Below are 71,820 nucleotides of genomic sequence, written 5' to 3'. Positions count from 1 at the left end.
GTGGCAAGCATAGGGGCAGAGGAATCCCCCGCCTCGGACCCAAGGTCCGGTGGGGTCCCTTCGTCAAGAGAGGAGCAATAGTACCCCTCCTTGCTCGCCGCGAACCACCCAGTGGTCGCCATCAGATCCCGGGATTCAAAGAGCGTCCCGTGTCGCCTGGAATCTGGCACCGCCGCAATCACGCACGCGAGTTCGGAATCACGAATGGCGTAGTCGGCCAGAAATTCGGCCACGGGCCCGAAGACGAGGGAGGCCGCCCCGAAGGCGGACTCCGACACCCACACCCAAGGGTATCGATACTTCTGGGTCACCCGGGTGAGTACGGTAAAACGCTCGCGATGAAGGACCTTGTAAAGGCCCGGTTTCCCCGGGAAGTTGTGAACGGACACGAGATTTCGAACGTCGTCAGCAGTGATAGCTCTTTTCTTCGCCCTGTAGAACATCATGTGACAAGCTGCCACCAAACGATAGAAAGACGGAGACATCTAAGATGCGTGCACGCCCAACCGAACCAGGAGGTCCTGGATCACTGGTGGAAAAGGTAGTCTTAGGCCACCGCGAAGGCTCTCCTCATGGATAGCGGCGTATCCTTTCCGCGGGCGAGTTGGAAGATCCCCGGGCAAGGGCCGCAAAAGTGAGACGGACGCCGGGATGTCATAACGCTTCCTCAGGCTCCCGAAACTGGCAATGGAGAGAGAACTCGGGATGTCGAGACCCGAGCAATCAAAGCTACCAAGGATTGCCGATTCACCAACGGGAAAAGTTAAAGCCTGACTCTCCTCATGGGCGGTCGCACTAAGCATCTCGGTTGCCGAAAGACAAGGGTAAACGGACGTACCTCGACCCCCTCCTCGGGGGGTGCTCTCTAGCATCGGTAGTCGGACCGCGTCGCACTTCTTGGTGGCCGAAGGGCCGGCCTCGTGTGCACCTGGGGCGGCCGGAGAACTCTCCCCGTGATCCGGCTCACCTGGTTCGGGCCCAACACCCGTCGCGCGCACGCCACTCGACCAAGGCTTGCTCCTCGCACCCACTCAGCCGGGCCCATCACCTACGTCACGCGCGCCAAGACCGGCCGGAGGGCCCGCTCCGCGTCTAGGCTTGCTCGGGTTGGGCTGGGCCTCAGCCACACGCGTAGCCCGCTCGGCCGGGACCAGCTCCCCGCGCATGCGTGGCCTGGGCCCGTGGCCCCCTTCGCATGGGCCGGACCCTAGGGCACCCTCGCGCGCGCCCAGCCCTAGGGTTTGCTGGGCGCCGCCCCTCTCCCCTGGGCGGTCGGCGCCTCCTACGCGCGTGTTGCAGAGGCTCGCCTCGTCAAGACCGCCTGGGCCGGAGCTTGTCTCGGCCGGATCGCCTCGCCCGGAGTACCCCCCGCTCGGGTCGCCTCGGCCGCAGCTCGCTTCGCCGAGGACATCTCGCCCGGTGCTTGCGTCCCCAAGGGAGCCTCACCCGGGGCTCGCCTGGTCGAGAAGGTCTCGCCTGGAGCTCGTCCGGTCGAAGGGGTCTCGCCCGGTGCTCGCCTGGTTAAGGAGGTCTCGCCCGGAGCTCGTCCGGTCGAGGGGGTCTCACCCGGTGCTCGTGTCTCCGAGGGAGTCTCACCCGGAGCTCGTCCGGTCGAGAGGGTCTCGCCCGGCACTCACGTCCCCAAAAGAGTCTCACCCGGGGCCCGCGTGGTCGAGGAGATCTCGCCCGGAGCTCGGCCGGTCGAGGGAACCTCGCCCGGGGCTCACGCTATCGAGGCCGCCCCGCCCGGAGATGACGCAGACGGGGTCGACTGGCCCGGGACCCACCTCGGCCGACGGCCCCTCGCCCGGCGATGGTCCTCCAGGGCCCGGGGCCTTTCCCTCGGGCGAAGTCCCCCAGGCGGCGCGTTGTGTTCACTGGGGACCTCCCCCTAACGCACCTCACCCAGCGCCGGATTCTCACAGCCGGGGACGCCCTCGGCCGGCTCCGCCATCCCGGCCGGGACACCTTGGCCATCCTCACTCGACAGCCATGCCTCCATCAGTCCAAGGTCGTCGCCGGCGATGTTGGTCGTCATACCCCCGGAAAAATCCAATCCCGCTGTTGGAGGAGCTCGTGAATTAGGGGGCGACAGGTGGAATTGGTTCCAAAAGGAGTCCAAGTTTTCGTGAGAATCATGAAAGTAGATGAAGAAGTCATTTTTAGGGGACCCACTCGCTGACGGTTGGATGGGGGACCTCATTGACACGTGGAACAAAACAGAAGGGGAAGGAACAAAATATAATAATAAAAAAAGAGAGGGGAGAGAGAAGCCGTAGATCCATACCTATTCAAAAGGTGGCGCGTTGGCAATTCGGGAAGGTCGCAGGAATACGATTGAGTTTGTCACACGGGCTTCGTCCGGTGACAAACTCGGGGGGCTAATGTTGTCGGCCCGTCCCGGGTCGACAGCGCCCGTGGGGGCCCGAGGGAACCCTCCCCCCCCCCCCCCGGCCAACGGCCGGGCCATGGCCGAGAGGCCCAAGACCGGTCCACCCTCTCAGCCTCGGCCTCCACTCGCCCTCTCGGGCTCGGCCTCGACTCACCCTCCCGGGCTCGGCCTCCACTCGCCCTCCCGGGCTCGGCCTCCACTCGTCCTCCCGGGCTCGGCCTCCACTCGCCCTCCCGGGCTCGACCTCCACTCGCCCCCCTAAACCTCTACTCGGCCAAAGGGGTCCTCAAACCACGCCTATAAATACAAGGGCCCCTCCCTTGGTCCAGGTAATCCGAATTTGAGTACTGAAACGCTGTCGAACTCGTACCTCGCTCGTTTCTCTCAAGTCTCGGCCTCTAAACACTCAAACCCTCTACATTCTACCTCAACCCTACTAATGTTGAGCGTCGGAGAGGTAAACGGAGGTAACCCCTCTGTTTCCCCCTTGTAGTTCACATATTCTCTACTGTTTTTCAGGTACCGAGACGAGGTGAACTTCATCCACAGCTAAGGGACGACTTGGGATACCAAGTCCGACACACTAGAGCCAAAGTGAGACCACTTGGTCCGGCCTTGGGTCTAACCACTTTGGACTCCTAAATAGTTGTCCGAAAACGAGCGACAACACTACGGCTGAGGCTTAAGGAATCTTTCTCATATCCTCAATCTCTTGTGCAGTCTTGGGAGACTGGTCCTTAGAGAGTGAGATTCCATGCCTAAAGGGTGTTTGGCCCTTCTTGGAATCTTGCATCGAGAAGCAATCCATCACCTTATCAATATAAGGATCTTGAGAGAGCGACAAAGTCCGGTTCTTCCGATCTTGAAAGTTTTGGATCCCCGGAATGTACGTGGCTTCTCCTAGATCCTTCATGACGAATTGCTTTGCCAACCAGATTTTAACCTCACATAATTTACCCACTATTGTCAATGGTGCCCACAAGAAGAGTTGTAGTCTTTATATTGTGCATTTGATGTAATAAAGTCTCATGAAGACTCTTGCTTGTAATTGCTTATTCATTAATAAAAGGTTGAAACGTTCATTCATTCCTCCTTGCCTGTTTGAAGCTTTATGATAAAACATTAGTCTTTAGTCCATAAACAAACTAAACAACTTACGAAGAGACAAATGTAGATTTGCATGAACAAACTCTTCGTAGTTTGCTTAAAACGATATATTCGCAATCTAAGGGTCAAAGGCTATTGACCTCAGTATGATTGTTAGGAGAATCTATGATGTCTGGTTATGGGGCATTGAGAGTTGGAGACTCTATAGTTCTTCTAGGTATCTTCCGAAGGTACTGAATTGACCAGTGCACTTCTAGAGACAAAATAAGAACAAACCATTTAACCTCTTATGTCTCGAAGTCACTACATATGAATTGCATCATGCTTACCTTAATCCTGAAATGAGACATGCCATTTCACAGCTTACGTATTCTCATTTGACAAAGTCAGAGTTCGGACTCACTATGTGATTCCGAATAGGGCCTATTGGTGAAGTACTAAGTTGTGAGAATGTCATGAGTAACTTTGTGAAGTTCTCATAGATATGGAATTCATGTACAAGATTGTTGAAATGCAATGTCTATCACCTCATGCTTTGTTCCTTGGAGTGTGAATAAATGAACTGGCCAGTGTCCAAATTGAGTCTTGACTCTTTTGGATGAAACAATGTGACTTGTTAGCTCCTAGTCAATACATTGTTTCTAACTTATTCACAAGCGACAAAGGAGTTGAGGAAATAACAGCTAAAAGGGTAAAATGGTAATTTTGTAAATCCCAACTAACTGATGATATTCATGAAGGGTAAACACTGATAATACTCTGTGGATCCACTCATTACAATTAGGTTGAATTCTTGAGTAGAAAATAAATTCATTTGAACCGAGAGATTTTCAGTGTCAACTCTTTAGTGGAGTCAGTTGACATTAAGCTAAACTTGGAAAAGGTTTTGTGAACTTTTGAGTCCAAGTGTTTAGCTCAAGCTTTGTTCATTTGGATCCATGAGGTCACTGTCATGAATCACATCAAGTAGGAATAGTTAAACTGGAAGCTAAGTCAAAACAAGAACGAAAATGGTCAAAAGGGTATTTTTTGTCTTTTGAGACATAGGATGAAATAAATGTCAATAAATTTTTTGACATGGTCATTTGATGACATGCATCACTCGGCCAAAATTAGATTTATTGGGCCTTGTGGATTAATTTCATTTCATAAGAATTTTATTGAAAATTCTTAATGGGCCTTTCTCATGTTGTCATGAACAAATGAAGAAGCTTCTAGAAGCTCCTTCTAGAGATATGTTGGGCGCCTACTACCCAAGAGAAAGAGAGAATATTTTGTGCATAAATGTATCAAGATACTCACCAAAAGAAAAAGAGGAAACAAATTTCCTATGCATGGCAATAGGAATTTCGGCCAAGTGAGTCAAAGGCAAGGCAAGGAACAAAAAAGGAAACAAATCCAAGCCTTCTAGAAGGCTGCCTTGGCCGCCCAAATGAAAGAAGTAATAAGGCTATGTTGCTCATGAATATGTGATATTCTATAGAAGAGGAAATTACCTTATTGAAGGCAAAGACCTCTCCTATAAATAGGAGCCTTATTTTCCTAATTTCATTCATCCAAAGTTTTAGAGATTGAGAGCTTCTCTCTCTATTCTTGGCCGCCCCTCTCCTCTCTCTCTCTATTCAATTTCGTTTTTATTGTTTTGGCACCTAGGTCCTCATTTGACCTAGTGTTTAGCTCTGCGACTTCAAGACTCGTTCTTAAGTCGTAGTGTTTAAAAGTGCCCACACACTAATTCCTTTTTATCTTGAGTGATTTAGTGATAGAAACTTTCGTGGTTGCTCGAGTTAACGAAGAATGGAAGAGAGACGTGCTGCGAGGGGAGACGAACATTGCAACCTTTTCCAAAAGCTTCTCAACATTCAAGCTTCTAAAAAGGTTAGTAATCTTTTATGCTCATATTAGTTTTTATTTACATATGCTTGCTCTTTGTCTAGGTTAGTAAAAATTGTTTTACTTGAAAAAGAAAATTTTTAAAATTCCGCCGGTTACCGAAGCGTTAAACATTTTCTTAAACCCTAGATCAATTCCAACAAATGGTATCAGAAACTTTAAGCTCCTTGAGTCGAGTCACTCTCCTCGAGTCGAGCCTCGCCCCTCGAGTCGAGTCACTCTACCCAAGTCGAGCCTCACTCCTTGAGTCGAGTCGTTCTCCTCGAATCGAGCCTCGCTCCTCGAGTCGAGTTGTTCTCCTCGAGTTGAGCCTCGCTCATTGAGTCGAGTCATTCTCCTCGAGTCAAGTCATTCTCCTCGAGTCGAGCCTCGCTCCTCGAGTCGAGTCATTATCCTCGAGTCGAGTCTCGCTCCTCGAATCGAGTCGCCCTCCATGAGTAGAGACTTTCATATTTCCGGAGCTCCGATGGCCCAACGGGACAAAATAAAACAAAGGCCGTAGAGGCCCACAAAAAGCCATCCAAGCGTGCGCACCAAACACGATGCGCGCCGCGCATGACTGGACGTGCGCTGCACGCTGCGCGGTGCGTTCTACGCGCGCACGCTGCGCTCCTCCTTTTGGCGGGACGCGCTCCAGTCCCAGATGGACGAGAAAGAAGCCTCTTAAGGCCCTCCAACTACTATAAATACCTCATCTCATTGAGGGGGAAGTCATCCTATTCATTCTTATTGATTCGCTCGAACACTCGCTCTTCTTTGCTTACCTTGATGCCATCTCTGGCCTGAAGCGCTCTCTACAAGTTTCTCTCATTCTCAGAGGTTTCGAAGCACTCTCGGGGACTCTCAGACGTCGCTCACTCTGATCGAACGCCGAGACTAGTGCCCAGGCACGCTCCTAGGGTTTTCCGCTGAAAATCCCCTACGCGTCTAGTACACTAGACATGTCCGCGATTTCCGGCAGAATATCGCCTATGAATCCTACGCGTCCCACGAAGTTTTGAGACGTCATCGAGGACTCCTCTGCGCTCCACCTCCTTCATTGAGAATGCCTCCCCCAGGCTCCGCGCCTCACTCCGCGTTACATACGCCTTGAACTACGTTCTAACCTGATCCCACATACGGATACGTAGGCAGCCTACACCACAATGGCATGGTCAATCCTCCTCCTCACCCCTTCTCTCCTCTGAGAGGCGCGTTGATCAGGGAAAACCCATCTCGAGACTTTTGAGATCACACCTTTTGCTCGGGTACGGCCACTTGGTCCGGCCTTGGGTCGAACTGCACAAAGCTTTAAATAGTTGTTCATCGTGCGACAACATTTTGGCGCTAGAAGGAGGGCATTTCCCGACTTGTTCAGCCCAAAATCCCTTTTGTCCATCTTCTTCTTTTCTGTTGAAGACTCGACTTTGTCGGACTCGAGAAAAGATGAGTAGTCAATCACCTGTATGTTCTGTGGGCGTTAACAACCCCGATAACGCTACTGGGACCAAAAAGTATTTCTTGCTCTCCCGAGCGCGTGGTGACGAAGAGTTGATCCCCGAAGAGAGCTTGACCCGCTCACCATCTCCATCTCCAAATAGCAGGGACGACCACATCATGGAATGAGAGGAGAATATCTGCCAACTAAAGGTGAAGAATGTGAGGTACCACAGCCAACTGGCTACGAAGCGACCTACGCATAACGCAGCGATCCCCGATTGGGATCCTGAGAACCTCAACGATGAAAGTCGCGACCACGACCCTGATTATGAGGGTACTGGCGATTCGGAGGATATTGAGACTTCTCTCACAAAGGACGGGGAACTCCCCTCCATGAATGAAGCCGGTCCTTCGAACCCCTTACCTAAGATAGGGGATATGCATGTGGCCTCCCAAGAGGGGAACTCCCGACGTTCGAACCTTAACCGACTTGGTCAAAGGGAGAATGTAGCGAAACGTCAGGGCACGCAGAGAGCGCGCCGTCGTAGATGAAGCCTACGCCTCCATGCGGTTTGCCCCGATCTCAGGGATCACACTGCTCAACACAACAAGCGTAGTAATGACTTAAGAGAGCGACTAAGATCTCAACCAAACATCCCCCTGGAAGCCCCAACTAACAGGAACCGCCGCACGGGTCAAGGGTCTAATGAGAGGCGGCAAGTGACTCCTCCCGAACAGGGAGTTACTCTGACTACCGGTCTCGATGTGGTCACTATGATCCACAATCTTCGAAATAAAGTACGAGATCTTCGAGAATACGGAATAGGAGGAAGTGCCTATGGGGTCGTTGAGGAGAATTCTTCGCCTTTCACTACTCAGATATTGGCCGAGGTATGTACGGGAAATTTCAAACTCCCAAACCTCGCCCCCTAAGATGGGAAAGTGGATCCCACTTATCACATCAAGCATTATGAAACCCGGATGACGATGCAAGGTTTCGCCCCCGGTGCCATGTGCCAAGCTTTTAGTCTTACCCTTGTCGAACCCGGTTTCGAGTGGTTCAAGAACTTAAGGCCGGGAAGCATTCACTCATTCAAGGACCTGAAGGACATGTTCCTAGCATTGTTCACCACATCTATGGTCCAAAAGAAGACCAAGATGTACCTGTGGTCAATCAGGCAAGAGAGTGTTGGGTCTCTTAGGCGATACCTCGCCCGATTAACCGAAGAGTCGAACAAGGTCGACCGCTTTGACGACGGTGACGTAATTGCCGATATCGTTGAAGGCTTGCACACAAGTGACTTCCTTAAGTCAGTCATTGGCCGTGTCCCTTCTACCATGGCCGAGTTGATGACTCGAGCCAAGACCTTCATGGGAATCGAAGATTACCTCGACGGCCGCAAGAGCACCAATCAAAGCTCTCGTCGTCGAGATGAACCTAGCCACGAGCAAGGCAACTCCCGTAAGAGACAAAATAAGGGGAATCAAGCATCCAACAGCCAACCCCCTGCACCCCAAAAGCCGCGACTTGCGGAAGACTTAAAGGGTATTTGTCGTTCACACCACTGAACACGACGCCGGATCGGATCCTGGCTTTGTCACGTGACAAGTTCACTCCCCCGGCTCCAATGAAAAATGATCCCACGACTCATGATCGATCTAGATATTGCGAGTTCCATCAGGAATACGGTTACTTGACCTCTGAATGCTACAATTTTAAAAGGCAAATCGAGGCTTTGATCCAACGGGGTAAGTTGAAAGAGTTCGTGTTGCGCATGATCAGCGCTGCGGGCCCCACCACAAGCCGACCACAGTCTGGCAAGGGAGGAGGAACTGCCGCTTCTACCGACCGAACCAGAGCCGACACCAATGCGCAGCTCCACGTTGTGATCGCCATACTGGCAGGTCCACAAGATGGAGATTTTGCCCGACAACGGAAAAAAGTCCTAAGGGTCGTGGCTTAGGAAGACGCTGATATGCATGTCAACTTTACATACAAGGAACCTCCGTCCATTCCTCACGAGACGATGTATTTCACGAATGAAGAGGCCAAGCGAATTACGCATCCGCACAATGATGCGATAATGCTCAAAGCCCAAGTGGCTAATAACCTGGTGAAAAGAGTTCTCATCGACAATGGCAGTGCTGCCGATATAATTTTCAACTCCACCCTAGACCGCATGAAGCTCGGGGGGCTACGCCTAACTCTGACCCAAACACCTTTATTTGGGTTTACGGGGGAGAAAGTAATGACGGGTCACCTTTATTTGGCTAATAACCTTTATTTGATCTACCGGTCACCTTCGGGACTCTTGGACGCATTGAAGTCGTTCACATGGTCCCATTCTTGGTGGTTGATCAGGAGTCGCCCTATAATGTCATCATTGGGTGACCCACGCTGAACCGACTGAGGGCTATTACTTCCACGTATCACCTACTGGTGAAATTCCCCACTGAAGAGGGAATTGGCATCATGACTGGGGACCAATCCCAGGCCAAAATATGCTACGTGCAAGGAGTCGATGGTAAGTCCGCTGGAAAAATGGTTAACACGATCTTCCAACTGGAAGATGATTACCCATGCGACTTAAGGGACGTGAGGAAATTCGGAGAACTCGACCCTTGGGACAAAGTTGAGAGACTTAAAGTGGAAACCTCTGATGATCTCGCGCCAGTCGTGCTAGACGAATTTAAACTTGACCAGGTTGTAAAGATCGGCACCCGTCTTCCACTCGCCATCAAGACTCAACTCACCGCCTTCCTCCGGGAATTCAAGGATGTGTTTGCATGGACTCATGCGGATATGCCCAGAATTGATCTCGAAATAATAGTGCACCGATTGAACGATGACCCAAGGGTCGCCGAAAAAGTGCAAGCTAGACGAACGTTCAATCCGGAACGATACCTGGTCATAAATGAAGAGGTCGAGAAACTTCTCACCGCAAACTTCATCCGAGAGGCTAAGGACCCCAAATGGGTCGCCAACGTGGTAATGGTGAAAAAACCTAATGGGAAGTGGCGCATTTGCATAGATTACAAATATCTTAACAAAGCCTGCCATAAGGACTGCTTCCCACTCCCGCGCATCGAACAGCTCGTCGACGCCATGACTGGCCATGAACTCCTCAGCTTCATGGATGTCTATTCGGGCCACAACCAAATTCGAATGCATGAGCCCGATCAGTTTAAGACAACCTTTGTCACCGATCGAGGTCTCTACTGTTATAAGGTCATGTCTTTCGTCCTTAAGAACGCGGGAGCAACCTACCAACGGTTGGTTAATCGAATCTTCGCCAATCAAATCGGTAATACCATGGAAGTATACGTGGACGACATGCTCGTTAAAAGCCTACAAGCAACTAATCACGTACATGACCTAAGGGAGATGTTCACCATCCTCTGCCGATACAAAATGAAACTCAACCCCGACAAGTGCGTGTTCGGGGTTGAATCCGGGAAATTCCTTGGATACATTGACAGCCCACGAGGGATAGAGGCGAATCCTGAAAAGATCAAGGCACTCCTTGAAATGAAGTCCCCAAGACGAATCAAAGAAGTGTAAAGCTTGATCGGTCGGATTGCTGCTCTGACGCGCTTTGTGTCGAAAGCAACCGACAAGTATCAACCGTTCTTCAAAGCTCTAAAGAAGACGGACGGCTTTGATTGGACTAATGACTACGAAAAAGCATTTCAAGAGATGACGGCTTAATTCGGATCCCCACCATTTCTCTCCAAACCAAAAGATGGCGAGGTGCTATACGTGTACCTCGCCGTCTCTTAAAGGGCCGTAAGAGTCGTTCTTGTCTGCGAAGAAGATAGGGTCCAATGGCCAATCTGCTATGTGAGCAAAGCCTTACTTGACGCGGAGACGCGCTACAGCAAGATAGAGAAACTTTCTCTAACTCTCGTGACGGCAGGTAAAAAGCTGCGTCCGTATTTCCAAGCTCACCCCATCGCGGTGCGAACTGAGCACCCGATCGGTAAAGCTCTTCAAAAGGGAACATCGACTCGCATGGAGATCTGGTCAATAGAATTGAGCAAGTACGGGATTGAGTTCCACCCAAGAGTGGCTTTAAAGGGTCAGGCCTTAGACGACTTTGTGACAGAATTCTCCTACACTCCCGATGTGGGAAGAGCGGAAAAAGACTTAACCGATAACGCGACGACACGGAAAAGAAAGGTCGACCCAACGGGTCCCATCTGAGGGTTACACGTAGATGGAGAATCTAATGTCGGGGGGCTGGCGCCGAAATCATTTTGACTAACCCCGACGGGGAAAATTTATGATATGCCCTCCACTACGGCTTCCAAGCCTCCGATAATGAGGCCGAGTATGAAGCCCTCATTGTAGGGATAGAGCTAGCACAAAAGCTCGGCTCAAAGAACATGCGGATACACTGCGACTCGCAGTTGATCGTGAAGCAGGTTAAAGGAGATTACACTACCAAGGAACCTAATATGGTTGCCTACCTTGTTGTCAATGGTGCCCACAAGAAGAGTTGTAATCTTTATATTCTACATTTGATGTTATAAAGTCTCATGAAGACTCTTGCTTGTAATTGCTTATTCATTAATAAAAAGTTGAAACGTTCATTCAATCTTCCTTGTTTGAAGCTTTATGATAAAACCTTAGTCTTTAGTCCATAAACAAACTAAACAACTTACGAAGAGACAAATGTAGATTTGCATGAACAAACTCTTCGTAGTTTGCTTAAAACGATATATTCGCATTCTAAGGGTCAAAGGACTATTGACCTCAGTATGATTGTTAGAAGAATCTATGATGTCTGGTTATGAGGCATTGAGAGTTAGAAACTCTATAGTTCTTCTAGGTATCTTCCGAAGGTACTGAATTGACCAGTGCACTTCTAGAGACAAGATAAGAACAAACCATTTAACCTCTTATGTCTCGAAGTCACTACGTATGAATTGCATCGTGCTTACCTTAATCCTGAAATGAGACATGTCATTTCACACCTTATTATTCTCATTTGAGAAAGTCAGAGTTCGGACTCACTAGGTGATTCCGAACAGGGCCTATTGGTGAAATACTAAGTTGTGAGAATGTCATGAGTAACTTTCTGAAGTTCTCATAGATATGGAATTCATGTACAAGATTGCTTAAATGCAATGTATGTCACCTCATGCTTTGTTCCTTGGAGTGTGAATAAATGAACTGGCCAGTGTCCAAATTGAGTCCTGACTCTTTTGGATGAAACAATGTGACTTGTTAGCTCCTCGTCAATACATTGTTTCTAACTTATTTACAAGCGACAAAGGAGTTGAGGAAATAACAGCTAGAAGGGTAAAATGGTAATTTAGTAAATCCCGACTAGCTGATGACATTCATGAAGGGTAAACATAGATAATATTCAGTGGATCCGCTCATCATAATTAGGTTGAATTCTTGAGTAGAAAATAAATTCATTTGAACCGAGAGATTTTCAGTGTCAACTCTTTAGTGGAGTCAGTTGACATTAAGCTAAACTTGGAAAAGGTTTGTGAACTTTTGAGTCCAAGTATTTAGCTCAAGCTTTGTTCATTTGGATCCATGAGGTCACTGTCACGAATCACATGGAATAGGAATAGTTAAACTGGAAGCTAAGTCAAAACAAGAACGAAAATAGTCAAATGGGTATTTTTGTCTTTTGAGACAAAGGATGAAATGAATGTCAATAAATTTTTTGACAAGTTCATTTGATGACTTAATGTCACTCGGCCATGACTTGATCATTGGGCCTTGTGAATTAATTTCATTTCATAAGAATTTTATTGAAAATTCTTAATGGGCCTTTCTCATGTTGTCATGAACAAATGAAGAAGCTTCTAGAAGCTCCTTCTAGAATGAGTTTGGGCGCCTACCCTATAGAGAAATAGGAGAGATTATTTTGTGCATGAATGTATGAAGATACTTGCCAAAAGAAAAAGAGGAAACAAATTTCCCCTAAGGGAAAAACAAGGTGGGAGCCCAAATGAGTCAAGAGAGAAGCAAATAAAAGGGGAAACAAATCCAAGGACTTGCTTGGCAAGTCTTGGCCGTGTGACTCTTTGAAGGAAAAGGGAAATTGGCTCATGAATATGTGATATTCTATAGAAGAGGAAACTACCTTATTGAAGGTGAGACCTCTCCTATAAATAGGAGCCTCATTCCACACTTTTCATTCATCCAAGTTTAAGAGATTTGAGAGACTCTCTCTCTAGAACTTTGGCCGCCCCTTCCTCTCTCTCTCTAGTTTATTTTCGATTTTTTTGTTTTGGCATCTAGGTCCTCATTCGACCTAGTGTTTAGCTCTGCGACTTCAAGACTCGTTCCTAAGTCGTAGTGTTTAAAAGTGCCCACTCACTAATTCCTTTTCTCTCGAGTGATTTAGTGATAGAAACTTTCGTGGTTGCTCGAGGGTCCGAGGAAAGAAAGAGGGACGTGCTGCGAGGGGAGACGAGCATTGCAACTTTCTAAGAGCTTCTCAAAGATCAAGCTTCAAGAAAGGTTAGTAAACTTCTTAGCTCATAATAGTTTTTAATTACGTGTACTTGCTCTTTGTCTAGGTTAGTAAAAAACTGTTTTTACTTGAAAAGAAAATTTTTAAAATTCTTCCACTTTGCGAAGCGTTAAACTTTTTCTTAAACCCTAGATCAATTCCAACATACCTGGCAAAGACAAACTCCAAACTCGATGCCTTCTCTTGGATCGAGATTCTCCGAATCCCAAGAGATCAAAATTCAGAGGCTGGCGTATTTGCTCACCTCGGATCTGGTATCGACGAACATGGATTAGGAACCGTACCCATCGAATTTCTTCCACGGCCATCTGTCTCCCGAGACGAAGTCGGCACTATAGAGGCCGCAAAGAAGCAGATAAATTGAGAGTCTTGGCATCCAAGTACACGCTTCGAGATAACATACTCTATAAGTGCGGTTATTCAAGCCGCTACTCCGATGCCTCAATAGCGTCGAGTCGACCAACGTCCTCCGCGAAATACATGAAGGCATCTATGGGAACCACGCCGCTGAAATCTCCCTCGCGCTCAAAGCGCTTAAACAAGGCTATCTTTGGCCTACCATGAAAAGAGATGCATGTGAATGGGCGAGGCACTGCGACAAGTGCCAACGCTTCTCCGAAATCTCGAGGTAGCCACCGACCCCAATAAGCAGCATCATTGTCCCGCGACCCTTTGCTAAATGGGGCGTGGACATCATTGGCAAACTCCCTAGAGCGCCAAGACAATACGAGTATGCCCTAATCGCCATAGACTACTTCACCAAGTGGGTAGAAGCCGATCCGCTCGCCAGAATAATCGAAGCAAATACGATGAAGTTCATCTGGAAAAGCATCATATGCAGGCACGGCATCCCTGTCTCGATTGTGACCGACAATGGCACACAGTTCAACAACGCGCGAGTAAGAGATATATGTGATCAACTAAAGATCAGTAAGACATTCTCCTCACCGCGTCATCCGCAGGCCAACGGCCAGGTCAAAGCAGTCAATAAGACTATTAAGAGCAATCTTAAAAAGAAGCTTGAGGACAAAAAAAAGGCGCCTGGGCCGAAGAGCTACCATTCATTCTGTGGGCTTACCGAACAACCGCGTGGAATGCCGCCGATAAGACGCCATTCTCCCTCGCGTACGGGATCGAAGCCGTAGTGCTAGTCAAAACCGAGATCCCTACGTTCTGAGTTGAGACATTCAACGAAGAAAACAACAACGAGGCCCTGCGCATAGAGTTAGACTTAATCGACGAAAAGAGGTCAGAAGCGCTCAACCGCCTCGCTGCACAAAAGCGAAAAGTCAAAAAATACTACAACTTCGAGATCAAAAGGTGATCCTTTGCTATCGGGAGCCTCGTACTCAGGCGCATCTAAGACGCCTACATGGCGCATCTAAGACGCCTACATGGCGCACTTAAGATGCCTACATGGCACACGTAAGATGCCTACGTGGCGTAACCAAGTCGTCCCTCGCGGCGCACCTAAGACGCCTACATGGCGCACTTAAGATGCCTACATGGCGCACCTAAGATGCCTACATGGCGCAATTAAAACGCCTACATGGTGCAAACAAGTTGTCCCTCGCAACGCACCTAAGACGCCAACATGGCGCACTTAAGAGGCCTACATGGCGCACCTAAGACGCCTACATGGTGCACCTAAGACGCCTACATGGCGCACGTAAGATGCCTACATGGCGCACTTAAGACGCCTACATGGCACACCTAAGACGCCTACATGGTGCAACGAAGTCGTCCCTCGCGACACACCTAAGATGCCTACGTGGCGCACTCAAGACTCCTATATGGCGCACGTAAGACGCCTACATGGCGCAACCAAGTCGTCCCTCGCGACACACCTAAGATGCCTACATGGCGCTGTTGGAATTGATTTAGGGTTAAGAGAAGATTTAACGCTTTGAGCAAGCGGCGGAAAATTAAAATTTTCTTTTAAACAAGTGAAACGTTTTTACTAACCTAGACAAACAACAAGGATATGTTCATTATTAAAACTATCTAAAAACAATTACAGGTTTACTAACCTTTGTGAAGCTTGAACGTTGAGAAGCCTTAGGAAGGTTGAAATGTTCGTCTCCCCACGCAGCTCGTCTTTCTTCGCTCTTCGGGAACTCGAGTAACCACGAAAATTTCTATCACATGAATCACTCGAGATTAGAAGGAATTAGTGTGTGGGCACTTTTTAAACACGACGACTCAAGAACATGTCTAAGAGTCGAAGAGCTAAAACACTAGGTCAAATGTGGACCTAGGTGCCAAAACAAAAAAGAAAAGAACTAGAGAGAGAGAGAGAGAGAGAGAGAGGATGTTGGGAGGCCACAATGTCTAGAGAGAGAAGCTCTCAATCTCTAACTTATGTGGGATGAGAAAATGAGAGGAATGAGGGCTCTATTTATAGGAGAAGGATTACCTTCAAAAGGTAGTTTCCTTTTCTCTATTGAATATCACATATTCATGATCAAATCCCTTGTTTCCTCTTTCTCACATGGACGTGCAAGATTAGCCTTCTAGAAGCAAATTTGTTTCCTCTTTTGATTGCTCCTCCCTTGCCTTTGGCCGCCCACCTTAGTTTCCTCATAGAGGAAGTTTGTTTCTTCTTTTTCTTCTGGCAAGTATCTTCATACGTCAATGCACAAAATACATTGACGAGCTAACAAGTCACATTGATTCATCCAAAAGAGTCATGACTCAATCCAGACACTGGCTAGTTCATTTATTGACATTCCAAGGAACAAAGCATGAGGCTATATACATTGCATTTCAGCAATCTTGTACATGAATTACATATCTTTTAGATCTTCACAAAGTTACTCATGACATCTTCATAACTTAATACTTCAGCAATAGGTCACTATTCAGAATCACATAGTGAATCCGAACTCTGACTTTCTCAAATGAGAATACGTAAGCTATGAAATGACATGTCTCATTTCAGGATTGAGGTAAGCATGATACAATTCATACGTAGTGACTTCGAGACATAAGAGGTTAAATGTTTTGTTCTTATTCTATCTCTAGAAGTGCATTGGTCAATTCAGTACCTTCAAAAGATACCTAGAATAACTATAGAGTCTCCAACACTCAATGTCCCATAACCAGACATCATAGATTATCCTAACAATCATACTGAGATCACTAGTCCTTTGATGATTAGATTGTGAATATGGAGTTTTAAGCAAACCATGAAGAGTTTGTTCATGCAAATCTACATTTGTCTCTTCATATGTTGTTATGTTTGTTTGAGGACTAAAGACTATAGATTATCATAAAGCTTCAAGAAGACAAGGAAAAATGAATGAACATTTTAACTCTTATTGAATATTCAGCAGTTACAAGCGAGTGTCTTCGTAAGACTATATGACATCAAATGTACATAAATAGACACTACTACTCTTCTTGTGGGCACCATTGACAACATGGGCAACCAAGTCGTCCCTCCCAACGCACCTAAGATGCCTACATGGCGCACTTAAGATGCCTACATGACGCACGTAAGACGCCTACATGGCGCAACCAAGTTATCCCTCGTGACGCACCGAAGATGCCTACATGGTGCACCCAAGACGCCTACATGGCGCACGTAAGACGCCTACATGGCACAACCAAGTCGTCCTTCGTGGCGCTCCTATGACGCCTACATGGCACGCGTAAGACGCCTACATGGCTCTACTAAGTCATCCCTCGTGACGCACCTAAAGACGCCTACATGGCGCACCTAAGACACCTACATGGTGCACGCAAGAGGCCTACATGGCGCGCCTAAGACGCCTACATGGCGCAAGCAAGACGCCTACTTGGTGCGGCTAAGTCGCAGTTAAAATGCCTACAGGGATGCAAACCGTAGAAACGGTTGGCGTATCTGAGGCCAAATCCCGCTAAGACAAAAGACCTGCCAAAACCACTTGCGAAAGATGCGTGTCTATCAAAACATTCCATAGCCATTCAGAGTAAGAACGCAAGACAAAAATGAGCAGACGTGTTCATAAAATAGAATCATGTTTCATAAAAATAGGGCGACCGCCCCCAAAAATCCTAGAAAGCAAGCGCTAAGACAAGTGCGCTGAAAGGAAACTCCTAAAGAAAGTGATACGCTAACGACTTGCGCGAAAAAGAAAACAAAAATAAAAAAATTTCACTCGGCAAGTTCGTCACCAAGAGGCTCAACCATGTCGAGCGGTGGGAACAAAGAGTCGAAGAAGTGGAAGGTGACCCCTCGAGAAACATTCTTGGTAGCGGTAGCTTCCCAACACTCCACCACCACGGCATGCCTCGCTTCCTCGATCTTGACATTGAAGTCGTCTTATAGGTCAGATGTGAGCTGTTTCACCGCAACCTTCTCCGTGGTGAGCCGAGCGACTTCCTGGGCCAAAGAGTCACGCTCGCGCTCTGCCCGGACATGGGCGGCCTCGCTCAACTAGAACTGACTTTGAAGAATGCCCGCTTCTTCTGTGCGTGACTCCAACTGGCGTCGAAGGTCCCACACCTCACTCCGAAAAAATTCCGTCGATCGAGTCACCACTTCAAGAGCTTGACGTTCCATCGTTAACTCTTCGGCCACCTTCGCCACTGCTGACTGAGCACGGTCGCATTTGCCTTGGGTAACTCCCAGTTCCACGCGAGCCTCTTGAAGTTGTTCACGGAGACTCGCAAACTCTACCTTTGAGTGAGAACCTCGCTCGGCACGGGCTAGCTGAGACTTCGCTTGAGCAAGCTCCTCTTGGGCGAGTCCCATACGTCAAATGAGGTCATGAAGAATCTTTTCGCCTCGGGTCGCACGTGCAACCACATGAGGAGGTCGAAATGACAAGTCAGCAAAAACAAGATCCTAGCAAAACAAAGCGATAGGATGAGCAGAGGGAAACTTACTCTCTGTGCGTCAGAGACGCCATTGCGAAAGAACTCCACATCGCTGCTTGCCACGATGCCCTTCCACATATTCAACGAGGATTGTGCGAGCCCCCGGGAACATTCCCCTCTGACCTCCACAGCCTCTGCCTCGATCATCGAGTTCGCGCGCTTTGAATCTGAAGACGTGTCCGGAAGAGCTGAGGAAGAGGATCGCTTCATGGAAGCGCGGGGACCACTCTCTGCCAAATGATCGGCGTCGGACTTCTCCCTGTCGTTCCGCGCCACGATCTGGGAACGGATTGCCGCCAATGACTTTGGGTCTCGAGAAGATTTCGCCAAGCGTGCGCGAGTCCTCGCCCTAGCTGAGGAAGCTACAAAAACAACAAAGTCAAAACTCTGACTGAAAAAGACTAAAATTGAAAAAGAGCAAACGCCAAAAGTACCTAGAAGGCCACTGCTCGAGGGAGATGACACAATGCTAGGGGCACCCTCCGCCCGCTAACTATCTTCATAGCCAAGAGGGAAAGGCGGGAACCACCCAGCGGACGCCGTCTGCTCGGGAGAGCAAAATCGCTCCCCAGCTTTCCGAGCCTCCGACATTCCCCGGATCTCCTTCACAAACTCGAGGTCGTCAGCTCCCGCATCAGCAAAGAAGTCGGTCAAGGGACCGAAGCGGAGTGGCGCATCTCCAAAGGCCTCGACTGAGACCCACACACATGCTCTCCTGTTATGCTTCTCCAAGTCCATGATCAGCTTGGTGTTCAGGCAATCACGAGCCATGAAGAAACTGGGTTGCTCGGGTGCAGGGAAAACCGCGACAAGATTACGGAAGTCGCTCACGATCATCGCCCGCTCAGTCTGGCAATGCCACTCCATGTGACACATCACCACCATACGATAAAATGCCGGCCTCATCTGGCAAGCATGTACCCCCAATCGCGTGAGGAGCTGTTGGACGATGGGCTGAAATGGTAATTGTAACCCGCAATGGAGACTTGCTACTAAAACTGCGGAAAATCCACGACCTAGATAGAAATGACAATCATTCGGCAAGGGACAGAGAAGCGCCACAGACGTCGGAATGGCATATGCCTCCTTGAGACCAACGAATGTTCGATAGATGAGCAAGCTTAAAGCATCGATCCCCAAACAATCGAATCCCTCGGGAGCAGCAAAGCCTTCCACGGGATACCACTCCATCCTAACGAGAGACCTCGCCAACACTATCGTTTCTGCATCGGAGATTTCGGACCGAGCACCTCTTGGCCCTGAGGGAGTGCCTCCATCCTCCAAAACAGCTGCGGCAGTCGCCGTTGACCCTTCGGGATGCTCCACTGTAAGACCTTCGGCTCCCGAGCACATCTCCGAGTCACCTCCGGGATCCTCTGACTCTGGCCCAAAGTCATCCACGCACTCAATCTCGTCGAGAACCGACTCTAACAGGGCCGTCATGGCCGCGCTGACAACTTCTCCCGGCGCACCATGAACGTCCAAGTTGGACTTTGGCACATCAGTCTGGGGCACGTCGTGCGCCCCCTCACCAACTAAGTTGATCACGAGGCGAGGCGCAGCGTCCCCAGATGCAGGTTGACCGGCACCCTTGTTTGTGCCATGCCCAGTCCACGCGCATTCCTCCCGAGGCTGAGATGCGGGCGCGGTCGCGCCCAACTCGCCTTCTTCAAACCACTGCTCCACTCCACTTGGATCCTCCTCCACGTGCAAGGGAAACTCCCCTAATCCCGAGAAGAGGTCGTCCTCTACATGCTCAGAGTCCTGAAGCAAGAGGGGGAAATCTATCTCAGGATCCTCAGTTGAGAAGGGGAAGGGAATATCCACCATGCAAAAGTGTAGAGAGAGAGAGAGAGAGAGAAAGTGTAGAGAAAGAGAGAAAAAATAAAGTGGAGAAAATAAGACGGGGGTGCCACTATTTATAGACCCCTGGGGGGGTAGGAGTCCAAATCCTACTCCCACAAGATGGAAAAAGGAGGAAAAGACCCCAAAAACTAGAATTCCCCCATGCAAAGGCGTCAACCCCGCACGTGAGGCGTGCACCGTGCGCAAATTCTGCGCACCGCGTAGTACGCGCTGAACGACCCGTGCGCCGCGCGACAAAAAAAAAAAGAGAAGAAGAAAAAAATGGGTGACGGTGAGGACTTTGAAAATGAAGTTTCCTCAAACACCCGGCTGAAGGGACTTAAAGTTCATCACCGGTAACCTCCTGAGCGACGAACTTGGGGGGCTAATGTTGTCGGTCATTTTCGGAAAAACCCGGAACGCCGAGAAGATGCGCCGCTCAAAGGGCCGATGGTCATGACGGAGGTCCTGAAGAGTGGCAAGCCTTCCATCACGAGTCGCTAGCAAGTCCTCATGCCGAAACTTTCAGCTCATTGAGTCGAGTCACTCTCCTCGAGTCGAACGTTGCCCCTAGAGTCAAGTCACTCTACCCGAGTCGAGCCTCACTCCTCGAGTCGAGTCGTTCTCCTAGAATCGAGCCTCACTACTCGAGTCGAGTCGTTCTCCTCGAGTCGAGCCTCGCTCCTCGAGTCATGTCATTCTCCAATAGTCGAGCCTCACTTCTCGAGTCGAGTCATTCTCCTCGAGTCGAGCCTTGCTCCTCGAATCGAGTTGCCCTCCATGAGTAGAGACTTTCATGTTTCACGCGACTAGCATGATATCCGGAGCTCCGACGGCCTAACGGGCCTAATAAAACAAAGGCTGTAGAGGCCCACAAAAAGCCAGCTAGGCGTGCGCCGCGCTAAACACACCGCGCACCGCGCCGCACGCTGCGCGGCGCGTACTGCGCACCGCATGGGACAATATGCGCGCCGCGCGCACGGTGCGCTCCTCCTCTTGGTGGGATGCGCGCCCCCAGTCCCACATGGATGAGAAAGAAGCCTCTTAAGGCCCTCCAACTACTATAAATACCCCATCTCATTGAGGGGGAAGCCATCCTATTCATTCCTATTGATTCGCTTGAATACTCGCTCTCCTCTGCTTCTCTTGATGCCATCTCTGTCCTGAAGCGCTCTCTACAAGTTTCTCTCATTCTCAGAGGTTCCGACGGACTATCGAGGACTTCCGGACGTCACTCCCTCTGATCGAACGCCGAGACTAGTGCCCAGGCACGGTCCTAGGGTTTTCCACTAAAAATCCCCTACGCGTCTAGCATACTAGACGCATCCGCGATTTCAGACAGAAAATCGCCTACGCATTCTACTCATCCTAAGAAGTTCTGAGACGTCGCTGAGGACTCCTCCACGCTCCGTCTCCTTCATCGAGAACGCCCCTCAGGCTCCGCACCTCACTCTGCGTTACATACGCCTTGAACTACGTTCTGACCTGATCCTACTTATGGGTACGTAGGCAGCCTACTCCACAAAGGCACGGTCAATCCTCCTCCTCACCCCTTCTCTCCTCTGAGAAGCGCGTTGATCGGGGAAAACCAAGCTCGAGACTTTCGAGTTCACACCGTTGGCTCGGGTGCAGCCACTTGGTCCGGCCTTGGTTCGAGCCGCCCGAAGCTTTAAATAGTTGTTCATTCTCGTGCGACAACACGCTCGTCAAGATTGCCGTTCAGAAAGGCAGTCTTAACATCCATTTTCCAGAATAGTCGAGAGCTGCAACTATGGATAGAAGTATGCGGATGGATTTAAGCATTGCGACTGGCGATAAGGTATCCTCATAGTCAATACCTTCATTTTAGGTATAACCCTTAGCCACTAGTCATGCTTAGAACATCTCAACGTTCCCATCCAGACCCTTTTTCTTCTTGTATATCCACTTACACCCTATGTATTTAATCCCTTCGGGAAGGTCTACAAGTTTCCAGACTTTGTTGAAATTTCAACTTTCATGGCATCTAGCTAAAGGTTTGATTCAGAACCAGCCATTCCATGGCTGTAGGAAATAGGGTCATCCATGTCAGAGACGGCTACGAAAGTATCCCCGTAAGACAAGTACCTGTCAGGTTTTTGAGAAACCATCCCACTATGTCGAAGTACAACTTGATGAGATTCTGATGAGTTAGGTTGTGTTTCAGTTGGGGTAAGAACAGTGCTTACATATGAGGTAGAAGCATCCTCACACACCTTCAAGCATAATTTTTCTTCTAGGTTTTACATCTTTCATAAAGTCCCCCTCAAGGAAACGAGCGTTCGTGCTAACGAAAGTCTTGTCGTCCTCGGGACTATAGAATGTGAAACCTTTGGTTTCCTTCGGATGTCCAACAAACAGACACAATTTTGACTTACTAGCCAACTTGCTAGTCTTTTGCCTTAGCACATGTGAAGGGCAACCCCAAATTCGGATGTGGCCTAGATTTACTTTACGGCCAGTCCATCGTTCATAAGGAGTACTAGGAACCATTTTAGACGGAACTTGGTTCAGAATGTAAGCTGCTGTTTCGAGGGTATATCCCCAAAAGGAAAGAGGGAGTGATGAGTAACTCATCAGAATGTAAGCTGTTGTTTTGATCTATTCGCCAGTTTGCTTTTCCACTAAAGCCCGAAAGACCTTAAATACGTCAAAGGTCTCGGATTTGTGTTTGAGCAAATAGACAAAACCGTATCTTGAGTAATCATCGGTGAAGATAACAAAGTATTCGTATCCTCCCCGTGCATGTGTACGAAGCGGATCACATACATCAGAATGTACAAGTTCGAGTAGCTCAGTGGCTCTTCGACCCTTAGCAGAGAAAGGTCGCTTAGTCATTTTTCCTTCTATACATGATTCACAAGTAGGTAATGAACCTATTGCAGAGGCTTGGAGTGGACCGTCCCTCACAAGTCTCTTAAACCTGTCTTGACTGATATGACCAAGTCTTAAGTGCCAGAGATATGTTGATTTTATTAGATCGGAGGAATCAAAAATTTGATCCTCTTTGGCTCCCTAACTAGATCATTATCTATTTTAATGTCTAAAAGCGAAGGTTGCGTGGGAGAAATGTAAAAAAGAGCTCTCTTCATACATGCATCAGTGACGAAAGAATTATTGGAAAGAGAAATTTGAATTCCAGTCTTAATAAACTTTAAACAATAATATTGCTCATAAAGACGAGCGATGGATATCAAGTTCTTTCCGAATGAAGGAACAAAATAAACATTATTCAAGTTTAGAGTTCGATCTTCAAAAGGTAGTGTCACTGATCCCACGGGAGCCATTAACTAATGATCAGCATCATATGGTCCCTGACAGGAGTCCCAGCCTTCATACGATAGTTCATGAACTGTCAGACTGCTTGTTGTCTGGCCTGACGCCCTTGCCCTCCAAACATCTCATGGAGATTATAGAGCATGTCGCCGGCTGTCTCAATGTCACGATGTTGCTGCTGGAGCATATTTTTCATAGATGCTAAGATATAGCACCTCTCAGTCTCATCGTAGCATAGCCAGGCCGCCAAGGCGTTCTTGTCCTCTTGAGTTGAATCATCATTCCTCTAAGGAGGACACGGGGTGGTGAGTACCCATTTATGCTTGTCAATGGTAAGGACGATGTGGAGGTTACGTTTTCGATCAACGTAGTTTTCGCCTTCGAGTTTATTTGAGGAAAGGATGGTTGAGAGAGGGTTGAGAGACATCTTGCTGAAGTTAAGTCGAAACAAGTTTATGATTAGTCTTTTAGTTTAGGATTTAAGTTTGTTTAAGTTTTTAGGATGAACAAGACAGGAAAAATCTAAAGGTGTTATGAACGAAATGACACTTTACTCCTTCGAGGGAAGGCCGCAAAGAGTCTCCTTTCATAAGTAAATGACTCATCATTAATGCACATCAAATTTGACTAGCCACCTTGTAAAAATGTTTGATCACTCAGATCCTTTCGCAGGGCCTCGAGGGAGGATTACTAGGGATAGAGTCTAAGTGTGTAACCAACCACTTAGTCCAAGAGATCGACTTTGAAAAAAAAATCCACCGAGGGGAGGCGTTGTCTCATTGTCTCACTCTCGACGTAGCTCTTCGAGCAATGATCAGAGCAAAGCACCATTATGTACTCTCATTTAAGAGAGGGCCACGAGGGTGACTCTTAGTCTGGCGACAATTGCACTTTTTATTAGTGTTGGGGATCGTGGGTTGCAAACAACAAGTGTAACACTCCCACTTAGTTTTTATAGTTGGCACATCATCTCTTATAAGTTCAGAAACACATTTCCTAGTTATAGAGCGGTAGAGTGGAATTCTAGAAATTGAATCTTAGATCGTCACATTTTTAGGAAGAGCAGTGTTAGTGCATAAAGGCACAAGGTATATACTCGGACATTTTCTTATATTTTCTACTCGGGAAAGTGTAAGAGGGAAGTGTGAACTTCTAACTCATTCGAACACTTGAAGTTTGAGATTACACATCTTCTTGCAGTTTTTCGACTAGTCTACGAGGAGACCTCCCACTCAAATTTTCAAGAGAAAATAGATTTTGAACATAAGTGATATAGATATAGTTTTGAAAACATTTTGAAAACATAATTGATTTGGATGACAAAACATTTTCAAGTTTGAAAATGAAAACGGTTTTTCAAAATTCAAACTAGTTTTTATAAAAACTCAATTTCAATTATATATTAAAAAATCAAAACTTTTCAATCATACACATTATGTTTATAACATTTAGAAAAATATTTTGCTCAAGGAAATTTTTCCATTTGAGTTCTAGAACTCTTGGAATGGGAGTCAGGATTCATAATTCAAAAAATAAATTTTCAAGAAATCCTGGAATCATGGGCAGCAAACACCTCGGAGTAAAAATTCTGAAAACGGCGATTCCAATGTCCAATTGAGCTAATGCCAACTGTTTTGTAGAGTAGACTCACAGACCTTTAATTTGGTTCAAGAACCATTCAAATCCAAGTTCCGAGAAGAAAGATACGTCCCTTTTACAGTAGGTACTTTTTAAGCTCAATGAAATCTGAACCAAAATTCGATCGGGACTTAAGTGCAAAAGATTTAAGTGCAACGGAACGTTTTATTGAGTTGTTAAGTCTTTTGGATGTGTCTTATTAACATGGTAATATTATAGCACAAGAGATAATGAAAACAAAAATAAAAGGAGCGAGTAAATAAGCAAAACAAGTAAGACAATATTACTTGTCACAAAATTACCCGAAATTTCTCAAACTTATCAAAACATGTTTTTTATTATGAAAAAATTAAAAACTTTTAGAACTGATTCCATTGTGTTTTAATATCATCCCAAGTTGTAGAAAATCAACATGCTTTTAAATTTAAAGACACAAGCAATAAATTAAAAAAAATCTAAAATAACAATTCTAGCACAACCATAACTCGAATAAATTCAAGAAAAGGATTTTCAAACTCATATTTCAAATTATATGCACATGCTTATACTTTGACCATAGCTCTGATACCATTTGTTGGAATAGATCTAGGATTAAGAAAATATTTATCACTTCTAGCAAGCGGTGGAATATAAAAAAATTCTTTAAAAACTCGTAAAATGTTTTTACAACCTAGACGAAGTGCATGAACATATAATTTAAAATTTTAAAACTAAATTTAGTTTTTACTCGGTTCCAACCTCGAATGGAGCTTGAACGTTCGTCTCCCACGCAACTCGCCTCTCCCACTAGTCTTCTTGAACCTGTGAGCAACCACGAAAGTTTCTACCACTAGAGTCTTAAGAGAATGGTTGGATTTAGTGTGTGGGCACTTTTAAACACGATGACTCAAGAACAAGACTTTGAGCCAAAGAGCTAAAACAAATGCTAGGTCTAATGAGGACCTAGGTGCCAAAACAAAGAACAAGAGGCTCTCAATCTCTAAAATTGTGTGTTGTGAATTGTGAATGAGGTGGGGTATTTATAGCAGGAGGATTACCTTCAAAAGGTTATTTCATCTTTTCTATTGAATATCACATATTCATGAGAAAATATTTTTTCCCCTTCCTTGCCTTGGAGGTGCAACATGATGCACCAAGTTCTTGGATTTGTTTCCTCATTTGTTTTCTCCCTCTTTGGTTGCCGCCCATCTATTTTGTTGAGAAAATTTGTTTCCTCTTTTTCTTTTGGCAAGTATCTTCATACATCAATGCACAAAATAATCTCTCTTTCTTCTATGATGGTGCACAAAATTAAAGGCTTCTAGAACATGCTTCTAGATGTTTCTTTATTTGTTCATGAAAACATAAGAAAAGCCCATTAAGAATTTTCACAAAAAATTCCATGAAATGAAATTAATCCACAGGGCCCAATCCAAGGATGTTGGCCGTGTGACTTAATATCATTGTCATCATATGAAAATGTCAAAAAACTTATTTATTGACATTCATACCATCCTATGTAATAAAATTATCCTTTAGACAATTTTCGTAAAACTTCTCTAGTTCAACATTTGAACTTGTTTTGACTTGGCTTTCATGTTTAACTAATCCTACTCTAAAGACTTGTAGTAGTGACCTCATGGATCCAAATGAACAAAGCTTGAGCTACCATACTTAGACTCAAAAGTTCACAAACCTTTTTCCAAATTCTAGCTTAATGTCAATTGACTCCACTAAAGAGTTGACACTGAAACCTCTCGGTTCAAATGAATATATTTTCTACTCAAGAATTCTACTTAATTGTAATGAGTGGATCCATTGAAAATTATCTAGGTTTACCCTTCATGAATATCATCAACTAGATGGGATTTACAAAATTACCATTTTACCCTTCTAGTTGTTATTTACTCAACTCCTTTGTCGCTCGTGAATAAGTTAGAAACAATGTATTGACGAGGAGCTAACAAGTCGCATTGATTCATCCAAAAAAGTCATGACTCAATTTGGACACTGGGCAGTTCATTTATTCACATTCCAAGGAACAAAGCATGAGGTGATATACATTGCATTTCAACAATCTTGTACATGAATTCTGTATCTATGAGATCTTCACAAAGTTACTCATGAAATCTTCATAACTTAGTACTTCACCAATAGGTCTTGTCTATATAACATAGTGAATCTAGAACTCTGAGTTTCTCAAATGAGAATACGTAAGCTATGAAATGACATGTCTCATTTCAGGATTGAGGTAAGCATGATTCAATTCATACATAGTGACTCTGAGACATAAGAGGTTAAATGGTTTGTTCTTATTATGTCTCTAGAAGTGCACTGGTCAATTCAATATCTTCAGAAGATACCTAGGAAGAACTATAGAGTCTCCAACTCTTAATGTCCCATAACCAACATCATAGATTCTCCTAACAATCATACTGAGATCAATCGTTGTTTGACCTTTAGATTGTGAATATACTGTTTTAGGCAAACCATGAAGAGTTTGTTCATGCAAATCTATATTTGACTCTTCATTTGTTGTTAGGTTTGTTGAAGGACTAAAGACTATAGTTTATCATAAAGCTTCAAACAGACAAGGAAGAATGAATGAATGTTTCAACTTTTATTATAATTCAGCAGTTATAAGCAAGAGTCTTCGTCAGACTTTATTACATCAAATGTACATAAGTAAAGATTACTACTATTCTTGTAAGCACCATTGACAACATCTTCCTCATTTTTCACTCGCGTCTTCAGTTCACCTTTCGTCACGTCGATGATTGATTTTGGAATGCCGGTGGAGGCCGGTTCTGCAGGAATCCATGTTGTTGTTATTGTTGTGGCTCTCTCCACCCATGCTTGTATTGGTTGTTCCAGACTCTATTGTTGTAATTGTTGGAGTTTTGGAACGGGGAGCTGTTGTTGTAGTTCCCCACGTAATTAGCAGACATTGTTTATTTGAGGGTAGTCGTCAGTGTAGTGTGGTCCGTTACACCAAAAACATGGCTCCCGAGTTGTATGCATGGCGTTCACGGAGGCTTTCATCTACTTTATCTCTCTCATCCCCTTTTGAAGATTTTCCATCTCCATCTCCATTTGTAGCATTGTCTCTGAATCGATCGTACCTGTTGTGGCTTGAGCAGTGGCGGGATCAGCCTTCATGATTCTCCTCTCTATCAGGCATTGGTCATTGGAGCGCGCTAATTCTTCCAGGAGAGCTTGGAACTCTGATGGCGTCATAGTTAACACCGTGCCTCCCGCGGCGGTGTTAACTAAAGTCTTCGTTGAGTTGAGGAGTCCGTAGCAGAACGTTTGAAGTTGGACCGGCAATGTGACCCCATGGCTAGGACATTTTCGGAGCATCTCCTTGAAGCGTGCCCATGCTTCGTGGAGGGACTCGCCGTCCATTTGCGCGAAGCTATGAATGGCATTTCTTAGGCGGGCCGTGTTTTCGAACAGGAAGAACTTGGCGAGGAAGGTGTTGCATAGCCCGTCCCATGTGGTGATGGAATCGGAGGGGAGCGAGTTGACCATGCTCGGGGCCGGTTGGCCATGAGACATCAAGGATATAAGCGACCGGCAACGCTCGGGGGCCGGCCGGCCATGGGATGTCAAGGAGATGGCCGATCGGCCATGCTCGGGGACCGGCCGGCCATGGTCGCCTTGGGTCTTCGAGCCTGCTCATCCGTACACGTCAGATTGCGCTGTTACGGATGAGGAGCATCCAACTTGACGAGCCATATTAGTTATGACCTCTTTGCCCCTAGCGGTCTATGACGGGCCGGTAACAGTTGCATCGATTTTTCTCTTTGAAGAAAATCAAATTTTAAGGTACTTATCTTACTCATTAATTTCAATTGCAACAATTTAGAGTAACTCAAAAAAGTTCTTCAAGAGAGTGGTCGGTCGGCCAAAGGTCTTCCAGAGAATAGACGGTCGGCCATGCGTGTGGCCAGACGGCCAACGACTGCATGGGAGGCCGGTCGGCCAGGCTTCTCGTGGCCTCTCGGCAATGGGGCTTCTATCCGGCGGGGCTGATGGCCGACGGGCAATGGCTTCTCGGCCATGGCTGTCTCGGGGGCCTCGAGCGAGTCCGCTCGTGCGTGGCTCGTTGGATCACGTCGTGCTTGCGCCTGCTCATGGTGTATTTGTATGTAGTCGTCTCAGGTCGGACATGCTTGTAGCACATCCTTGGGGGATAAGGATTCCAGGAAGTCCACTTCGGGATCTGTGTTCATCCTTAATGGTGGAGATGTTGTGTGGAGGAGTATTAAACAATCTTGCATTGTTGACTCCACAATGGAAACAGAATATGTGGATGCTTGTGAAGCATCCAAGGAGACAGTATGGCTTAGAAAATTCCTTAAGTATTTGGAAGTAGTTCAAAACGTCGACGAGTCCATGACCCTTTATTGTGATAACAGTGGGGCTGTCGCTAACTCAAAGGAACCTCGAAGCCATAAGCGCTCTAAACATATTGAGAGAAAATACCATTTGATTCGAGAGATCGTGCAGTGCGGAGATGTGGAGGTGAAGAAGATCTCAACGGTGCACAACCTAGCAGATCCATTCACCAAGGCCCTAGCGAACAAGGTCTTCGACCCCGCATTGGGAGGGATTAGGCATGAAGGACTACTCACATCTTCTTTGAGTCAAGTGGGAGTTTGTTGTCAATATTGCCCACAAGAAGAGTAGTAGTCTTTACTTATGTACATTTGATGTAATAAAGTCTCACGAAGACTCTAGCTTGTAACTGCTGAATCATTAATAAAAGTTGAAACGTTCATTCATTCTTCCTTGTCTATTAGACGCTTTATGATATTCTATAGTCTTTAGTCCTTAAACAAAACTAACAACCTATGAAGAGACACATGTAGATTTGCATGAACAAACTCTTCATGGTTTGCTTAAAACTGCATATTCACAATCTAAGGGTCAAAGGACTATTGATCTCAGTACGATTGTTAGGAGAATCTATGATGTCTGGTGATGGGGCATAGAGAGTTGGAGACTCTGTAGTTCTTCTAGGTATCTTCTGAAGGTACTAAATTGACCAGTGCACTTTTAGAGACAGAGTAAGAACAAAACATTTAACCTCTTATGTCTCGAAGTCACTACGTATGAATTGCATCATGCTTACCTCAATCCTGAAATGAGACATGTCATTTCATAGCTACGTATTCTCATTTGAGAAAGTCGGAGTTCAGATTCACTATGTGATTCTGAACAGGACCTATTGGTGAAGTACTAAGTTATGAAGATGTCATGAGTAACTTTGTGAAGATCTAATAGATATGGAATTCATGTACAAGATTGCTGAAATGCAATGTATATCACCTCATGCTTTGTTCCTTGGAATGTTAATAAATGAACTGGCCAGTGTTCAAATTGAGTCGTGACACTTTTGGATGAATCAATGTGACTTGTTAGCTCCTCATCAATACATTGTTTCTAATTTATTCCCAAGCGACAAAGGAGTTGAGGAAATAACAGCTAGATGGTAAAATGGTAATTTTGTAAATCTCATCTAGCTAATGATATTCATGAAGAGTAAACATAGATAATATTCAGTGGATCCACTCATCACAATTAAGTTCAATTCTTCAGTAGAAAATAAATTCATTTGAACCGAGAGATTCTCAGTGTCAACTCTTTAGTGGAGTCAGTTGACATTAAGCTAAACTTGGAAAAGGTTTGTGAACTTTGGAGTCCAAGTATGTTAGCTCAAGCTTTGTTCATTTGGATCCATGGGATCACTGTCACAAGTCATTTTGAGTAGGATTAGTTAAACTAGAAGCTAAGTCAAAACAAGAACTAGACAAGTTTTACGAAAATTGTCTAAAGGGTACTTTTGTCTTTTTGACATTGTCATATGATGACAATGAATTAAGCCACTCATTCATGTTAGGAATATTGGGCCTTGATGATTCATTTAATTTCATGGAATTTTACTTGAAAATTCTTAAAGGACTTTTCTTATGTTATCATGAACAAATGAAGAAACATCTAGAAGGTCCTTCTAGATAGCCTTACTCGTCCTACATGCAAGAGAAAATAGATTATTTTTTGCATTGAAGTATGAAGATACTTGCCAAAAGAAAAAGGGGAAACAAATTTCATCTATGAGGAAAGGATATGGGCGGCAAGCAAGGCAAGGAAAGGAGAGAGGCAATCAAAAGAGGAAACGAATTGTCTTCTAGAAGTTCAATATGGACGTGTGAAAGAGGTAGAAAAGAGGAAATAAGAATTGCTCATGAATATGTGATATTCTATAGAAAAGAGGAAACTACCTTTTGAAGGTAATCCTCCTCCTATAAATACCCCACCTCATTCTCATTGTTTCTCATCCCACACAATTTAGAGATTGAGAGCTTCTCTCTCTAGACGTTGTGGCCGCCCTCTCTCTCTCTCTCTCTCTCTCTCTCTCTCTCTCTCTCTCTCTCTCTCTCTCTCTCTCTCTCTCTATCTCTATCTCTCTTTCTCTCTCTCTCTCTCCCTTCTCTTTTCGTTTTTGTTTTGGCACCTATGTCCACATTTGACTTAGCATTTATTTTAGCTCTTCCACTCTAAGACTTGTTCTTGAGTCGTTGTGTTTAAAAGTGCCCACACACTTATTCCTTCTTACCTCGAGTGATTTATGTGATAGAAACTTTCGTGGTTACTCGAGTTCCCGAAGAACGAAGAAAGACGAGATGAGTGGGGAGACGAGCGATTTAACCTCAAGCTTCTCAACGATCAAGCTTTATAAAGGTTAGTAAACGTGTAATTGCTTTTAGATAGTTTTAATAATAACATGTGCTTGCTCTTTGTCTAGGTTAGTAAAATCGTTTTACTTATTTATAAGAAAACTTTTATTTTCCGCCGCTTGCTCGAAGCGTTAAATCTTTTCTTAACCCTAGATCAATTTCAACAGTCACTCCATGTGGTACATCGCAACCAAGCGATAGAACGCTGGCTCATTTGACAGGCATGCACCCCCAATTACGCGAGGAGCCGCTGGACAATGGGATGAAAGGGCAATAGCAGCCCACACTGAAGGCTCGACATGGCCACCGCATAAAATTCACACCGCGGGAAGAACGGTGGGTCACTCGCCAAAGGACAAAAAAGCGCCACAGACGTCGGAATGGCGTATGCCTCCCTGAGATCGACGTATGCTCGATAGCTGATCAAGCTCGGAGCATCGAACCCCGAGCAGTCGAAGCCGTCTGAAGTAGCAAAGCCTTCCAAGGGATACCACTCCTTCCTCTCCAAAGACTTTTGCGACACATTAGACTTGTGTCCGAGACCTCGGACCTAGCATGCCTTGGTCCCGCAGAAGAGTTGTCGCCCATCAAGATGGTCGAGGCAGTCGCCATTGTTGCGATATTTTTATAACTAGCACGCAAGTGGACATATCGAACAAGTAATAGTGTTACGTAAGTAACGGATATCGATCCCACAGAGACTAGTTACTCTAGCGACGTTAAACAACCTAAAGCAAATTGATTTCACTGTATTAAGGTGGGAGGTGCAAGAATTAACTAGAATAAAAATAACAAAACAGCAACGGAAATTTAACACGAAACAAACTTCACCGGAAAATTAAGACTCAGGGGTTTCAGGTTCCTACAACTTGACCTACTCTACTCGTGCTAATCTCATTCTCCCTATGATATTACTAGCCTCTCTCGAGTGATCTAGCAACCTACGCAATTGACGGATTATATATCCTCTCAGCCTCTAATCCTATTAAAACAATCACGATCAATAAACACGAGAATTCAAACAATTACATTAAGCTTAAGCCGTCTAGCAACCTAAGAACGAAACGAAGCATGGATTATGAGCATGAGTTTTCGCCCTCTCTCGAGTGACATAAAACTCCTAAAAACAATCCTAAAGATGGCCAATCTAAAGAACGCATTAAGAACACATCCACACAAACATGAATAATTAAGTAAATCAAAGCATAATTTCACCCTAACGAAACCCCCTAACCCAATTTAATCCGGCTACATCGCAACCCCGCTAAAAATCTAGCCTCTAACGGAATCCATAGTTAACAACATAATGATCAAAACAATAATCAACATAATCATAAATAAGAAAAACACTACGAGATTCATGACAGGAAGGATGAAACTATCAATCAATTGAGAAATAAAAGTAATGGAGAGTAAGGGAAAAAAAGAAAAACTATTAAAAACAGGAATTCACGGTTGCTTGTTCGTCGGATCGTCGACTCAACTTCGCTCCCAAACAAAAGCTCTCCAAAGAAAAGTGCAGCCAAAAGTAGTAAAAAAAACTAAAAACAAACTAGCCTCCGCTAATTAGGTTACAAGAGGTGTTTTTAGCCCTGATTGTGTGTTTTTCGGAGTAATCTGAGCCTTCCAATTCGATCCAAGGGTCAGAAATCTTCAGAAATCGCTAATTTCCTATTCCAGTAATCCGAAGGCGCGCGGCGCGCGGTAGTCACTGCGCAGCGCACGGACTCAGCTCCAGGTTATGCGCGCTCCGCGCATAAGACTCTGTGCGATTTCATGGTTTGAGTCCCCGTATGCGCGGCGCGCGGTCTCGTATACTCTCTTTCCGCGGCGCGCGGTGGAAGGCGCGCGGCGCGCGTAGTCGCCACGTTTCTTGCCCATCTCATTTTTACTCTATTTTTACCATTTTGACTCCGAATCCCGTCATCTTTCCACGAAATTGATTGTAGACGCTCTAATGCTCCTCTGAACCTGAAATTACTCAAAAAACTACCAAAAACCATTAAAACACTTGAGGACTCATCGGTTTTTGGTTCGGGGAATAGGAGTTTTACGCGTGATAAACGCACCTATCAAATCCCCCCAAATTTAAACCGTTACTTGTCCTCAAGTAACAAAAGAAACACAGAAAACATAAAATTACACAAAAGAAGTTAACCCGACTATGATTGGTAAATTTCAATGCCTTGACTACACTGATCGACTCATGCTTGCCTCAACTTCAAACCTCTAGACTTACATTGACATAGATATATGTGGTTTTAAACTCCAAGTCAACTACCAAGTTTAAAAGAATCCTTACGAATACGTGTTAGCCCTCACTGTTTGCAATGTTGTTTTATCTCAAGTAACTTTTGCTTCCCAAGTCTCGTGACCCTCCCAGTCCTAAGATGCAACCACAAGAATCATTTTATTTGTCTTGACAAAATCTTCGACTCGACACACCATACGCCTTCTCTTCCCCCTTGATCTCCACTAATGCGCACACGTCATTCCTAGCTTGTCAATAGGTCTTAGCGGCTTGTAATGTTCAGGCTTAGGTTCGGGTGGGAAAACGGATTTTTAGTGGTTTTAACATTAACCTTAGCAACTCCTTCCTCACCAAAACATCCCCCTATGTCTTCACTCACTCATTTTTTTTCTCAATGTTCTTGGCTTTGAAGATGCCTATCGAGAACATCTTACCTCTTTAGTCTTTCTTCCCCAAATCCCTCCCAAACTTTGACTCAACTACGACCACACTCTTCAAAAGAACCTAAACCACCACGTCATAACTACAAATAACTCAATTGGGCACATTTCTTTTTCTTTTTCTTTTTTTTTTTTAACAAGTAAATCACCGGCGTGGTGTCTAAGCAAGACATTTAACAACAGAGAGTGTGGGGTCATAGCATATATCACACAATTGGAAGAATTCACTCAAAGATGTCACTCAAGAGTCGCTAAAGTTAACTGGGTTCTTTGTGGGATTTCAAACTTATTGGCTCGGCTTTTTCTAACTAAGTATCGAGAGAGGATAAAGTGTTCGGCTTTTTGTGAGTGGGTTCTACTTTATACCTGTTTCCGGGTCGGCTTTTTGGCTTGAAGGGTTATTCCTAATGCCTATATCACTCTCACCATATCAGTATGCGCTCAATTTCGCCTCGACTAGGGATCCGAAAAGGTTCTTAGTGTGTGCGGTGGTCACTTCTTAGGACTAGTTAGGCGACTACTCAAGTTCAGCTAAGCATTGAGACAAACATTATTCGGGCTTTAGGCCGTACACAGAACTCAATCAAATTCTTTTTCACTTGGTAATTCACAGATCTTTTCTAATACCTAAAGCTCAATACTATCCATATCATCGGCAAACATTTAACGAGTCAATCAAAGCAGTCAGAACACTAATTTCTACCAATTATCCTAAAAAAACACGAGAACCAGAAAAAATTAACTACTAGTGTACAGAGAAAAACACCCCCGCAAGACAAAAATACCCCCCCCCCCCCAAACTTGAGACTTACATTGCCCTCAATGTATCTATGCAAAACAGGGGTGGAGGAACGTACCTTTGCGGGGGTGGTCGAGCGCCCCTACTCGTCTCGGCCATGGTCCTTGTCCTCGTCGGGATCGCGGGGAGCGTAGAGGTTTGACTCCCACGGAGGATATGTCGGGTATGGAGCCAGGAGGTGCTGCGGGTATGCCGGGTAGATCGGGGCGTCATGATGTATTCCGGCTTGAACATCGGGATGAGAGACCGGGAAGCTTTGATGCAACGTCCACGTGTTGTAGACGTTTTGGTGGAACTCGTCTCTGTCGCGCTGCCATTGGCCAAAGTCGGTGAGGAAGCTCCCAATGGCGTTATAGCGCTGGCCCAGTGTGTCGATGCGCTGGTCGATTCGACCCAAGTGGTGGTCGAACCGGTTCATCATGGCCAACACTTCGTTGTAACCGGTGGCTGGCGCTTCGTTGTAACCCGTAGCGGGCGCTTCGTTGGTCTCGACCGGGGGTGGAACGTCGTTGGGGGCGTCCAAGATGGGGGCTCCCGGGATGCCTTGGTACTGCTCGGGAATGTCGATGAACCCGCGCCCGTCCGGATGTGCGGCCCCGTGCTTCCACTGCTTTAGGCTCATGATTTTCCAGTCGTCGATTGGGTCCCTCAATTTTTCTCGCGTCTCGGAGGTCGGGACTCGCAGTCCCTCGTTGAGGTAGAGCTGCGTGATGAGCCCCCCATTGCCGAGTGTGACATCGGTGTCGCGATTTGCACAAAACACGAATCGCTCTTTCAGGATTTTTTCGATGTGGACGCCCCTCCCGGTGACAATGCACACCAATAAAGCCAGGCGTTGGAGATCCACTGTGTGCTCCCGCAGATTAGGAAGGATCGAGGCACAGATGAAGTGCTGCCACGCCTTTGCGTAACGGTTCAGGCTCGATATTGGGAGGTGGCTCGGGACTATCTGGCCATGCACCACTTTCGTCTTGTAGGTGGCTCCGGGGTGGGCGAGGAGGCGAATCCACTCCTCCCATTGTGGATACAGGCACAGGTCGGCGTAGTCGTCATTCTCGGGTTCTGGGATCCCGAGATAGTCGTTGAGCGCCGGTGCGGAGATGTTGACCACCACATTACGCACTTTGACAAAGTTTCCCTCCGTGACGGAGAGATTGGCGTAGAACTCGCGCACTAACTTCGGTGATGCCGGCGTCTCTATGTTGCACAGTTTCTCCCAGTGTAATCCCCGGATTTGTGCCAGCATATTCCCGCACAGTTGATTTGGTGCAAGCACACGCTCGGCGATGAGTCCCTTCTTTGATATGGCGTCTCAAACCTCGCCGGCACCCTCCAGTAATGTCGATGGTCGAGGTAACGCCGCTCCCGACCGACGGACACGTTTGGGGTTGACTCTCGATGTCGAAGCTCGTTGCATCTGCAAAACACGATGGAAAATGAGTCGATGATATTATGATGAACGCCTACTACCCTTTTTACCCCCCAAACATGTTCACAACTAGACCCCGTACGTATTGACCCGTAATCGTACGTAAATTTTTCACTTTTTCACTTGTACGTTCGTTCGGGTATTTCATCGAATACCTAGAGTGCATGTCAATTTGTGATGAAGAGTATCTAAACCATTCCTATAGCCACATTCTCAAATTTATTCTCTAGTAACACGAAATCATCACCATATCACAACAAAAAATTCGAGTTAGAGAGTCATACCTTGAAGTGTAGGGGAATAAGAGGATGGAGAGATGAAGAACACCCAAAAATAAACTAAAACCACTCAAATGGAAGTAGATGAATCACATACAAGAGTTGTGGTGAGTGAATTCCGTGTTTGTATGATTATTGGGGTCGGATTTTGATGAGAAAGGGGTTAGGGTTCGAGAGGAATTTAGGGTTGAGAGAATTTTTTGAAAAAAAACTGCCAAAAAAAACCTTTTATAAAACAACTTACGCGGGTCCGCGCGCCGCGCGCCTTGTTCTGCGCGCCGCGCGGACCTGGGTCTTGACATACGCGCGGAGCGCGCATATTACTCTGTGACTTTGGCGAAAAAATCCTCTTTTCGCGCGCCGCGCGTACTGGATCCCGCGGCGCGCGCTTGCATGCTTTCGTCGCGCCGCGCATGTGATGCCTCGCGGCACGCGGATGAGGACTCGGCTTACGCGCGGAGCGCGCATAAGACTCTGTGAGCGGGCGAAGCCGAAAGTTCCGTCCGCGCGCCGCGCAGTGTGTGGCCCGTGGCGCGCGATCTCTTTTTTTCTGGAAAACTAACACACAAATAAAAAGTAAAAAAAAACTGGGTTCAATCAAAAAAAAGTAAAAGAAAAGAAAAGAAAAAAAATGAAAATGCGACGAAAGAAAGTCGGGTTGCCTCCCGATTAGCGCTTTAGTTAATGTCAATAGCTTGACGAGATATGACTTCGGCTCACGCAATGGTGGTGACGAAGGTCACCACTTTCTCACTTTCGAACACGCCCCCAAAGTATGGCTTCACCCTTTGACCAGTGACTTTGAAGCGTTCTCCCTGCCTGTTCGCCAATTCCACCCACCCGTGTGGATAAACATTCACGACTTCGAACGGGCCCGACCATCGCGACTTCAGCTTTCCAGGGAACAGTTTCAACCTGGAGTTATAGAGGAGTACCTTTTGGCCCGGCTTGAGGTCCTTCCTGATGATGTTCTTGTCATGCCATGCCTTGGTCTTTTCCTTGTAGATTCTGGCGTTCTCGTACGCTTCTCGTCGGAGTTCATCGAGGGCGTTCAGCTGAAGTAGTCTCTGTTGGCCCGAAGCTTTGTAGTCGAAGTTTAGCTTCTTCATCGCCCAAAGTGCCCTGTGCTCTAGCTCGACTGGAAAATGGCATGCTTTTCCGTAAATGAGGTTGTACGGGGACATACCAATTGGCGTCTTGTAGGCTGTGCGGTAAGCCCACAGTGCATCATCGAGCTTGGCGGCCCAGTCTTTCAGAGAACTTCCCACCGTCTTTTCCAGGATTTGCTTAATTTCCCGGTTAGAGACCTCCGCTTGTCCGTTGGCTTGAGGGTGATACGCCAATGTTTTCCGGTGTGTGACGCTGTATTTGGCGAGGAGTGCATCGAACTGCCGGTTACAAAAATGTGCTCCCCCGTCGCTGATGATGGCTCGTGGTGTGCCGAACCGGGTGAAGATGGTCTTTAAGAACTTCAAGACCACCTTCCCATCGCTTGTCGGAGTAGCCTTTGCCTCGACCCACTTGGATACGTAATCCACCGCCAGGAGAATGTATTTGTTTCCGTAGGAAGATGGAAATGGGCCCATGAAATCTATTCCCCAGACGTCGAACGGTTCTATTTCCAAAATATTAGTGAGTGGCATCTCATTTCGGTTAGAAATATTACCCGTTCATTGGCACCGGTCACAGGCAATAATGAAGTCTCGGCTGTCTTTGAAGAGCGTTGGCCAATAGAAGACGCTTTGAAGGACTTTCGCTGCCGTGCGGTTCGGACCGAAGTGACCTCCGCATTCGAGACCATGGCAATGTCCCAGAACTGACTCCATCTCATCCTCGGGAACACACCTCCTCACAATCAGGTCTGCACACTGCCGACAGAGAATCGGCTCCTCCCAGTAATACCTCCGGACCTCCGAAAGAAATTTCCGCTTCTGATACGTCTTGAGGTCGGTCGGCACCACCTTGCCTACGAGGTAATTCACGATGTTTGCATACCATGGGAGGACGGCTTGATGGACGGCCAAAAGCTTTTCATCGGGGAAGTCATCATTGATGAGTGTCATCTTGTCTGGAACGTGCTCGAGCGTCTCCAATCTCGATAAGTGATCAGCTACGAGGTTCTCTGTGCCCTTCTTGTCTTTGACCTCGATGTCGAACTCTTGGAGGAGAAGGACCCAACGGATTAGGCGGGGTTTAGCGTCCTTCTTCTCCATGAGGTATCTAATGGCCGCGTGGTCGGTGTAGACAATCACCTTGTTGCCGATGATGTAGGGTCTGAACTTGTCGAATGCGAACACCACTGCCAGAAGCTCCTTCTCCGTCGTCATGTGGTTCACTTGGGCTTCGTTAAGAGTCCGGCTCGCATAGTAAATTGCGTGGAAAGCCTTGTCTTTACGCTGCCCAAGGACTGCACCCACCGCATGGTCGCTAGCGTCGCTCATGATTTCAAACGGGAGACTCCAGTCTGAGGCGGTGATGATCAGGGCGGTGCTGAGTCTCTGCTTGAGGGCATTGAAGGCCTCTAAGCACTCGGTGGAGAAGGAGAACTTGGTGTCTTCCTCGAGTAGTCCGCATAATGGCTTCGTTATTTTGGAGAAGTCTTTGATGAAGCGCCTATAGAAGCCGGCATGCCCCAGGAAACTTCTCACTCCCTTGACCGAAGTTGGTGGTGGTAGCTTCTTGATTGTGGAAATTTTCGCCCGGTCCACCTCTAACCCGTCCTTCGAGACTCTGTGGCCTAGCACGATGCCTTCCTGTACCAAGAAATGGCACTTCTCCCAGTTAAGCACGAGGTTAGTTTCTTCACACCTGTTAAGCACCTGAGACAAATTCTCCAAACATTGATCAAATGTAGGGCCAAATACAGAAAAATCGTCCATAAAAACCTCAATTGTTTTCTCCACCATGTCGGAGAAAATGGCCATCATACATCTTTGGAACGTGGCTGGTGCGTTACATAGCCCAAACGGCATTCGCTTGAAGGCGAAGGTGCCATAAGGGCATGTAAAGGTGGTCTTCTCCTGATCCTCTAGTGCGATCGTGATGTGGTTATAACCTGAATAACCATCAAGAAAACAATAATACATGTGCCCTGCGAGACGGTCGAGCATCTGATCGATGAAGGGGAGTGGGAAGTGGTCTTTGCGCATGGCGTTGTTGAGCTTGCGGTAGTCCATGCAGATTCTGTACCCGGTCACCATCCGAGTGGAAATGAGCTCGTTGTTGTCGTTTCTCACCACCGTCATTCTGTCTTTCTTCGGAACGCATTGCACCGGACTTACCCATGCGCTTTCGGAGATCGGGTAAATGACCCCGACATCGAGCCATTTCAGGATCTCTTTCCTGACGACCTCCTTCATTGCCGGATTGAGGCGTCTTTGGTGCTCCACCGAGGGATGATGCCCGCCCTCCAAGAGAATGCGGTGAACGCAATAGGAGGGGCTGATCCCTTTGATGTCCGAGAGTGTCCACCCGATCGCTCCCTTGTGCTTGTGTAGCGCCACGAGTAGCCTTTCTTCTTCTCCCTTGGTGAGGTGATTCGAGATTATCACTGGAAGGGTTGAGCCTACACCTAAGTAGGCGTAGCGGAGATGTGCCGGTAATTCTTTTAGCTCGAGCTTTGGGGGCTGTTGAATGGACGGAGGCACTCGAGGTTGGCTCTCCCCCAAACTCTCGATCGAGTTACGTCGGTATGGCATGGCTGCGTTCATGTACTCCACGTGCTCTAAAGCTTCACATTCATCAAACTCGTTAGTGAAATCAATAGAGTTTAGCAAACTTACCTCGAGAGGGTCCTCGGATCGGTGAGAGAAGTTGGCGATGATGGAATTACATACGTCGATCCGGAAGACATCGTCGCTTGCCCTCGGGTATTTTATAGCGTTGAACACGTTAAACACAACCTCTTCGTCTTGCACACTCAGTTTTAGCTCTCCTTTCCGGACGTCGATGAGAGCTCCGCCTGTGGCGAGGAATGGCCGCCCTAGGATGATTGAGACGTCGCGGTCTTCCTCCATGTCGAGCATCACGAAGTCGGCGGGGAAGATGAACTTGTCAACTTTGACTAGGAGATCTTCGATCATTCCTCGCGGGTATACGATCGACCTGTCCGCTATCTGAAGCGTGATTCGGGTCGGTCTCACCTCTCCGATGCCGAGCTTCTTGAAGATAGAATACGGCATCAGGTTGATGCTCGCTCCCAGGTCGCATAGTGCTCGCTCCCAGGTCGCATATTGCTCGCTCAAAGAAGGTGTTCCCGATGGCACACGGGACGGTGAAACTCCCTGGGTCCTTCATCTTTATCGGCAACTTCCTCTGAATGATGGCAAAGCACTCTTCGGTGAGGGTGATCGTGCTGCAGTCCTCTATTTTCCTCTTTTTCGAGAGGATGTCCTTCAGGAACTTGGCGTACGTCGGCATCTGCTCAAGAGCGTCAGCAAACGGGATATTTATCTGAAGCTGCTTGAATACCTCGAGGAACTTGCTGAATTGGTGGTCGAGTTTCCCTTCTTTCTGCCTCTGAGGAAACGGCAGCTTTGGCGTGCTTGTTGGAACTGGGGCACTCGCCGGAGGTGGCGTGGCTAGGGGCGTCGATACGGAGGGCTCGTCTTTCTCCACCTTCTCTTTCTTCTTGTCGGAGTTGTCAATCACTTGTCCGCTTCTGAGTGTAATGGCATTGACTTGTGACCTGGGGTTGATGTCGGTGTTGCTTGGAAGCGTTCCCTGAGGTCGTGAGTTAACCGCAGTTGACAGTTGCCCCATTTGAGTCTCAAGATTTCGGATCTGCGCCGATTGGTTCGAGAGAGACGTCTTCGTTTCGTGCATGAACTCGGTGGTGGAGTTGATGAAGGCGGTTGTTGACGTGGCCAAGTTGGCGATGAGCTCCTCTAGGTTGGTCTCGCCCTTGTACGCCCGAAATGGAGGAGGCTGGTATGGAGGTGGTCGGGGCTGATTCTGTGGTGGACGAGGCTGGGCTTGAGGCACGGGTTGCATAGGCATGTTGTTTTGGGGACCTCTCCATCCCCCATTCTGGTAGTTGTTCCTTGGGCCTTGATAGTAGTTGTTCTAGGGCGGCCTGTTGTTGATGAAATTAGCATGTTGGCCGTTGTCCCCATAAACGCACTTGTCACTATTGTGCTGTCCGTTGCACCAAAAACAGACTTCAGGGGTGTGCACGGCTTGAACGGAGGCTTTCTGTCCCTGGACTGACTTTGTGAGATCCGCCACCTGTGATGCCAGTGCCTTCATCAGCTCCATCTCGGGGGTGACTGGCATATTCTTCAAGATGCGCCGCTCGGACGGGCATTGATCGTTGTTGTAGGCCAGCTCCTCGAGAATGCTATGAGCTTCCTCATCTGTCTTCTGAAAGAACGACCCTCCAGCGGCCGTATTGACTAGGGTGCGAGACGATGGTGAAAGACCGCCATAGAAAATATGCACCATCATCCACCATTGGATGCCATGATTGGGACACCTGCTCTCTAACTCCTTGAAGCGCCCTCATGCTTCAAACAATGACTCCCCGTCGTATTGGGCGAACGAATGGATCTCGTTGCGTCTCTTGTGCATCTTCTCGAACGGGAAGAACTTTGAGATGAATTTGACGCGCAAGTCGGCCAATGATGTGATGGAACCCGGCGGGAGGGAGTTGAGCCACGTCTTGGCTCGGTCTCGTAGTGAAAACGGGAAAAGGCGGAGGCGGATGGCTTCGTCGGACACGTTGTGGAGCTTGAACGTGTTTGCGATCTCGACGAAGTTAGTCAGATGGTCTTGCGGGTCTTCGGCAGGTGATCCAGAAAATTGATTCGCTTGGACCATGTGTATTATGCCGGTCTTGATCTCGAAATTCTGGTTACCCGCAAGAGCCGGGAGAGCGATTGCCGATTGCACGGCGTCGGCTGGTGGTAACCCATATTGGAATAGGGTCTTTGGCTCTTCGTTCGCTGCGTTGTTCGCTCTATCTCCCATTGCTCGTTCCTTTGACTGCTTTCTGTTTGTCTTGCAGAATTTTTCGATCTCAAGATTTAGTGGAACGAGGTTTGATGTTCCCTCACTCCGCATGCACCTTCAAAACAGAGAAAATGACACGCCAAGTTAGGAAACGCGTAACGAAATCAAATGGCAAAGCAGATTATTTTTCGAGGCTATTGTAAAAAGTCCCCGGCAACGGCGCCAAAAACTTGTTGCGATATTTTTATAACTAGCACGCAAGTGGACGTATCGAACAAGTAATAGTGTTACGTAAGTAACGGATATCGATCCCACAGAGACTAGTTACTCTAGCGACGTTAAACAACCTAAAGCAAATTGATTTCACTGTATTAAGGTGGGAGGTGCAAGAATTAACTAGAATAAAAATAACAAAACAGCAACAGAAATTTAACACGAAACAAACTTCACCGGAAAATTAAGACTCATGGGTTTCAGGTTCCTACAACTTGACCTACTCTACTCGTGCTAATCTCATTCTCCCTATGATATTACTAGCCTCTCTCGAGTGATCTAGCAACCTACGCAATTGACGGATTATATATCCTCTCGGCCTCTAATCCTATTAAAACAATCACGATCAATAAACACGAGAATTCAAACAATTACATTAAGCTTAAGCCGTCTAGCAACCTAAGAACGAAACGAAGCATGGATTATGAGCATGAGTTTTCGCCCTCTCTCGAGTGACATAAAACTCCTAAAAACAATCCTAAAGATGGCCAATCTAAAGAACGCATTAAGAACACATCCACACAAACATGAATAATTAAGTAAATCAAAGCATAATTTCACCCTAACGAAACCCCCTAACCCAATTTAATCCGGCTACATCGCAACCCCGCTAAAAATCTAGCCTCTAACGGAATCCATAGTTAACAACATAATGATCAAAACAATAATCAACATAATCATAAATAAGAAAAACACTACGAGATTCATGACAGGAAGGATGAAACTATCAATCAATTGAGAAATAAAAGTAATGGAGAGTAAGGGAAAGAAAGAAAAACTATTAAAAACAGGAATTCACGGTTGCTTGTTCGTCGGATCGTCGACTCAACTTCGCTCCCAAACAAAAGCTCTCCAGAGAAAAGTGCAGCCAAAAGTAGTAAAAAAAACTAAAAACAAACTAGCCTCCGCTAATTAGGTTACAAGAGGTGTTTTTAGCCCTGATTGTGTGTTTTTCGGAGTGATCTGAGCCTTCCAATTCGATCCAAGGGTCAGAAATCTTCAGAAATCGCTAATTTCCTATTCCAGTAATCCGAAGGCGCGCGGCGCGCGGTAGTCACTGCGCAGCGCGCGGACTCAGCTCCAGGTTATGCGCGCTCCGCGCATAAGACTCTGTGCGATTTCATGGTTTGAGTCCCCGTATGCACGGCGCGCGGTCTCGTATACTCTCTTTCTGCGGCGCGCGTAGTTGCCACGTTTCTTGCCCATCTCATTTTTACTCTATTTTGACCATTTTGACTCCGAACCCCGTCATCTTTCCACGAAATTGATTGTAGACGCTCTAATGCTCCTCTGAACCTGAAATTACTCAAAAAACTACCAAAAACCATTAAGACACTTGAGGACTCGTCGGTTTTTGATTCGGGGAATAGGAGTTTTACGCGTGATAAACGCACCTATCAGCCATCACCTTCCTCGAGCGCTCCGCGGCAGAACTTCTGCTCCTCGGACAAGTCTCTGAGTCACCATTGGGATCCTCCGATTCTGGTCCAAAGACGTCCATGGAGTCGATCTCATTAAGAACAGACTCTGACAAAACCAGCAAAGCAACTTCATCGCCTTCCTCCGGCACACCTGGAGCATCCAAGCCGACACTCGGCACAACGCGACAGACTTTGGCGCGTCCCCCCCCCCCTTCCTGTCAACCAGGTTGATCACAAGGCGGGGCGCATAGCGCCGCCCTACTTCCTTGACCGTGCCACGCCAAGTCGGCGCGCGCACCTCCTCTCGCTCCATAGGCTGAGCGACGGACGCAGTCGCGTCCGCCTCGCCCACTTCGAGCCACTGCTAGACTCCACTTGGATCCTCCTCCACGGGCACAAGAATCTTCTCCAATCTTGTAAATAGATCGCTCTCTGCATGCTCGGAGTCCTGAAGCAAGTGAGAGAAATTCACCTCATGATCTTTGGTTGAGAAGGGGAATAGAATTTCCATTATGCACTAGTGTAAAGAGAGACGGAAAACTGTGAGAAAGCACGTGTAGTTGTGAAAAATATGTAGAGTTATGCTCTTATTTATAGGCACATAGGGGGTGGAAAAGTTGGATTTCAAAAGTAGGGATCCTAATCCTATCCCAGCAAGGAAAGGAAATGAAAGAAAGGAAAAGAGGAAAATATCCTCTCTGGGCCGACCACACCGTGCGCGCGCTGGTACACCAACGCCCCTTCCCCGCCTCCCTCCCTCCTCCAAAAAAAGAGAGAGAAGAAAAAGTTTTACCACGGTGAAGCTCGAGGAAATCGGTTTTCCTTAAACATTCGGGCGTAAAACAACTTAAGTACATCGCAAGGGCCTTTCGAGCGACGAACTTCGGGGGCTAATGTTGTCGGTCGTTCTCGAAAAACCCGATACATTAAATTCCACACGACTTGCGTGGAATTCCGAACTCTATAAGCCCAACTGGCCGAGTCACTGAAAAACCCATCAAGGCCCACAACGGCTAAGGCCCGTTCAAAACGGCCCGAAATTCTGAGCCCAAGCTCGCACACGAAGCAAAGCTCACCATCGCGCGCTCCTCGAAAAGAGCACACACTCAGCGCGCAACAGACGTGGTGCGCCGCGCCGCGCTCTTGCACCGTGCGCGCTCCAGAATCGCCTCGCGCGCCCGAAATCCACGGTGCGCTCTCCAAGGTGCATCCAAAGGCCCTCCTAGGCTTCTACATCCACTATAAATACCCCCTCTCAGTGAGGGAGAGAGTCACATTCATTCCTCCTCAAGATTACTCGCTCTTAGAGTTCTGAAACACTACTAGAGACTTTCTGCGCACAATTTCCTCTGATCGAACGCTCAATCTCCCACGCACAGTGTCACCCCCTATCATTACTATTACTATTTCATGATTGCTAGATGTATAGAATAAAAAAAAATAACAATTAAATTGATCTAATGATAATTTCACATATATTTCGATTTAAAGGTCATGAGTTCAACTCGTATGAGATGAAGCTTTGAATCATTGTTCATTTTCGTGCGACAATAGGAATGAAACGAAGTTGGTAAGGAAAATATTGTTTTTCAAACCAATGATTTTGATTGTTACATTTTTATGTCAACTCGTGGATGTAAATAAATTTTTTATAAATTTCTTTTAGTACAGCTGCTCCACAGTGTCAACAAGGTCTCTGTTAACACAGTAGTGTAATCTAGAACTAGCTTTTTTGTTTTGTTTTGGCCATATGTGGTTCAACAGTCCAAACCCATGTGGAAACAGTTGGGTCTAGACTTAGGCTGATGAGATGGGGTAATTAAATTATTAAAGTACTAAAGTGTTCTATGATGCAAACCAACTCCAAAAATAGAAGGGAGTTCTCCAAAACTAGGAGTAAACAAAATGCAAATGATTTTTTTGGACTTTTTTTTAAAAGGTCACAAATAGGACTCTTGACACTTTTTTCATTTATGTAATTACCATTATATTCTTATTTATTTATTTTTTCTACATGTCAATGTTTCATGGACTCCACTCTCACCTCTCTCTCTCTCTCTCTCTCTCTCTCTCTCTCTCTCTTCTTTGTCCCGATATGTTATTATAAAGTACACATAAATAATTAATAAAATAGACACATTTTTTATTTTTATTAAATTAGTTTGATTTAACTTCCATGAAAATAATAAAGTACACACATAAGTAATTAATAAATTAGACACATTTTTTATTTTTATGAAATTAGTTTGATTTAATTCCATGAATATATTAAAGTACACACATAAATAATTAATAAATTAGACACATTTTTTTATTTTTATGAAATTAGTTTGATTTAACTTCCATGAAAATAATAATGTACACACATAAATAATTAATAAATTAGACACATTTTTATTTTTATTTTTATGAAATTAGTTTGATTTAATTCCATGAAAATAATAAAGTACACACATAAATATAATGTGGAAAATAAAAATATAAAAATATATTGTGTAAATAATGTGTCCTGTATTGTGAAGTGTTGTTGACACACATTAATTTTTACAATTTCATCATTTCAAATGGGAAAAGAATGTTAATAGTCTAAACATATGAACATAGGTGAATGAGATTTACTTACCTAGAAGATTATGAGGAAATAATGTGTCATGTATTGTGAAGTGTTGTTGACACACATTAATTTGTACAATTTCATCATTTCAAATGGAAAAAGAATGTCAAGTAGTCTAAACATATGAACATAGGTTAATGAGGTTTAATGTCATGTCGTCCGACATGTCGTTTTCCCCTCTAACTTATCCTTAATGTGAAAATTGATTGATAACTCATGTATTAGCGTTGTTAGTCCTCCAAATCAACTCATTTAACAGTCTAAAAGCAAGTTTATGAGGACCAACGAGATCAAATGAACGAAAGAGAGCATGTTTCATGTAATTGACATGTATATCTGAGAATTCGTTACTTCTATGTCACAAAAAATGGGGATTTCGTGACTTTCTTGTCACGAAAAATAGGGATTTCGTGACTTTCCTGTCACGAAAAATGGGGATTTTGTGACTATCATGTCACAAAAAATTGGGATTTCGTGATGTATCTATCACGAAACAAACTCTTCACGTCACGAAACAGTACGTTTTCATGAGATTTCAGTCACGAAATTGGATACTTTGATGATGAGAAATTTCTCTTTTATTTCATTAAATATGTCTTAAGGGACCAATGGTTGTTATAAATATAAAAATAAAAAAAAATTGAAAAAAACCATGATAAGTGAAACTCTACTTACTTAGAAGATCATGATGAAAGAATGTGTAATGTATTGTGAAGTGTTGTTGACATACATTAATTTGTACTATTTCATCATTTCAAATGAGAAAAGAATGTTAATAGTCTAAACATATGAACATAGGTGATGATGTTTAACGTCATGTTGTCCGTTATGTCGATTTCCCGTCTAACTTCTCTTTCATGTGTGGATTTTATTGATAACGCATGTATTATTTGTCACGAAAAATAGGGATTTCGTGACCTTCTTGTCATTGAAAATCTCCACAATAAGATTATACTAATAGTGCCTGCTTAGTAGATCCATCTCTTTCTTAGTCACAAGTACAATAGCCAAAAAAAAAAGCACACTTTTCTTTCATAGTTTTATTTTATTGTCGTTGGAAAAGCAAAATGAAATTATTCCCTCGTCACGCTTGGTTGTTTTGCTTCATCTTGTTCGGCAGCTTGCCTTGGCAGCTTCAAGCCTGGCTGTCACAGCGTCCCATGACACAAGCTTCTCCATAAACAGAGTTATGTAATCAACTCGCCGGTTCTGCACAAAATAACCAAATATCTCAGGTTTTAGAATAAGAGAACAAGTTATAAGGAAACACTTAATTCCATTACTAAGTCAAAATAACAAAAACTGACCTGGAAGTCGAGATAGTAAGCATGCTGTTGAAAGAGGCAAAACAAAAAGTTAGGAATTTGCAAATTTTCATTTCTTACATAAAAGTGTTTAAATTTATCTAATTCTGTTAATCTATATTTACCTCCGAGACATTGATGGTTAGAATAGGCAGCAACTAACAAAAAAAAAAAGAAAAAGAAAAAAGTTCATTAGCCAAAATACAAGAATGAGAATTGTTTTAGGTGATGTATATTTGTTCATGAAATAAACTTGATATAATCACTCACGGAAGAACCGAAAACGGCGTTTGGGGTCTTAACAATGGACAACTTCCTGTCTTCGTCTGTTGGACAAAAATAAAACTCTCAGAGGCATGACATAATTAGAGTCATATGACTTAAAAAAACAAAATGTCGAGACGTACACCAAGCCAAGCCCAACCAGACCCAAACTGGGTAAGAGCGGCGGTCCTGAACTCCCCGACGAAGGCATCATACGAACCGAAATCCCTTTCGATGAGCTCACGAAATCCCAATGTTTCATGACATGAAATCCACGAAATCCCTATTTTTCGTGATAGAAAAGTCACGAAATCCCCATTTTTCGTGACAGGAAAGTCACGAAATCCTAATTTTTTGTGACAAATAAGTAACGAAATCCTCATTTTTCGTGACAAATAAATAACGAAATCCTCATTTTTCGTGACAAATAAGTCACGAATTCCCATTTTTTAGTGACAAAGACGTCACGAATTCCTGGAATTTTATGACAAATAAGTCACGAAGTTCGAGCCAATTACATAAACATACTCTTTTTCGCTCCTTTAATCTCGTTTGATCCTCAAACTTGGTTCTAGAATTTTAAATGAGTAGATTTGGGAGGACTAGCAACCTTAATACATGAGTTATCAATAAATTTCCACATTAATGACAAGTTAGAGGGGAAAACGACATGCCGGACGACATGACATTAAATCTCATTCACCTATGTTCATTTGTTTTAGACTACGTGACACTTCGTCCCATTAATTTGAAATGATAAAATGAGACAAATGAATGTATGTCAATAACACTTCACAATACAAGACACATTAGTTCCTCAAGCTCTTTTAGGTAAGTAGAGCTTGACTTACCATGTATATTCTCATTTTTTTTTTTTTTTATATTTATAACAACCATTGGTCACATAAAACGTTTTGAATAAAATAAAAAGAGAGATTTATCATTAAATTCCATCAACGTATCCCATTTCGTGACTGGTATGTCACGAAAATGTACTGTTTCGTGACTTAAAGAGCTTTGTTTCGTGACAGATAAGTCACGAAATCCCCATTTTTTGTGACAAATAAGTCAAATAATATATTTCGTGACATTGAAGTCACGAAATTTCAATTTTTTGTGAAATAGAAATCACGAATTCCCATTTTTTTCGTGACAAAGACGTCACGAATTCCCGGAATTTCGTGACAAAGAAGTCACCAATTTCTGAAATTCGTGACAAAGACGTCACAAATTCCCAGAATTTTGTGACAAATAAGTCACGAAGTCCGAGCCAATTACGTAAAACATGTTCTCTTTCGCTCATTTGATCTCGTTTGGTCCTCATAAACTTGCTTCTAGAATGTTAAATGAGTAGATTTGGGAGGACTAGCAACTTAATACATGAGTTATCAATAAATTCCTACATTAAGGAGAAGGTAGAAGGGAAAACGACATGCCGGACGACATGACATTAAATCTCATTCACCTATGTTCATTTGTTTTAGACTACGTGACACTTTTTCTCATTAAATTGAAATGATGAAATGGGACAGATGAATGTACGTCAACAACACTTCACAATACAAGACACATTAGTTCCTCAAGATCCTAGGTAAGTAGAGCTTGACTTACCATGTATTTTTTCAAACAATTTTTTTTTTATTTATAATAATCATTGATCCCCTACGACGTATTTAATGAAATAAACAAGATATTTATCATTAAATTCCATCAAAGTATCCATTTCGCGATTGGTATGTCACGAAAACGTATTGTTTCGTGACTTGAAGAGCTTTGTTTCGTGACAAATAAGTCACAAAATCCACATTTTTTGTGACAGAATAATCACGAAATCCCCCTTTTTTGTGACATAGAAGTCACGAAATCCCCATTTTTCGTGATAAGAAAGTCACGAAATCCCCATTTTTCGTGACAGAAAAATCACGAAATCTCCATAGAAGTGACATAGAAGTCACAAATTCCTAGATATCCATGTCAATTACATGAAACATGCTCTCTTTCGTTCTTTTGATCTCGTTTGGTCCTCATAAACTTGTTTCTAGACTCTTAAATGAGTTGTTTTGGAAGATTAACAACGCTAATACATGAGTTATCATTAAATTTCCACATTAAGTATAAGTTAGAGGGGTAAACGTTACCGGACGACATGACTTTAAACCTCATTAAACTATGTTCATATGTTTAGACTACTTAACATTCTTTTTCCATTTGAAATGATGAAATTGTACAAATTAATGTGTGTCAACAACACTTCAAAATACAAAACACATTCTTTCCTCGTGATCTTCCAGGTAAGTAGAGATTAACTTACCATGTATTTTTTCAATTTTTTATTTTTATATTTATAATAACCATTGGTCTCCTACGACGTATTTAATGAAATAAACAAGAGATTTATCATTAAAGTCCATAAAAGTATCCAATTTCGTGACTGAAATGTCATGAAAACGTACTGTTTCGTGACTTGAAGAGTTTTTTCGTGACAGTTACGTCACGAAATCCCTATTTTTCGTGACAGAAAAGTCACGAAATCCTCATTTTTCGAGACTGGAAAGTCACGAATCCATTTGTTTCGTGACAGGAAAGTCACGAAATTTTATTGTTTCGTTTTATTATTTATTAAAAAATAATTTCATAAAAATAAAAAAAATGTGTCTATTTTATTAATTATTTATGTATGTACTTTATTATTTTCATGGAAATTAAATCAAACGAATTTCATAAAAATAAAAAATGTGCATATTTTTATTAATTATTTATGTTGTACTTTATTATTTTCATGGAAATTAAATCAAACTAATTTCATAAAAATAAAAATAAAAATGTGTCTATTTTATTAATTATATATGTGTATACTTCATTATTTTCATGGACATTAAATCAAACTAATTTCATAAAAATAAAAATAAAATGTGTCTATTTTATTAATTATTTATGTGTGTACTTCATTAATTTCATGGAAATTAAATCAAACTAATTTCATAAAAATAAAATAAAAAAATTGTCTATTTTATTAATTATTTATGTGTGTATGATTTTCATGGAAATTAAATCAAACTAATTTCATAAAAATTAAAAAAAAAAATGTGCCTGTTTTATTAATTATTTATATGTGTACTTTATTATTTTCATGGAAATAAATCAAGCTAATTTCATAACAATAAAAAAAAATGTGTCTAATCTATTAATTATTTATGTTTGTACTTTATTATGTAATAAAAAAATATATGTCATATATTTATGTATATGTAAATATAATATTTATAATAGCTACAATATAAACTACCAGCCTATATATATGATATAACTAATATAAGCTACAATGTAATGTACGTAAGAGAGAAATGACAAAGAATAAAGAGAGAGAGTGAGAGAGAGAGAGAGAGAGAAGTGTACTTGAGTGGGGTCATGAGTCACATGAGAGAGGTGTACAAGACATTGACATTTAAAATAAATAAATAAATAAATAATGATATAATTGCAATTACATAAATGAAAAAAGTGTCAGAGATCCTATTTCTGACATTTAAAAAAAAAAGTCCAAAAAAGTCAAAACTCTTTTTATTTAGGGCCGGTTAGGTATCTAGCCCAAATTGACCACCTCTTTTAAAATTCTAGTCCAACTATTACTTAAATTAGGTAACTAGCCCAATCCACTACCAAACAATATTATATTCATATCTTACCCATCATCAAATACACACCAAAATTTTCGGATCCGACTCTAAATCCTTCAATCCTCCGATATTGCCTCCGAACTCTCCATCGATTTCGAATCCCTCAATCCTCCGATATTACGTCCGACCACCTTTTCCGCCACCAATTTTCTGATTTTGCCACTTCCGAAGCCGACGAAGCGTCTCCGTTTGGAAAAAATTGTAAGTATATATTATTTCCAATTCGATTAACCCATAGAACACCATAATCGAAACCCTCCCCCGCATCTCCGATCAATTCTCTGTTAGATTAACTATAAAATATGCTTTTTCGAATGGTAAATAATATTTACTATCGGACCATCCGATAGTAAATATTATTTACCATTCGAAAAAACAAAATACTTGTCTCCGATTTGACGAATGATTCCATGATTCAAATCTGTGATGAATAACTGGAAAAAATTTGGAATTAACAACCAAATAAGAACGAAGTTGTAAGAAACTAAAGAACCTAAACACCTACACTAGACAAACATAAACTAAGAAGGATTAAATGACTAACCTAAACGAACAGATAATATAAGAACAATAGAAGAACATCTACGAAATCGATGATCCTACTATTCCAAATGAGTTGTCGAATATCCTGGTTGCAAATCGCAGGATAATTTTAATGGTAAATAATATTTACAGTCGGGCCATCCGATAGTAAATATTATTTACCATTCGAAAAAACAAAATACATGTCTCCGATTTGGCGAACGATTCCATGATTCAAAACCGATGATGAATAACTGGAAAAAATCTAGAATTAACAAACAAATAAAAACGAAGTTTTATGAAACCAATGGCAATTTTGGAAGAATGGGAAATATGGGCTATTTCCCTAAATAAATAGATAGTTGGGTTATAATTTAAAAGTCTCCTCTATAAGTAGGCTAGTTGTTTATAAATCTCTTTTTTTTACTCCTAGTTTGAGCAATTTTCCAAAATAGAAAGTGACAAGATTAGATGTTAGTATTAGCACTGTTAAGGTCCGCTAATTCCATTTTAAACACCTCAACTTTCTAAAGCAAGTTCTAAGGCTAAAAACTTGAGTTTAGTTGACATTAAAACGAGGCCATAATGTGACCAACTTAATATTAAAAAGGGAAAATACAAATCACATAAGCTTTGACAGAGAACCACTAGTATAATATATATATATATATATATATATATATATATATATAATTAAATAATTGAAAACCAAGGGATATTGCTCGATTATTTCTTCTGCTATCATCGTGATCGTGAGCTTAATATTATCTCACCGCTAAGTAGTAGACCGTTCTAGTATTGACTTCTAAATTCAGAACATAGTAAGCCAAACTCAAGATGCAAAACACTGCCTTGGGACTATACACAAAAAAACAGTTTCTGATAATATATAAAAATAAAAATAAAATACAAAAAGAGTTGATAAATTATCCACAGCATAAAATCTGCTATCAGCTCGTAGTAAATAACGCACTACAACTTTTAACACATTGTCTTGAAAAAAAAAAAAAAAAAAAAAGAGTTGGATCATCAGATGGAGAATATATCCACGATGATGGGTATTGACAAAATTACCACATCTTTGTGTTTCCTTTGCGTTTGGGTCCTTAGATTAGAGAGACTGCTTAAATTATCCTATTGACAAGGAAAGAGAAGCGGAGACGGGTCTCGTCGGAGCTTCCCATCAGTGAGATCGAGCTTCTTCGTCTTTTCCTCGCACCAAATTAGCTGTTCGTTAGTAATCCTGGTCATCCTAACAACACATGACACGATTTCAACATCGATAAGGCTGAACAAGACTTGAACATCTTCGAGCATCGAGGGCCACGACATCTTCTTCCATCCTCTGCTTTTCTTTCGCAGTTCTTTTAGTTTCATTAGTTTCTGCATATAGAACGAGGAATTATTCCAGCGTCGTAAGTTGATCTGAATCACTAAAAAAAAGTAATGATGATGGTGATATATATAAATAGAGTGTGTGTACATGAAAACACAAAATCTCGTCTGAAACAAGTCTACACGGAGTAAACTTATAATTTCACGCAGTCTATACCCAAATAAACACCAAGCAACAATCCATGAAGTACTACAACGTCAGAAATACAAATTCAGCAATTGGAGAAAGGGTCAAGTTTAGGTTCTATGTTGAAAAGCATATATGACTTTTTTCATTTTGTTCAACGAGCTTAATTTGACAAAATCATTTCCTAAACCAGCGCTAAATTGCAGTTGCAAGAATTTTCACAACACGGTATTTTTAATTTTGGATGAACTTTGTTGCACCGGAAACAGACACAAAAAGTTGGGTACACGCATGTTTGTTCGAAATCAACTATGTAGACGACTTAATTGTAATAAAATCTCGAGTGACAATGAGCCTTGAAACCAAACCTTCTCGAGGGAGGATTGAATCTGATGAACCCTGGCCGCATTTTCATTTCCAGATCGATTGCGCGACCCGCTAGACTTTTTCTTATCCATCTTCAAGAAAAGGTGGAAAGTAACGATCGACGATTCCATTATCTTCATGAGATCGGGAGCAAGGACTGTCAAAGTCGATTCTTCTCCTTCCGTCTGTTTCTGATCAGAAGCTGTAAAAAAGAAAAAAATTCAACGAATTCAAACTAGGAAAGACATACATCGACAAAGTTTTATCTTTCTTTCTCTCTTCACCTTTAATATTAGGGACTTGAAGCAATTTAGGCCAAAGTTTCCTTGCACGAGCGTAAATCTCGGGACGAAGACCCTGTTCGAAGGGTTCGTTCTCGATGTACCTCTGCAGCAAGACCTGAAACTGTTGAAGAAGCTGAGCGCTGTGGTTGTAGCAAGTGGGGGTTTCGGGTCGGCAAAATATTTTGTTGGTGAGTTGGGTGTATTGGCAGTGAAGAGCCTCCCAAGTCAAGCAGAGCTGAGCCGCGTAGGCCGTCTCGATATCCTGATAAGGCTCGCTCTGTGGTTGCTGAAGATGCTCAGTCTCATCACCCGGTTCTTCGACCTTCAGTGAAAGGCAGCTCAGTGGAGACCTCAGCTTCTTCGACGCTGACCTCGGCGATGGAGTTGTGGGGGTTTCACACCCTGCACCACAATCACAAGACGACATATATACCCACAAATTCAGAAGATACATATGTTATATACTTTCATTTGGATGGTATTTATCAAGCTTCAATACATCATTTTGCGGATATTTGGTGAATTGTTGTCGATACATAAATTCTAAAGGCCTATCCTTTCTTTCTAATTTAACGGGATTGGGAATTTAGTGTTTACTACTTTTGTCGTATTTCGGAGGCTCTTTGCCTAAACTTCTGAAACGAGACAAACCTTATAAATTCAAAAGGATCTTCTCCTCTTCTTGTGTATCGTTGTAACGTAAAACCATCCTCTTATTTGTCTCGATTCGAAAATACAAGTAACGATCAAGAAAATGAAGAGGCATATAGATTACCTCTTTTTATCCATCTGAATGATCAGCCAATTGAAATACGCATATGTACGTGATGGTTTTAGGCATATACAAGACAAATCATATCACAGCTTGCAATGCCACAACAATCTCTTATAGCACATGCATAATAGAAAACCAAACTCGGAATACCGATGAGACAATTTTGCCATATTTGTACTTGATTTGGAATATCAAACTTCAATAGATTATTTTGCGGAGATTGGGTAGATTGTTGATAACACATATGTAAATTCTAAAGGCGTATCCTTTCTTTCTAATTTAATGGGATTGGGGATTCAGTGTTTACTAGTTTTGTCGGTTTTCGGAGGCTCTTTGCCTAAACTTCTGAAACAAGACAAACCCCAATAAATTCACAAAGATTTTCTCCTCTTACTGTGTGTCCTCATAAGTTAGTTACGCAATACAATCCTCTTATTTGCCTCGATTCGAAAAAGTCAGCGATGAAAATCAGCCAATCGAAATACACATACATACTACACTAATTCTATGCAGATCAGAATCATCAAATGTACTAAAATCCATCTAACAAAAAAAGAAAAGCTACTAGAACAGCATAGATTACCTGAGTCGTTAAGCTGCTGAGAGCTCATGCGGTCGAAGAACAACATCCTCTCGCAGTACTTGTCGTACAGAGCATCGAAACCGCCCCACCATTGGCGTGCCTCGGCCTCGACTTCCCGCCACTCCCTCGACCCCTCTTCCTCCTCCGCCACGTCATCCGCCACGTCATCGCCGTCGTTTTCTTCCTCGCCGTCCTCTTCCGGGATCAACACCATGAAGCTGTTCCTCCTCAGCTCCTTCAGCCTCCTCTTCACCTCGTTTGTTATGAAGTCGTCGTCCTCATCGTCCTCAGCTTCAGCTTCGGCTTCGGCTTCGTTGCCCGGCTCGTTCTCTACCTCCGTCTCCTTCGCTGGCAAATCTCCATTCGGGTGAGGTGTCATGGGGATTTCCTCTGAATCTGCTTTCGAGTTTGGTTTCTGGGATTTTCTGAACTTTATCTTGACTTTCAGGAAATCCATGAGAAGCTCTGGAACGAGATCTTCAGGTAAGTAATCTGATCCAGCAAGATAAATGTGTGTACAGATCTTACCAGAGAAAAAGAAAAAAGAGAGAGAAAGGGACGTACTTTGAGATGTAAGTGACGATAAACCCTGGATCACTCTCCGAGAGAGGTCTTTTGAAAAATAGACAGCTCAATCAACAGGCACGTTTTACTCGAGTAAGCGTTTCGCAATAGAGAGGCTCATAAATGTGATCCATTTAAAGTTGTATGATCGTTGGTTTTCTTCTCCCGAACTCGGCCACTTCTCTAAACTGCACTTTGCTCATCAACATTTTGCATGAATCACTCTTAAACCAACTAATTGATGCACCGAAATGCGAAGGGAAAATCAAACACAAACCCAAAGTCCCAAACCTGAATCAAGTGGAGAGAGATTCACTTGATATTTGAGGAAGGTGAAGAAGAAAGAAAAAAATAAATCATAAACCCACAAAATGCTAAAAGAGAATGTCAAAGACTCCCATAAACCCAAAAGCCCAACTCCCAACCCTGGGAAGAAATAAAGCATATAACCAAAACCAGAGGAGAGGGTAAGTGGGGAAAACAAAAACCCTAGAATAAAGAGAGAGTTCTGAAACTGTTGGGGAACTACGAAAACGCCATAAATGTGATTACTAAAACCATATAAAAACAATTTCTTCTTTTCCAACTTTCCCAATGAAAACTCTTTTTTAATCGCACTTCATTGTCCTTCTTGATTCGTCGCTTTCCTTAATTACTCCTTTAACAAACCAAAAAATAAATGCAGTGGGAGTCAAATCCCTTTGAACTCTCTAAACAATGATCCTTCCCCTGAGGCGATTAATTAACTTATTAACCTGAGATTAAGCGTGTTGGGTTTTGGAGTTTTCTCGTAAATGAAAGAGTGAGTGGAGAGAGAGAGAGAGAGATAGAGAGAGAGAAAGAGGCTAGCTAGCAGTGAAGCAGCGATGTGTGTGCTTACGAGGCACAGTGTGTGACTGTGTGTCGTACATTGCAACGCAGGGAATATTGTCAGAAAATTATAAGTATTTATATTTATATTCTATAACAACTACAGAAAGGACCGCGCAAAAATGAGTTTGATTTCTGGCAGTTTGTAAATTACGCATTTACCCTTCAATCAGATCACATGTACAAGCTTTCTGCAACCTTAAATCATATTCACATGTATCCTCTATTTTAATGAAAAAATGGACAAATTAATCGTTTATTAAGTTTGATTAATAAAATAAAAATAGTATGGATGTTGAAATTTTAAGCATTTATATAGTCAAAATTTCAAATGTTTAAGTCCAATAACTACAAGAAAAAAAAAAAAAGTAAAACAACTAAGACATACTGTTGATGAAGTATTTACCATTTGTGTTATAAACTATAAATTGGAACGTATATAAATCATATACTAAGGGAGGTATTTTATTTACATAAATAGTTTTTATTTATAAACTTAGGCTATTTTTTACGATTCTACTATATTATTGTGGTTATTTATTAGCTAGAACTACACCCGGTCTAACGGTAGCGGGACGGGACGGAATCCCCGCTACCGTTAGGCACAGTAGCGGGAGCGGGAGTCCCGCTACTGTCACGGGACGGGACGGGAGTCATGTTAGCGGGACTAACGGGTAACGGTGGTCCCGTTAGTCCCAGCGGCCGAAAAAAACGGCTCTTCCCGAGGTAAACAAATGCACCGATTTGAAGAAAATTAGTTGCACTTGTCTCAAAACGCCCCCGACCAAAACACCAAATACAGTTTCGATCCAAATTATGTTGCTCCTACTTTCGGCCATTCGGAATTCACCGAAATTCCAAACACCCAAGTGCCATACTACCTTCAAATTGATCCCGAGCAAGCCTATCAAGCTCAAATCTTGCCATCCGAAGTGGCTTATGAAGCATTTCAAGAATTCGAGCAACATATGCGTGAATCCCAAAATCCAAATGAAGAACAAGATGACGATGAAACCCAAAATCCAAATGAAGAAGAGGAGGAGGAGGAAGAAGATGACCTACCACCACCACCACCTCAACGTCGAAGTCAAAGTCAAGTTTCACGACCTCGACAACGTGAACAACAAGAGGAGACACAACAACAACGATAACGACGAGCACGACAACAACAACAACAACATGAAGGTGCTCAACAACAACAACAACCACATCAACAACAACAACAACCACCTCAGCAATCACAACAACAACCACGACGTCGTGCTAGGTCCGTTGTGTGGACGTAGTTTGAAGATGTGGTTTCGAAAGGCGAAAAAGCCGGAAAATGTCACATTTGTGGCAAAATCTTCAGCGCTCACAACACAAGAGTCGGGACGTCGCTGTTGTGGAGTCATCACCGGCACTGCCAAGGGACACAATTTGGAGTCTCGTCAAGTGCTATAAGTCACATCGATCATGTACTCTTTAGACATGATTTAGTAGAATATTTTGTTTCCACTGATCAATCTTTTAGTCATATCGAATCTCAAGGCTTTGTTAGATTAATGAGTACTTTAATTCCAAACTTTCAAATCATGTCTAGGAAAGCCTTTTGATCCGATATCCTAAAATGGTTTTTAAGATAAAAGGAACAAATGAAAGCCACAATATCATCTGGTAGGTACAGTGTAGCCTTAACCTCGGATATATGGACTGGTCAATCAAATATGGATTTCATGAGTGTTGTAGTGCATAATATAGACGACGATTAGAACCTCAACAAACGTATCATAGCCTTTAGGATGATAGAAGGTTCTCACACTAGTCAAAACATCTTAGATATCATAGTTAGTGTTATAGCTTAGTGAGGTTTGACCAATAGGATTATCTCCGTAACTTTAGATAATGCCACAAGCAACAACACCATGGTTAGAGAGTTAAAAGATAGACTTCATTGTGACGATACCATTTTGCATCAACGATGCGCTACCCATATCATAAACCTTATAGTTCAAGCTGGAGCCGCTAGTTATGACCCTTCCATCAACAAAATTAGGTATTACATTAGTTGGATCAATAGTTCAACCTCTAGAGTAGACGAGCTTAAGAGACGCCTTAGACACAACGGTCTCCAAGAGCGCACCTTTCATCTAGATAACAAAATTAGGTGGAATTCTACCTTTCTTATGTTGACCAACTTTTTATCCGAGCATTATGTCAATGTTATTGTTTCTTATATTAACAATGAACATGGCGATGACACTATCACCGAATTTGATATTAAGATGGCTGAATCATTTGTTTCTTTTCTCGAAGTTTTTTACAAAAAAACTTGTTATCTTTCCGCTGTTTACACTCCTACTTATTTTCTCGGTCTTCATACTATGACCGCAATTGCTGTGCATTTTGATAAATATAAAAACGAAACAATTTTTGAAGATTGTATTCAAGCAATGAAAGCCAATTTTTTAAAATATTGGGGGGCTGGAAAGGTTCCATTATTATACGGTTTTGGAGTCATTCTAGACTGCCGATGTAAAATCGGTGGATTAAAAAAGTTTCTTAAATACATTCGAAATCATTTCGAGGACCAAGATTACGTTGCACTTGATCTTGCGAGGATCGTGCAAGCTTTTTATGATCTTCTCAAGGTATACGAAGCGAAACTCCTCCCGCAATATCGAACACAACCAAATCAATCACAGACGCAGTATCCAAGAAGACACCAATACACGAATGTCTTTGTCAACGCGCCCGCTTATAGCCCATCTCCTCAACAAGAAGATGGGACAAGTCAACCGAGGTCGAGCCCAGCCGACACACGGTCTCATCCGAAGATACAAGAGTACGATCGGAACGAGTGGGTCAAACCCGATGACGAAGCCATCGACCTATTGGTTTGGTGGAGACAGAACGCGAGGAGGTTCCCGGTCTTGTCATCTATGGCACATGACACCCTCACCATCCATGTTTCAACCGTGTCATCTGAGGTAACTTTTAGTAGCGCGGGTCGCATCATCGACGATAGAAGATGTAGCTTGAAACCGGAGATGGTCGAAGCATTGACATGTGGTAAGGATTGGATTCAACATACAAATCGAGCACAAGAAACATTTATGTGCTTTGATATTCTTGACGATTTTGAAGTTGATTTCGCAAATGTAAACATCAATGCTTAGTCTAACTTCTATAACTAAGGGATATCCCGACCCTTATCCGGGATAATTTTTCAAATAATTAACGAGGAAAGGGGTGCTCTTTTTCCTCGCCGTCGCACCTTTTTAGGGGGTCGGTGAGGTTTTTGAGGAGGCCCATTGTTAAATTTGCATTCTTCTTTATTCTTTTTTTTCTACCCACTTAGTTTAAAATCCTTTCAATTACATCCTTCTATATAATTATTTATAATCTTTTTAAACTTTTTTTTTTAATTTTTTTTCTTTTTTTTAATGCCTAACGGGGTCCGAATCCCGTTAGGCGGGGTCCCCGCTCCCGTCCCGTTACTTAACGGGACGGGACTCCCGTTTGGCCAAATAACGGGAGTCCGGGCTTGGCGGGAGCGGGAGTGGCGGTATCTCCCGCCAAGCTAGGACTAGCTAGAACGCCCATTACTTTCCCACTAATTTTGCTTGATATATTCCCTTTTAACTATCATAAAATCTTAGCAAGCCTTCTTTTGAGTATATTCTGTAAAAAAAAAAAAAAAAAATAATATATTATTTATAAAAGAAACAACCTAATTATACAAGTAAAATCAAATATAAAAAATATTATTGTATAATTAACATATCATTCATGATGTCTTTATAAATAATTATTCTGAATTTCGGAAAACACATAAAATGGCATAGTGGAATTTTGTGATAGTTGTAGGAATGTAATTGAAATGTTGTAAGGGCAAGGAATGGCATTATTATCCGATACATGTTTATCCTCTCATTATCCGTTCGAATCGGGTAATATCTGTTCAAGATATATTAAGGGGTTAATGGGTAATACCCGTTAACATATAAACGGGTACATGCACTTGACCCATTAGCCTGTTAGCCCAACCCGTTATAATTTTTTAAAATTTTTATATAAATTAGATATATTCCAACCTTTTAAATTATTTGTGTTGTAAAGTATGAATTTTAATTAGCTTTAGTGTTCCCACTTTAAATTATATTCTACTCTAAATTGTAGTTTTGAATTTATATTTAGACGCTTTGGGTGGTTAATTTTAATTTCCGAACCGGGTTAATGGGTAACAGGTATTGAAATTTACAACAGCTACTCGACGAGTATTACCCGTTACTTGACCCATTTGAGAAAACGGGTTAATGGGTATTTTTTTTAACAGGTACCGGTATCGGTACCGGTATATGTGTACCCGTTCATACATGTACCCGTTGCCATTCCTAATAAGGGGTCAACAAGACTAGTGTGAAAAATCTTAAGGGCATGCTTGTGATTTACCTTATATAAAAAGAGCAGTGTTTTTATTGCTACTCTCTAGGGATGACAATTTTTAAATATTACCCGACCCGCTTCTCGGTGTTAACCGGCCAAGTAAGACCCGTTCTTATCGGTAAATGGGTAGGACTCGTTAAGATTTTAGCGAGTCCAAGTTTGGGTAACGGAATAGGTGGACCCGTACCCATCTACTCCGTATTCAGCCCATTAAACACTAAAAATAATGTTTTTATTAAGAGTTGATCTCAGGTCCACTAAATGGTTTCAATTATTTGTGACCACTTAAATAACATTCTAATTTGATAATATTATTTTATTATTTTTTATAATTAAACAGGGACTTCATTGTATAATCCCGTACTTCACTTCATGTTTTTATAATTTGATTCCCAGTTTGTTAGTTAGGAAGTCAGGCAAGGTTAGTGTTATATTTATTAATCTTTCCTTTTGGCCGGAGTTGTTGACGATTTTCTTTTGGCCGTTCAATCAAGCAATATGACGTGGCGAGACAAGAAGCAATGAAGGACGAAGTCGACGACACGTGTCTCCGAAGATTGCGCACTTTGCCAATCTATAAATTTATTTCTTACTAAAAGATATGGACGTTCTTTTTCCTTATTCTTAAACTCGGCTTTCATCATTCGAAGAAATAGACGTTCTTTTTTCTTATCCTTTATATTTTGTAATTGAGATCGTATCATTAATAAAATCGCATTTTTATTTGATTAATTTCGTTATATTTATTTTCTTTGAGTTAACTATTGTTTCTATACGACGATCTTTCTGAGATCCACACTTTAAATATAAAACGATACGAACACTTTTCTTCTTTGTTTTCTCATGATTGTTGACGCTTGGAAACGACATCAACAGTACCCCAAATAATAAACAGGTGAACGGGTAACAAGTCTGATACTTTCAAAAATCGGGTAAATGGGTCTGGATGCCTCTATTTTTTTAACGGATCCGGATAACAGAATAAGTGGACCCAGCCAGACCCGTACCCATTGTACGGAGTAGATCTAGTAGATTTGGGACATGCAACGACAAAAATTAGCAAGATGTAGTGGTTGTGTTGGTGAATGGAAGTGTGTTACAGGAAGAGTAATGTCAAGACTACCAAGTTTTCTTATTATGACACCTTGGTTTGCCAGTAACTTTTTTTTCCTATAATATTTGTTTTATTTATGTCAGACTCATAATTGAGTTAGGAAAGGTAAATTAATTATTTTAAACTCGTACTCGAGTTGGAAAGAGTAAATTAATAATTTATTTATTTGATTAAGCTGTAGACTTGGTGTAAAATAAGTCCATGAGGTGGAACATGAGGATTCAAGAGAAGAGTTGTCTAATTTAGTTCCCTCGAAGTAGTGTGGTGTAGTCGGACGGACTGGTTCACATCTTGAGTGATAAATATACCTATTGTTTATCAATCTTTTTAACAGAAAAATCCCCGTGGAAATCACAGCAGACCATTGTAATAGTTAGAATTCTCAGAGTGGAGAACGTATGACAAGACTACTGAGCACTGGGTTAGAAAGATAAAATGCACATCAGCAAATCAAGTTCTTATGAAATAAGATCATCTAACCCTGGTTCATGAGTTTGAATGAATTCATGAGAACAAAAACCAATAACTAGCTTGAAGGCATCATTACTGTCGTTATACAAAAGAAACCAACTGAGGTTCTCATATGTAGACTCTCATCCAAAAAGCAAGGAGATTGATGAGACGTATCTCAATGAAAGAAGCCGAGAACCTGACCTCCTACCTTTCGTTTAATAGCTTCTTCGTGGTCCAAAACACCCTCGGGAGTAGTAATCACAACGTGACCCCACTAGCAAAAACAAAGAAGAAATGTTTCACGAGATTAAAACGCAAAATATGCGATGAATTGAATGACGACCAGAATGAGAAAACTTGATTTACCCCCAACAGACAGTTTCCACAATTCAAAACATCGACGAGGATAACCATAAACTTTTTTTATACCTGTCGTGTTGGAAGACATCGTGTGGTATAGTTCTGAATATCCTCGGGCTTGATGTCGCATCTGTAAGTAAGAGCCTTTGCGTCCTTAATCCTGCCCAGTAGTTGAACTGTAATCCTTCCAACTCTATGTGGGTCGTGAACTTCAAAATCCTTGATATAACCTAGAAGAATTCAAGTCAGAGACACAGGAACGTTTACGGAATAATGCTAGCGAGAAGTGACAAACAATTTGCATAGTAAACTTCAACAAGTTAGGCAAACAATGATAGTCCCGTAATTTGAGTTGTGTGTATTGTGCATCCATATGCAAGACAATTGGCAATTGCTAATAAGAAGGAAAACATGCACACAAGCTAGGTGGTCCTGTTGCACCCAAAAATGTACTGAAGGATAGGCTAGAATGGATCACAGCTTCTATGCAAATAACTGCTCTTTTTTTATAAATGAAACTAAAGTTAAGAATATTACTACCCAAACAAATATGCATCCCGCTATACAAGTATCTGTCACGGGCTCTATAGGGAAATTTTTTGACCTCCTTATGACTTGAACGGAACGACAGAGCTATACTAAACCTAGTCTCTCATAAAAAAAAATATATATATATATATATATTAAAAAAAAAAAAACTAAAGAACTCTTGGCAGTTGGCACGTAATCTCTTTTTTTTTTTTAATTTAGAAAAAATGAAAATATATTACAAGAAAAAATGAAAGCTAACGTTAATCCGAAGTACAAGCTAAAAGGCAACTGACCAATCTCGAATGAGATCAGACATAGTAAAAGAGCTGAGATCTGAAGATAAGGCAAACATCCAATGGCAATAACGGCTCCTTTGGCCCCATATGCTCCAAACAGAGGCCATGAAGGCTACCTTATGAAGATGACTGAGGTCCGAAAAGAAACAGGAGCCTTTGAGCTGATGCCGAGACGAAAAAATAATAATTGACTGACAAATCACTTTTGCACTCGACGAAGAGAGGGTCTCGGGTTTCTCAAGCTGATAAGCAGAGGCAGCAATAGCTGGGGGATAAAGCTGGAGACAGGTTGCACTGCTGTAGCAGAACCACCGTGTTGGCCTAGCTACAGCCAATGTGCCAGCTGAAAATTTTGACTACGCCGCTGAACAGGAAATCTTGGGCTGCCTCAGTCCGAAAGGAGCGAAAACATCGATTTGATAAGTGTTCGGAGTCAGACAACCAGGCCGTATGGCCATGGACACCTTTCCAAATCGTGACGTATTCCAGCTCCTGAATTAGTCTTTCTATTTCTCTGGTTTCAGTTACCTCAAAAAAGTTGCTGCATCGACTCCTTTTCCTGCATCACGCTATTTAACTCTATTTTTTTTTTTTTATCGACTGCGAAAAAGATGGAATGCTAGGTCTATACTTTCATAGTTGACCGCAGAGAAGGAGCCCTATTATTTATTTTTTTGGTACTTCAGGCGCTATAATACCAGGTTTTAAAAGCACTTCTATTTTGATTGTGATCATTTTAAGTTTGTTAGTTGAGCATCGTTACGAAGTACATATCCCCTTAACAAACCTAGGGCTTCACTACTCTAGAGACGAGTGAAACCCGGTTAGATACAAACAGTTGTATAGAACAGAATCCCAGACAGCAACAAATATCACTGTTAGATAACCGTGTACTAATAATGTAGTATTTAGTTTTTATCTATTATTAGTAAGTAGTCTGTATTTAGCCGGCTATATTTATGGCTCCTATGTAACCCTAGCACTATATAATACCGTGTATGATAATGAGAAATATATCTTTTCCGAATCATTACATTTGCTCTCAATCATCAATTACTTTTTTTTTTCTTTGTGCACCTGCTGAACCCTAGAATCTCTAGAAAAAAGAAGCCCAAGTAAATCACACCTCATGAGAGCTCACCATGAGCTTGACCATTAGCCTCATGGGTAATATCAGCACTTAAACTGGCTGTTGGTGAAATCTATGTCCACCTACCTCTCGGACAAATTTGCAGGCCCAGAAACGTGTGGAAATCCAAAGTCCCACAAACCAACAAACTTAGCCTGGTTAACAGAACTTTCGAGTGCCGATTCGCAACAAAGCTTTGGGACAGAACTTTCCAAAGAGTCCGGATCGAGGATGACCATCCAGAAGACCTCGAAAGTGGACTCACCCAGCCAAAGTTTCCTTCATCGCCACGTGTTGGGGAATCTGAGGACATCGCAGAAACTTCCTGTTTGAAGACATAAATCCTCAACCAGAAGATCTATGGGATTCGATCAATCGTTCTACAGCTTTTTGGCTGTTTCCAATCCTTCGCTTTATCCGACCTCTCTTGTAACTGGGCTTTCGCTCTATGGCTTCCACGTTGCTTTAGAATATCTTAATTTTCTTTTCATTTTCGATAAAAGAAATTAACTTTCTTAATATCTGCAAAAAATTCTCTTCCATAGATCTACCTTTTCATTTGAGGCGTCACAGGAGAACAAGTTTCCTCACAGAGCCTTTATGTGTAGTTACATCCTACCTTTGAAAGAAAGCTACTTACTGCTAACTATAGGGCATTGGCTCAACGGATTAGCAAGAGAGGCTGTGAAATCTTTCTTTTATATCATGTCAAGCACTAACTAGAACAAGGAAGCCATAGCATAGCTAGTATTCATGTAACAGATAACATAAAAAAAAAAAAAAAATATATCCATGAATGACAAGAGCGTTGAGGAATTACCGTGACACCTCATGACTTTGAGGAAAGAAGCCATGACTGTGGAGATGGGCTTCAACTCCACCATAGATTTCTTTCGTCTCTCTGCGTTCACAATCGTTCTCAACGCGTTGTTCAGTATTATCCTCCCCATTTTCCCTCTGCCTTCACCGTGAACAAGACCTAACCTAATGATTGACGACAGTATTTTTGTGGACTTCTCGTTACTATATGCGCCGATAAAGATGAATGAACGAATGGTCAAGCAGGAAATTAAAAACCTTGAAATTGAGTAACTGGACGTCGAGTTCCTTCGCGGCGGAGGAATTCGACCGGAGATTACGTCCGAAATAGAGTGAGGTCGAGTCTCCAGAGGCGGCACGATCTGAGCGACGATTTTTTTTTTTCGTTAATCTTTGCGGGGACATAAGTGGGGATTTTGACACAATATTAGTAAAAGTCTTGCAAATTCAAGTAAAACCAAAAAAATAAATCCCAAAAATCTCCTTTTATTAATTATGGACCAAAAAAATTACCCTTTTATTAGTTATTAGGGGTGAAATCGGTACGGTTCGGTTCGGTTTTGGAGCAATTTGAAAACCGAAACCGAATTTTCGGTTTTGAAAATTTTAGACCAATGACCGAACCGAATTGGTCCAAAACTGAAATTCGGTTAACAAGTTCTGTAAAACCGATAATCAGTTTTATAACTGTTTTAAAACTGGTTAACCAATTCTGAAACCGGTTAACTGAAAAAATCGGTTAACCTTTCAAAATTGGATGACCAAATTTACAATTATCCAAATCGGTTATCCCATTCAAATCTGTTATCTGGTTTTAAAACTTGTTATTCGGTTTCAAAACTGTTTATCTGTTTTATATATAAAAAAATAAAAATCGGTTAAATAACCGGTAACCGAATTTTTATATATTCAAAACGGATAACCGAACTGGTTCTTAAATTCGGTTTCGGTTAACCGAACCAAATTTTTCGGTTTGATGACGTGGCACCGAATTTCGGTTCCGGATCGGTTCGGTTATCGGTTTAACCAATTTTCGGTCAATTTTTGTACACCCCTATTAGTTATGATTAAAGGAGAATTATTTCATCACAAATACCATCAATTATTTCTCTCTTTTTTTTTATCCTTCCCTCTCGTCGTTAACTTATCTCTCTTTCCCCGTCCTAGTCCTAGCGGCCGTGGCGAAGGCCACACGACAATTAAGGAATTGTTGTTGTTGGCCACGGTGAGATTGCCCATGATGGCGTCAATTACCCATCCGGCGTCAACAGAGTCCTCGCTGAGGAGGGGCTCAGTGTCGAAGTCGAAGTCTGGATCGGTGGTGACCGTGACACTAGGGGAGTCAAAGGAGAAGTTGGGGTGGAGGATGAGGCAGTTCGTTAGCGGCGGAGGAGGAAGGGGATTACAACATCGCCACCTCGTTGTAAGTCTGATCAAGGCATTTGCGGGGAGTCTTGAGTTTTCTCGTGGCTGCCACCAAGCGTGGGCATGATGACGCGGACAACGTCGCGCCACAAAGGAGAAGGATGGCATGGACGTTTCATTTCACTCACTCTCACTCTATATTTTATAACAAGGATTGACTTATCTGGACATTCTAAAAAATTTCTAGAATTTTGTGACACTACACTATCGCGACACTAATGTCACGAAAGATTATGAAGGGTATAACGGTCTTTGTACACCGAAACTGGAAAGACCACTTCGTTTTATTAATGCTAGTGTCAAAATCCTACATAATTTTGGTTATTAATTTCGACAAATTAGCGTCGATTTATAATATTTCATAATATCAAATCTAAATAGTATATTTCGAGTAAAAAAAAAAAATCTAAATAGTCAATTAAAAAATATCTATTAAAAAGGTATCATTTATGCTTTAAAAAACTATCAAATAAATATCAACTTGGAATGGAAAATAATTTAGGAAAAAAAAAGTCAATTACAATTATAAATTAATTATTCAATTATTAAAAATAAAAATCTAACTTATGTCTTATTGTCTCCTAACTAAGCCCATTTGTTACTTAGAATCAAAATCAATTGCAATCGTCCATTTCGTAATCAGGGTTCAGGTTGTACATATTGTCTAACGTCAATAATATGTCAAGAGCTATAGGCAAATGCGGCCCTTAATTTCAATACACATAAGTTTGGTAAATAAAATTGACGAATATTTAAAATAAAACTAATATCACTTTATAAAAAATAAATTTAAAAAAGAAAAAAAAAATGGTAGCATATAATGAAAAAAATATATCGGTTAACGTAATGAACTAATTAAATTTGAGAAATAATTACAGAAATCTCATGAACTCTAGGCCAAGTAACAAACTACCCATAATTTCATTATTTCACAAAACTGACTCTGAACTCTTGTTTTAATTACACCGTTACCCTTTATGTCCAAAAAATTTCGTTTAACATCCAATTTTTGAACATGTGACTCTCACATGACCAATATTTAGAGGATAAATAATTTTTAAAAAACAAATTAAATAAAAGAAGAAAGAAATTAAAAGAAAAGAAATAATATTGTTGGTCTTCGTCTTCCACAATTCTCATCATCCTGCCATTTGTAGAGGTAAATGATTAGATTAAAGATGATCAAATCTCAATTTTTCTCAAGAAAGCCTTACTCTGGGTATTTTTTTCAACAAAGGTTCTATGGGAGATGACGGTGGCGGTTCTTTGGGCGGCAAATCGCCGTCGCTGCAGCGAGTGTGGATTTCGGGGTTTTGGGACGAACGGATGACAGACGAGAAGAGAGAGAGAGAGGATGGTGCCGGTAATTTCTTATTCTCAATATCAACGCCTCGAGACGAATTCGACTTCCTTCTTGAGGTCTTGGACCAGGAGGAATTTGGATTTTTGCGATTGGATTCTAAATTTGAGCTCGAGAATTAGGGCTGGCTTTTTCCGCAAGTCCCTAACTCTGTCGAGCTCGGAGACTTTGTGGTAGACCTTCATCTTCGCTCCTTTATTCCTCCGCCATAGGATATGCTATTTCTCGTTAGAGTTCCCATATTAATTTTAGTTAAGGTGTGTTTGGTTAGGGGTAATAAAATGTAATTACATTCATAAGAATCTCATTAAGGTAATCATATTCTCATGAATGTAAGATTATAGGGTGTGTTTGTTAGGAATTCCTTCCCACGAGAAGATATTATTTGTAAATTCTCGCTGAAATATTTAATAGAATAAAGTTTTGATATTTGTTACCTTTTGAGTTGAAAGTGATAGTATCCAAAGATTTATAAAAAAAAGTATCATTCCATAGTCTCCGTATTAAAATGAGTCGCATGCTGGGCATCCGAGTTCGGGCGGTGAACTAAAACATGGTTGATGACTGATATGCGCCTGGAAAGCCATATCTAAAGCCATATATGTGGAACATGAGTGAAGATTGATCACTCAGTGGGAGCATTCTACACTTGAAGAAGGTGTACGACATGGACAGACTTTGGTTTGGATAGATGTGTCGTTTAAGGACCGTTACGATGCACTAACCAAGGTCGCTTATGATGGTCACAGTGACGCTTGATCTAAATCCTGAAGTAATCATTGACTTCTAGATCATGTTACCGGGTTCTTTGATTCACCACATTAAAGACTAATGAAACGCTGACTAAATAAGTGTTTTGGGAGGTTGAGACATGGTCGTAGGAGGAAGTGATTTACAGATACGGAATCCAGCCTTCCTGAAAGAAGGTAAATGTTCTCTCACCTAAGGGTTGATTCCAGAACCGATTGATTGCGTGCACTTTCGAAGTTGGCTCGGAAGAATCTTTCGCTAGGGAAACAACTGTGCTTAGGGTATATATGTAACGAGAAATGTATAATAGAACAAATTGACTTATCTCGATACGGGTTGAACCTGGAGGATCATGATCACGTACTGACTAAATCAGTGGACACTCACCACGATGAGTAAATATAATTCTAGTATTAAAGGAAAGTGCAGTCTTGGCTTACACGATGAAGTACTGACCAAGATTAGACAAATCAATACGTAAAAGAGAAAGGACTATTTCATCTTTTGATCGCGATTGTTAAACTTCAAATACTAGGTCCATCGTCCCCGATTCGACTTCTATAAAAGCGAATAAGAATTTTCTAATAATAGTGATCATTATTATTATTACCTCACAAAGCTGTAATGGTGATTGACAACATTAATTCTGAAAACAGGTATTTGCGGAATTAAACAACTATTTATAGTAGAATTGTTTATTTATTATTGGATCAAGTAAATAATCAATTAATAAGTTATTTATTTATTGTTGGATCAAGTAAATAAATAATTTTGGATTTTTTGGCTGGGCCTTGTGCTAAAGAAAAAATTCACCACCTCCCCACCAGGAGGTGGGCGATTTTTTGATACTGTTTTTATACCACTTTATTCTCCTTTTTTGTTCCTAAAATAAAAGAGAGAAAATATAGGAAATTAGTTATTGTCCTCTATTCTCTCCTTATATTTAGGATAATATTTTGGAAAAATATTTTCCTATATTCTCTCAACAAATAAAATATTTTATATTATCATATAAAATAAAATCCTATATACTGATATGATGGATGAGAGAAAAAGTAGAATTCATGAGATGAGATCCAATGGCTGAGATTAATCCACTAGTGTGAACACAATAAAAGGAAATAATATATTCTAAAATATCTTCTTTTCACTACTATAAATAAGGGGGTTCATGAGAGGCAAAAATTAACATAATTCTCAGATATAGAATTCGACCAAAAGGAGAACTCCTCTCCTCTTGGCTGACTTCTCCTCTTTCTCCATCTTCCCTCGGAATTCTGTGATTCCATTCCCATAA

The 71,820-nt window shown here is 42.9% G+C and overlaps 3 protein-coding genes, 2 non-coding genes and 1 pseudogene across 5 annotated transcripts; 2 read left to right on the top strand and 4 right to left on the bottom strand.

Moving 5' to 3' along the window:
* The first annotated feature begins 28,261 nt into the window (after positions 1–28,261).
* LOC149402349 (small nucleolar RNA R71) lies at positions 28,262–28,368 on the top strand. Its single transcript, XR_016296246.1, has one exon. It is a non-coding gene; the product is annotated as a small nucleolar RNA R71 (small nucleolar RNA).
* A 10,172-nt stretch (positions 28,369–38,540) lies between these two features.
* LOC149402348 (uncharacterized) lies at positions 38,541–41,868 on the bottom strand (annotated as a pseudogene).
* A 457-nt stretch (positions 41,869–42,325) lies between these two features.
* Positions 42,326–42,429, top strand: LOC149402347 (small nucleolar RNA R71). Its single transcript, XR_016296247.1, has one exon. It is a non-coding gene; the product is annotated as a small nucleolar RNA R71 (small nucleolar RNA).
* Positions 42,430–48,210: 5,781 nt separating this feature from the next.
* On the bottom strand, positions 48,211–49,141 carry LOC149402346 (superoxide dismutase [Fe], chloroplastic-like). The gene is made up of 6 exons (XM_089608331.1): positions 49,132–49,141; positions 48,839–48,978; positions 48,702–48,776; positions 48,557–48,589; positions 48,435–48,458; positions 48,211–48,336 (listed from the first exon to the last, which is right to left on the bottom strand). The coding sequence occupies exons 1-6, from the start codon at positions 49,139–49,141 to the stop codon at positions 48,232–48,234; spliced, it is 387 nt and encodes a 128-aa protein (XP_089464457.1). The 3' UTR covers positions 48,211–48,231.
* A 4,614-nt stretch (positions 49,142–53,755) lies between these two features.
* LOC149402345 (DUF1666 family protein (DUF1666)) lies at positions 53,756–56,910 on the bottom strand. The gene is made up of 4 exons (XM_089608093.1): positions 56,425–56,910; positions 55,067–55,468; positions 54,785–54,984; positions 53,756–54,277 (listed from the first exon to the last, which is right to left on the bottom strand). Exons 1-4 carry the CDS (start codon positions 56,879–56,881, stop codon positions 54,029–54,031), a joined length of 1,308 nt encoding a protein of 435 aa, XP_089464219.1. The 5' UTR covers positions 56,882–56,910; the 3' UTR covers positions 53,756–54,028.
* Positions 56,911–63,822: 6,912 nt separating this feature from the next.
* LOC149402344 (small ribosomal subunit protein uS8mz-like) lies at positions 63,823–67,410 on the bottom strand. Its single transcript, XM_089609517.1, has 4 exons — positions 67,247–67,410; positions 66,990–67,153; positions 64,283–64,443; positions 63,823–64,127 (listed from the first exon to the last, which is right to left on the bottom strand). Exons 2-4 carry the CDS (start codon positions 67,117–67,119, stop codon positions 64,029–64,031), a joined length of 390 nt encoding a protein of 129 aa, XP_089465643.1. The 5' UTR covers positions 67,120–67,153; positions 67,247–67,410; the 3' UTR covers positions 63,823–64,028.
* Between the last annotated feature and the right edge of the window lie 4,410 nt (positions 67,411–71,820).

Source organism: Urtica dioica, chromosome 3, assembly GCF_054948205.1.
Source record: "Urtica dioica subsp. dioica isolate 48M chromosome 3, U.dioica_male_clone48M_v1_H2, whole genome shotgun sequence".
NCBI lineage: Eukaryota > Viridiplantae > Streptophyta > Magnoliopsida > Rosales > Urticaceae > Urtica > Urtica dioica.
Note: the sequence above shows the minus strand (reverse complement) of the source record. Positions and strands in the feature narration are given on the sequence as shown.

Excerpts from the sequence above, each read along its gene's own strand:
- LOC149402346 (XM_089608331.1), bottom strand. Across the intron at positions 48,459-48,556 it reads TAACCATCAATGTCTCGGAG|CATGCTTACTATCTCGACTT; the intron begins GTAAATATAGAT and ends CTCTTTCAACAG. Across the intron at positions 48,337-48,434 it reads CTTACTATCTCGACTTCCAG|AACCGGCGAGTTGATTACAT; the intron begins GTCAGTTTTTGT and ends TATTTTGTGCAG.
- LOC149402345 (XM_089608093.1), bottom strand. The coding sequence starts at position 56,881 with ATGGATTTCCTGAAAGTCAAGATAAAGTTCAGAAAATCCCAGAAACCA. Across the intron at positions 54,985-55,066 it reads TCAAGTCCCTAATATTAAAG|CTTCTGATCAGAAACAGACG; the intron begins GTGAAGAGAGAA and ends TCTTTTTTACAG. Across the intron at positions 54,278-54,784 it reads TTCAATCCTCCCTCGAGAAG|AAACTAATGAAACTAAAAGA; the intron begins GTTTGGTTTCAA and ends TTCTATATGCAG.
- LOC149402344 (XM_089609517.1), bottom strand. The coding sequence starts at position 67,119 with ATGGGGAGGATAATACTGAACAACGCGTTGAGAACGATTGTGAACGCA. Across the intron at positions 64,444-66,989 it reads CAAAGTCATGAGGTGTCACG|GTTATATCAAGGATTTTGAA; the intron begins GTAATTCCTCAA and ends GAATTCTTCTAG. Across the intron at positions 64,128-64,282 it reads GATGTCTTCCAACACGACAG|TGGGGTCACGTTGTGATTAC; the intron begins GTATAAAAAAAG and ends TGTTTTTGCTAG.